Source organism: Nicotiana tabacum, chromosome 5, assembly GCF_000715075.1.
Source record: "Nicotiana tabacum cultivar K326 chromosome 5, ASM71507v2, whole genome shotgun sequence".
NCBI classification, from domain to species: domain Eukaryota; kingdom Viridiplantae; phylum Streptophyta; class Magnoliopsida; order Solanales; family Solanaceae; genus Nicotiana; species Nicotiana tabacum.
The window spans coordinates 97,901,982-97,974,070 of record NC_134084.1 but is presented as its reverse complement, the minus strand read 5'-3'; the positions used below and the strand labels follow the sequence as shown (position 1 = coordinate 97,974,070).

The following is a 72,089-nucleotide window of genomic DNA, read 5'->3' as shown; positions in this document are numbered from 1 at the left end:
CACAATACACGTAAGTAGCGGTAACAGTAAACTACATGCTACAGTACCCTATGCCCATCAACACCCTAGCCCAACGCAATTCCTATGAACACAAAATGATTGCACTCCATGTGATAACCATCTTGAAAATCCAAACAATCCAAAATCACCTTCTCCTGATTCATTCACTATCACAATTTATAACAAAGCACACAATATAACCTCTATCACAACTCCTGAGCAATTACAATCCCAAGCAAATAACTCCACTGTACCATCTTCCTCCACTTCCATAAACCATGCAACGCACATCGTTCCCGGACAATCACCAAAATACATACCCCAGGGATCACACCAACAACCAGTTCTTCCACCTTTCAAGGCTTACCATGCACGGTCCCCAACTTCCACACATCACAACTCCACTAATCTACACCTTCTCAACCACATACAATGGACCTTCCACTCCAATCGTAGTTGGATATGGGGCTCCAAGGGTATGCCTTGATTTTCACCATGGAGCTCAACAACCAAGAAGTAGTGCTTCTAGTCCAAAACCCCACACACCTAGCAGAGATAGTAATAGAGGGGATGAGGTTAGGGATGGAAGCATATGCTCAAAACCAATTGGTACAACACTCAGACCCCTTTCTTCTTAGAGCATCAAACCTCCACCTCCAACCCACATCAGTGAAAATATCCCATGCATCCACCAGCTCTTCCATTGAATTCAACCATGAATCTGCTCTCTTTCTATCCTCCCCACCATATGGGGCAGATTTATGCTCCTTGGTTTAAACATCTCAGTTCTTTCAACCCTCTTTCCCCCTATGCCAATCCGGGTAGTCCACTCGAAGCACTCACTCCACAAGACAGCCTTCCCTATACTCCACCACCCTCTCTAAATGCACTAGACACATAAAAAAGGCAGGAGTTAATAGAGATTTTAGCAGAGATAGGGGAAACAAGGACGGAGTTCTTGTGGCTAAAAGGAATCTAGCTCTACAACCTCAAGGAATAGTTCGAGAAAATGTTGATTCTCAAATGCCCGCCAGAACTAATTTCATGCAGTCTAAATTTTTGGGTAACAACAAATCGCGAGGTGGGAAAATATGCCATGGTCATAATTCTGACACTTTGTTAGAAACCTCCAGTGATGGCTTAGGATCAGACAACAACTCATGTTGTCACTTCCCTGGTTACAAGCAGCCGATTCCCAGTCAACCCCTCTAATAATATAATGAATTTTCTTGTATGGAACTATAGGGGTTCTCATAATCCAGAGTTTAGGCGTCATTTTAGGTCATTGCTAGATAACCATAGGCCAGTCCTAGCTATTCTTCTAGAGACACACATGCAAGATTATGAAAGGCTTCGTGAAGCCTTCAACTTCACTAGCATGTCACAGGTGTTCACTAATAGACTCATAGGAGGTTTGGTTGTCTTTTGGAATGAGGCTCTAATTATTGTGGAAGAGCTAAGGATGTCTGAGCAAGAGATACACTGCCTTGTCCAGGTATGTCCCACTAAACCTTGGTTACTATCCGCAATTTATGCTAGCAACTCTTATCAAATACGTAATAATATTTGGCATAGTTTATGAACTTGCATGATACTGTTATTACTCATTGGCTAATAGGGGAAATTTTAATGAAATACTTTGTTCAAGAGAAAAATTTGGCAGGCTACCTATTAGTAATAACAGAGCTGACAGATTTGCTAATTGCATTAACTATTGTAATTTAATCGATTTGGGCTTTAAAGGCAGTCGCTTTACATGGACTAATAAACGTAGACATGGTAACACCATTCTAGAATGACTTGATCGTTTTTTAGCTAATTATGATTGGTTAACTTTATATCCATAAGCAAAAGTACAACACCTACCTCGAACGTATTCAGATCACTGTCCTCTATTAATCACATTAGAAGCCAGATGCCCTATACTTAATAAGATTTTTAGATTTGAAACCATATGGGTTTTACACCCTGAATTCCACCATTTAGTGCATCAAATTTGGGATAACAACTCTTCCCTAATGGAAACTACTAACAAGTTCTAGGAAGCTGCCTCCCAATGGAATCAACATACTTTTCGAAATATTTTTTCATCGCAAAAGGAAAATCCTAGCTGGATTGTCAGGAATTCAATCTTCCATTCATTATCCAACTAGTATATTTCTTCAAAATCTTGAAACTCAACCAACAAACGATTTTAGTAACATTCTTCAATTGGAAGACGATTTTTGGAAATTAAAATCTAGATTATCTTGGCTAAACGAGGGTGACGCTAACACAAAATTATCCATATGTCAACACTTCATAGATGAAGGAAAAATAGAATAACCTCTCTAAAAGATTCCGTTGGCAATTGAACTTTTGACCAAGCTGAAATATAACATCAAATTCTAAATTACTACCAAAAATTATTTACTACTGAACAATCACAATCCCTTAATATTCATAAAGACTCTAATTCTTGCTTACTAAGTGTTATCGCTTTTCAAGCACTAAATGAACCTCTTCATGACAATGAAATCAATCGTGCCCTACATAGCTTTAAACCTTATAAAGCTTTCGGGCCTGACGACCTGCATCTCTTCTTTTACCAAAAATACTGGCATGACGTCGATACTAAAGTAAAATAATTTTGTCATGAAAGTTTCAATACAAAGGTCATTTTCTCATAACTTAATCAGACGTATCTCTACCTAATACCAAAAGTTAGGCATGCTCATACAGTTCAGCAATATAGACCAACTAGTTTATGTAACACAATATACAAACTTATTAGTAAGATTTTAGTTAACAGACTTAAGCCCATTATCTCTTCAATAATATGTCCAATGCAAACAAGCTTTCAACAGGGTAAGAGAGCTTTTGACAATGCCATGATAGTACAAGAAACACTAAACCATTTTGCAAAAATCAAAGGCAAGTCTAATTATATGTTATTAAAATTGGATCTTGAAAAAGCATTCAATAGACTAGAATGGTCTTTTATTAGGAAAATACTTCTTTACTTCAACATTCTGTCACCCATGATTAGATTAATCATGTCTTGTGTCAATACTACCTTCACTTCCATTCTCATAAATGACACATGTACCCCATATTTTATACCTTCAAGAAGAATTCGCCACGGAGATCTTTTGTCACCATACTTATTTATCATGTGTATGAAAATATTTTCACGTAGTATTTCTTTATCAGTTGATTATCTCCAATTACAACCTATCCGGCTATCCAAAAAAGGCCCACAACTTTCACATCTTTTCTTTTCGGATGATATCATCCTGTTTTCCAAAGTTACTACTACTAGTTGTCATGCTATTATAGATGCGATAAATCATTTCAGTCACTATTCTGGACAACGAATCAATTTTGCAAAATCAAAATTATTCTTTTCAAAGAACTGCCCACCAGGTGAGAGAAACTTCGTAATGGATTCTTTCCAAATCAAAGAGGGAACTTCTTTTGGAAAGTATTTAGGGTTTCCCATGTTCCAATCACGCCCAAAGAAGAGTGACTTCCAATTCTTGTTGGACAATTTTAAAATTAGATTAGCGGGATGGAAAACAAATTTCCTTACTATGGCAGGACATACTACTCTAATCAAATCAACTCTTAATACTTTACCTAATCATATCATGCAATACATCCACATTTCTCAAACTATCATACAAAAGATAGAATAATATCAACGCAATTTTCTTTGGGGAACTACCACTACAAAGAAAAAGATGCATCTCTTAAAATGGAAGAAAATTGCTACAACTCACTTATTAGAAGGATTAGGTATTCAGAGCCTACGTCAAAAGAATAATACTTTGCTTGTAAGCCTAGCATGGAGAGTCTTCCAATCGCCACAAAATCTTTGGGCAAAGATATTAATCAATAAGTACCTAAATATGTCCTTTATAACAAACCACTCGCCAACTTGGCGTAATATCCTTAAAGCATGGCAATATTGCCAACTTGGGTTACAATGGAAGATAAGCACGGGCACAAACGTAAATTTTTGGAATGACCCATGGATCAAAGCTGGGACGATACTCCGTTCACTAGTAAACGGGCCATTACCATTAAATCATCAAAGCATAAAAATTGCTTCACTTTATAATTATCAAGGATGGAATTGAGCACAGTTTCCTTTTGAATTAACTGAAGACATAAAAAACATTATCCTAACTCCATACATATCCTTGGAAGATAAAAGAGCTGATCGTATTTACTGGGCTCTAATACCGAATGGCAAATTTACAGTTAATTCAATGTATAGGGCCTTAGAAAAAAAATCTACTGACAGGGTAAACACTATTGGTCAATTCCAATGGATATGGAAACTACCTATACATCCTAAAGTCAAACATTTCATTTGGTTACTTAATCACAATAGATTGTCAACACGTCAATTTCTTCAAAAAATTAATATTATCGTTGACGCCACTTGCTTATTTTGCCATGAGGCAGATGAAACTTTGAATCATATCTTTTTAACTCATGCAAATGCTAGACACTACTGGCATAATCTGGGAATGGGGAGGCATATTGATGCTCTACTCATTTGGATACGCCTCACAAATGGCTACTCCCCTTAATCAATTACAAATACTTAAAGTTACCATACAACATTAACTCACATACTTACTTACCTTTAAGCCTTTGGAACATTTGGATCACTCGTAATCGAAACATTCACGATGGAATTCGTACAAGTATAAGCATCAACTTTACAACACAACATGCCACTGAATTTTCTTAGCTAGCAACTTCATATCACAAAGTGCCATAACGAATCATGACCCCTCTTAAATGGATACCACCTAAGCCTGACATTTATAAGTTAAATACAGATGAAGCTCACTCATCAACATTGAATATTGATGGCATTGGGGGATTAATTAGAAATCACCATGGGAATTGGATTGTAGGTTTCTCAGGGAAAATGCCAAGCCAATCATCTATTTCAGCGGAGTTATATGCTTTGATACAGGGACTTAGAATAGGAATTCAACACAATCTCTCACCACTTTATGTGGAAATTGACGCAAATAAGGTAATCACTATGCTAGATTGTGAAATACAATACATGCTAACCTACTATTTGATTGCAGGCACCTTCTGCTGAGGCTCTGTAATCCCAGGGTTCAACATGCGTACAGAGACCAAAATCAAGTTACGGATCAACTGGCCAAAGCAGGAAACTTTTTGGAAGGCAGCTTTACAATGCGAGTTTTTGATGCACCACCACTTTTTGTAAGACCTATTTGGAAGCTGATAAGCAAGGACTAACAATTATGCGAGCTCTACCAGCAACAACATGCGAATCTGATGATCACCCTGCTAGGCAGGAGCGGATTTATTCCTGCCGAAGCGGTGTCATGCGACACCGCTTCGACCGAAAATTTTTCGTCGGAAAATTTTACTAAATATATGTATTAATATTGTACGAAAATGGGTAAGTAGGAAAAAATGACACCACTTGACATAAATTGTGTCTTGGTGTGTTGGTTATGTACTTTATTTTGTTATCTAAAAGGTCAAAGGTTCAAACCTCAAGTAGGACATTTTTCTTTTACAAATATTTGAGAGGGTCTTTGTAGTAAAAATTGTGATGAAGTAGAATTGAACACCTTTTCTAACTTAAGACTCAACAAAATCAATACACTAAGGTTATTTTTTGTCTAAAAGTATGATAATTAAAGTTATACTCCAATTCTTTTATAAATTTCGACATCGCTTATAAAAATTCCTGCGTACGCACCTGATGCTAGGACAATGGGGAGGAGGAGCAACGAACCACACAATGGAAACAAGGAGACACAGCAGCTATTATCAACACCCTTATGTCGTTGTGATGATAGTTGCATTGGGAATACCACAAACAATGTTGCTACTACTAGTAATACCTTAGATTGTAATATGGTACAATTTGGGCACCAATATCTCTGTACGCATGGATTTTAATTAATGATATTTATCTTTTTTACCAAAAAAAATGTCGACTACTTAAACACTTCAGACAAGATTATTCAACAGTTAAGCTAATTGATTTTTTTTCAACCCCCATCAATTTTTTTCACCTGGCATAAAATTTTCCACGTTTTAGTTGCATGAATGAACTAATGTGGTCCCCACTCACGACCATCTTACCGATCCGCATCAGCGTTCCGATTTATAAATATCCGGTTGACCCCATTTTGTTCTCCACTTTACTCCTCCATTCCAACACACAGATTGTAGAGAGAGAATCAACTCCACAAACAACACATAATCCTTCTCTCTCTACCTCATCGATTTTGTTCCATTTTCAGGTTCAATCATAATCGGGTCTCGGGTCACAATTAACCCGAATGGGTGACGCGTACTGTTCGGACTGCAAACGGAACACGGAGGTGGTGTTTGACCACGCCGCCGGGGATACGGTTTGTTCGGAGTGTGGGCTTGTGCTGGAATCCCGGTCCATTGATGAGACTTCGGAGTGGCGTACGTTTGCTGATGATTCAGGTGATCATGACCCGAACCGTGTTGGAGGACCCGTTAACCCGTTGCTTGGTGATGTGGGCCTTTCTACTGTAATTTCTAAAGGGCCTAATGGGAGTAATGGGGATGGTTCTCTTGCTCGGTTGCAGAATCGAGGTGGCGATCCTGATCGTGCCCTCGTTATAGCTTTTAAGGCCATTGCCAATATGGCTGATAGGTAAATTAAGTGAACTTCCTAATCTTTTTTCCCTTCAAAAATTAGAGTAGTTTGATATGAGGAGAATTGCAAGTTGTAGTATTAGTTTTAGAATATTTAGGATTTAGTTGTTAAATAAATGAATTAAGCTAGTCAGATTGGGATGGAGTGAGTACTTTCATTTGGTTTTTGATTTCTTGGGTTTTCAGAGATAAAACCCTAGTGGGGTTTTCTTTGGAAGTTGAGAAATTGTAAGAAGATATTTTTTCTATGACTTTGGTGTCCGGTCCAACTTGCCTGTACACTGACCCCTGACTATTTCACCGGATTATAAGAAGACATTAGTATGATGGTTGATTAGACTTCAGCTATTGATAGCCTCCTTTTGGATGCTTGACATTATCCATTTACTCCAAAAAATTTGTAAACATACACCAAATCGCCAGAATACAATGCAATACAGAAACAGATGATATGAGGCTATCACTGCTTTTTACAAATATACATTTGCTGTGACTAGCGTAAGACATGCTTTATGCATAAAATGCCAAGTCAAATGGACCACTTTAGTGGCACCTTGTTTTTTTCTTATAACTGTAGTATCCGGGCAGCTAGTGTGCACCTCGACTAATTCCACAGGTACCAGCACCGGTAGTGGCACCTCATTTATTATAGAATTATCTAAGGCCAGGTCTAACCAGAACATTATGAAAAACTTACCAGAGGAGCAGCTAACCTTTTCTTCTGCTTTTTAGGTTTTGGAGGGAAGTCCATTGTGAGATGAGATGTGATATTAAAATTTGGTCGGTTTGCTGTTAACAATTCTTTCATTTATCATTGGCCTCCGATGGTTTGAGATCGCATTTGTTTTGCCTTATTTTCTAATTGCATTTGGATGGCTAACTAAGTGACTATAGTGGTTTCAGATACATATTGTTGGTATGCATCAACTGAACTAAATGTTTTTTTCCTTCTTTACAGGTTGAGCCTTGTTTCTACCATAAAGGTGTGTCCTGTTCTGTTAGATTTTTTTGTTTCTCTTTTTTTGCATCACAAATGGAGGCGATTTTAGAATTGCTGTTGCATGTTTGTTTAATCTCCGGTTCTTACAAGTTTGCTAAGAGTATCAGATTTTCACTTTACTAAATGAGCTTCACCTTGAACACAATACTTTATAAGGTGTTAGTAATTCTCATCTGGTAATCCAAGTCTTTCAAAACCTTTCACTGAAAGTTCAGGTGTCGTACTGCTATCTTTTTTCTAGTCTAGACTTCTCTGCTTGTTTGAAGAAGGTGACTTCCGCATGATAATATGATGATCTCTGCCTATGCGTACTATGATCTTGCATGCAATATTTTTTTACCCAAAGGCTAGGTGGCCTATGCAGCCACCACTGCCAGAATCCCCTGGGCATCTTTCGGAGGGAACTTTTCTTCCTTGGTGACGATCATCAGCCCATGATACTTTCTGTCATACTGTTGTATTATCCATGGAGATGGGAAGATTCAGTGACCCTTAATTTTTTTTTCTTTGGACTTGCCCCTTCCCATGCCACAATTGATAGACAATAGATATAACTAAGTAGCTTTACATGTCTCTGTCTCGTTACCATTGGTTCCTTAATTTCGGATTTCATATGCCTGAAGGAATATCATAATTGGTAAAAAAAGATGCAAGGCCTTTCTGCTGGTGGTAATGATGGATCCAGAGCAACATGGTCAATTGTTGTACTCTCCATATTCCCATGTTATGTGACGCTATGTGTTGTTTGTTGTCAAACATTTGAGTTTTAACCACAATGTAAATATATGGGAAGTGAAATTTATGGGTGAAGATTAAGGATCAACTGTAATACTCTTTTTATCCCTTCTATGGGAATCAATCTTTAGGTTTTACCTTTTCGAGTCTCTATGGTATTGGGACAAATTTGCTCCTTCGTTATGTAAGAGCTAGTCTTATCTCTTTTGTCATTTTAACATTCATCTTTTCCATAATCTTCTGTAGGACCGAGCAAGTGAGATATACAAAAGGCTGGAAGACCAGAAGTGTACGAGAGGAAGGAATCTGGACGCCTTGGTGGCTGCTTGTATCTACATTGCTTGCCGGCAAGAAGGCAAACCACGCACTGTAAAAGGTGTTGCCATGATGTCTGATTATGTAGATTAATGGTTTAGTTCTCTTTTTGAACTTCTCTGAACCTTTGGGTATTAACTAGAAATATGCTCAATGGCCAATGGAGCTACAAAGAAGGAAATTGGCCGAGCAAAAGAATTCATTGTGAAACAATTGAAGGTTGAAATGGGAGAATCAATGGAGATGGGGACTATACATGCTGGAGACTATCTGGTGAGTGAGACCAAGTGTTATGGTCTACTATTCTTTGTGAACACATTCAGTACACTATGAATGTTTGTATATTATCTGACATGGACAATGCATGAATGTCAGAGACGTTTCTGTTCTAACATTGGTATGAACCATGAAGAGATTAAGGCTGTCCAAGAAACTGTCAAGAAGTCAGAAGAGTTTGATATAAGGTAGGGGTACTTTTGGCTGCAGTTTATTGTTTAATCAAGTTCACAATATTAATTATTCGTGCCTTAGCCACAAGTAATTCTTAGTCTAGTATTAAGTCGTTTGTGGATATGAATGTAAAAATACAAATGTCTCTGGTTTTTGGCCTTTTGGTGCAACTTATAGGATGTATGGGATGAATACAGTATGTTAGATTTCATGAATTCACTACAGGAAACGATTTCAGTATAGATAGGAGCCCCTCTTTTTGTTTTCGCATTGGGGATTCTCAGACTTGTACCTACGGAGCACTTTCTTAGTGCTTTGCTGTTTATATCAATAATATAATACTTATTAGTAGTTATTTACCAGTTCGAGAAAATAAAAAATAATATAAGTTTCTAAGTGAAAACGCATTGGTTTTTGCGGTGGTGTGAGACTTCCGTCACATTTAGTGCAACCTCTTTTAATTATGAATTTGGCAAATTGCATTCTCTGCTGGAACTTGGAGAACAAGTTCTTGATAAATGAAACCTGCTGTCAGGTCTTTGCATAGTTGGAAGGGAGCTAGGGGCTTTTGTCAGCTGAGTCCGAGACTTGGGTTGAACTTTTTCCCCTCTTTCAAGACCACGTGAACAATGTTTAACGCTTTATTTTTAATGCGAAATATATGCAAGTCTCCATGAGTCCATTTTGGTAAGAACATTGGAGTTCTAAAACAGCCAACTTTAAAAAAAGGAGCAGGATGGGAAATGGGTGTCATCTCTCGGATCACTAGCCATAGACTTCTATATGTCTATCGTGTTAAATTAAATAACGATTTAAATGTTTATTCCTTGTTTTGCAGGAGGAGTCCTATATCAATTGCTGCAGCAATAATATACATGCTGACGCAGCTTACAGATTCAAAGAAACCTCTGCGAGGTTTGTGCATTTACCTTCTTTTTGGGAATCTTGGCAATATGTTTTGAATCTATTTGGTGCTTATATGGGAAAACCATGCTATATTTTTAACGCTTCTGATGATCTTATTTTTTATGTTTTCCACGTCGGCTAATGCTTGATCGGGATCTGCTGAATATGTTTTGTAAATCTTGGGTGTCTGTACTAGCTCTGTATTTGTGGTTTGACTGAGGTTGTACATGCAGATATCTCAATTGCAACCACAGTTGCAGAAGGGACTATCAAGAATGCATACAAGGATCTCTATCCCCATGCTGCGAAAATAATACCTGAATGGTATCTCAAGGATAAGGACCTTAAGAGCCTGTGCAGTCCCAAGGCATAAAACATTTTGTTTTATTGCATTATAGGAGCTGCTTATAGGGACTAAATCTTCAGGGAGTGCCAAGACTAGAGAACATCAGATATTGGAGTTATAAGGGGACTGTAGTGTAATATGTGATCCCTGGGTAATCAGATTTCTCATTTCCATTTGTCTTCCCTTCCCAGGAAACAGATAGGCTAATTTAATTGATATATGATGGGGCCATTGTTTCTCCAAATTTTGATGGCTATCTATTGTCATTGGCAATATTCTCGTCCCCTACTGATAAATTCCTCAGGGTGAGGGTCAGTGACATACAGTTTGAAACTCGGTGGATAATAGCACCTTATTTTTTCAGATTTTTGTCTATGGCAGAGTCTGAGTCCGTGACTAATCCACGTGTTGCAGTTTTACCACCAGACCAGAGCCCTAGGGCTTCTCTTCCTCATTAAATCCACTTATATTCGCCTTTAGCAATAATTCATAGTCGAAATAGTGCCAATTTGAGCAATTTATCTGAGAAAAAATGTGAAGCTAAATGGTAGTTAAGGGCATTGGCATTGACCCATGGGAGCACAAGGTCGTTTTCTTCAACCATTAAAATGTTTTGGATACTTCAATCATGTTAATTTCTGTATTGCTTGGAAGTATTTGCCATAATCTTGATTTCCTTGTTGCTGCAATATAAGAGGATCGTCTTGCCTAGTCCTTAATTTCAAGTTTTGTTTCTTGCATTTTCTAAATACTTCTTACAAATGCACAGATTTGAAATCTAATTTTTTTTGGAAATGTTGTACATAATACCGCATTATCCTAAAAATGTGCAAAATTAAGGTCCCTACATCGGGAGAGATCCCATCTAGTGAAAGTTGGTCCAGTATTGTTCAATATATAGACCTGTTTATGCCATGTGTCCACCCAACAATTTAATGGCTTAGATTCATTTTATTGTAAACAGTTAGAAAAGCTAAGGCAATTTTTAATTAAAGATGATAAGAAAATACAAAACTAACGGCGGCCGTGTATATCAACTTGCCTGCCATTTTATCTCTTTTCTTAAACACTACAATGCAACATTAGGGCCACTTTTGTTGGGTTTATTCGACTCGATAACTTTAATTTATTCGGTTTAGATAGAGAACTATAACTTCATTTTTTATTTTTAGGAAGTAAAGAATCTTGGACCAAAAACTAAATCAAAGTGCCTTCTTAAATTTAATTTTCTGAAAGATGAGTTGAAGCCAAGCAAGAAAAGTCTGTATGTCCGAACTCATAAGTGAAAAGGTTTAAAAACTAAAAGTATCAATATAAGAGGAGCTCTTGGATCTCATTATTTGAGAGCTTTTGTGTCAACATGAAACAAATGATATTTGTCAATGTAATGTGTTATTTGTCAAACTCCTGCTCAAAAGATTAGAAAAATCCATTCAAAATATAAGAAATCAATTATGATACTGTAAAAATAAAATTCTGAAAACTTTTGAAATGCACATAGCTCTAAGCTTTACTATGACTCCATTGTGGGTCCTAATGCTGCATTGTAGTGTTTAAGAAATGAGAAAATGGCAGATAAGTTGATATACACGGCTGCTATTAGTATTTTTATTTATTTGTTATTTTCTTATCATTTTTTAATTGAAAATTGCCTTATCTTTTTTAATTGTTTACAACAAAATGAATCTAAACCATTAAATTGTTGGGTGGACCGTGGACACATGGAGTAAATCGGTCTATGTATTGAACAATAATGGATCAATTTTCAGTACTGGAGGGGATGTCATCCCCCTACATTTCCCTCATCGATCCATTTTCAGCTTGAGAGTTATAATGAAATTCAGTTGGAATAGTAGAACCGCAGCAATGGGATCATTAGTAACTTTACTTAACAAAGTAATGAAATGACAAACTGTCCCTCTAAGGCATGTTTAGAAGGAGATGAAGCTCCAAATCGAAATGATTGCTACATTGTTATCTTACGGCTTGTTTGGATGATTGTTACACATCGTTTCATAATGTATTGTATTATATTATATTGTACTATATCGTTTAATGAATACAATGTCCGGATAGATTGTATTGTTTACCGTTGTTTCATCATATCACGCATCAGCAATATGAAGAATAAACTTGCAATATTATAAAGAAAAATTATGATACAGAGTAAATTTATTATATAAAAAGGTAGGGTAAATGATAAAATAAAATTATTTAATAATAATGAAAGGTGAGATGAGAGAAAAAGACAAGATAACGACGTAATCACACCAAATCGGTCGTTAGATAAAGTGACACATTTCATCGTTACATAACAATGAATTTAACGATACGATACAATAAAATTTAAGTAACAATCAAAACAAATATCGTATTTAAAGTAACAATACGATACAATATAATCAATAAGTAACAACCATCCAAATAAACTGTTAATAATAATAAAAAAAAAACTAGGGTCATTATCCTTTTCAATTTATCTATATTTTAATAGAATAGAGCAATTATATGAGATGAGAATCATAATATAATATTGCCACGTGCACATATGGATAAAGCCTGGAGTTTTCTTCCACAAACTGGTACTAGTAGATTATAGATTATTTTAATTAATAATAAATGGGAGTAGAAGATAGGAACAACATTACTTTGACAATTTTTTTATAGGCTGCAGACCATTATCCAGACACAAGTTTCTCTGTTTAAATCTTTCTTTCTTTCATTTTAACTTTTCATTTACAGCTTACTAAACTTGTCAACACTTCCAAGTGTACAACCGTTTTCTTCCATCATATATGGATCATTGTCTGCGGGACCTGTTTTTTACGTCACCTTATTTGTATTTACATATCAACGGATCGAGTTTTAACTTTTTGAAAAAGAATAATTACAAGTCTAGTCTGGCTCCTATGCAAAATTGACAAAAAAGAAAAAAACTCTATGCATTCTAATTTATATGAGACTTTTTGTTTTTCGAAATTTGAATTATATGAAATTTCACTAATAGTCTAAAATATTTTTTTATATCATAAGCAGGGGTGTACACATAATTTTTTTATAAGTGGTGTCGATATTTTTATCAAAAAGTAGGGAATAAATAATATTATCTATCATATTTATGTACAAGGAGTAGCCTTAGACCATTGGTTTTGTTGACTTTAAATTAAAAGAAGTTTGGAGCTCAATTCTACCTAGCTATAATTCTTAACACCAGAGTCTCTTTCAAATATTTGCCAAAAATATATTGTAGTTGAGGCGATAATTTATATCAAGTGGTGTCATTTGCTTTATGTTATTTGCTCCACTGCTTCGTCCCACGTGCATCTGCCATTGATCATAAGGATATGAGAAAAAGATGTCGTTTATATAGTTTTTGAATATTTACATTTTAATTTGAAAATATTAAGTTGATCTACAGAGCGAGTACGTATTTGTTATAAATGAAGGGTTAATTATTTGAAATATAAAGCACGTTTTATATTATAATAAGTTCAATTATATTGATAGTGCACACCAACAATGTTTATCAATTGGATCTTACTTATTTTTTACACACTGATAGTAGATGCAATTATAACCCTACAAATTACAAGATACATGAAATATTCTTGATTTTGATCAAATTCACCTTGTTATGTGAGAAATGAATGAATCCAATTCCATGCGTTTAACTCCACCCACAGCCACTGACTTCCTAAGTGCTGCACTCAAATCTTTTGCTCTGTTCCTCATCTCATCTCCTTCTTTTGATGCCATCAATTTTTCCACAGCTTTCTGCACCATATTTGATGTTACAATCTCCTGTCTACGAGCCCATTCCTTAACAACAAGACCAACTTTAAGAATCTTTGTAATAAGTACAGTATTCCTAGGTTGATCAGAATGCATTGGCCATGCAACTATTGGCACTCCCATTGATATACTTTCCATGCAAGAATTCCATCCGCAATGACACATAAATCCACCGATCGAAGAATGTGACAAAATTTCCAATTGGGGTGCCCAATCTCTAATCACAATTGCCTTTTCTTTAACTCTATCTTCAAACCCTTTTGGTAATTCAATTTGTCTCAAATCTTTAGTGAACACATTTCCTTTATCAGCATCTCTTAATACCCAAATGAACTTTTGCTTGCTTTGTTCCAATCCAATTGCCATTTCCTTGATTTGTTCATCAGAAAATGAAGTTGTGGTACCAAATGATACATATAACACTGAGTTTGGTTCTTGTTTGTCTAGCCAAAGCAAACATTTGTGGCTTCTAATATTGGACCCTTTTTTGGTCCCACTTAATGTTACAGGATTAAATGGTCCAAGAGCCCATTGTTTCTTGTTACCATTTATCTGTTCTTTAGACAACAAATCAAGAAATGGACTTTCTATAACTCTGCATGTGTTATAAATTTTGCCAGAGTTAAATTTCATGTATTCATATTCTGTTTTCAAGAATCTCTCAAAGTCAGAACTAAAACAACCTTCAAGTGAAGGAAGATCTTTTAATATTTCAGCATCAATTGGGAAAGGTCTGCCCATAGTTTCCCATATAAACAAGAAAAGAGTAAAAGCTGACACACTGTGGAAAGTGTAAGCTTCTGCATTTTCTAAGGACACAAAATCTTGAACCACTGATCCCATTAAAGAGTCATTTATTATAATGACTCTTTTATTTTTGGCTGAAAGTGTATGCAAAAGTTTTTTGACTGGTTTTCTTAGGTGAGTGGATGCTTCAAATGAAGGCTGAAGATGGGATGGGAATGTAATAGAAGAATTGGGATTTGGAGAGGGAGATATGAAAGTAGGGGTAGAAAATGCATGGAAATGAATGTTGGAAACTGAGTCCAAGCCATGAACTCTAAGTTTAGCTTGAAGATTATGTGTTTTTGTGCTAACATAATGGATTTGTATATTGTAAGATGCTATAAGGCAAGAGAGTTGAAGAAGTTGGTTAAGATGGCCTTGTGCTGGAAAAGGGACTACAACTACTACAATTTTTTGACTCATTTGGCTATTGTTGTTGTGGAAATGGAAATTGGATGCCATTGTTTTGAATTATGTGCTTTGCATTTGTCATAACTCTTTCCCCTATTTATTTAGAGAGGGTGGCGACATTTGGATAATGGTGACTTGATTTGTTTACTATTATTTATGAAATTATCAAGTTATAGCATGTGAATAGTTGGTAAGGCCGCAGAAATATAGGGTAAGACTGCGTATAATTGATCCTAAGGTCCGGCCCTTTTCCGAATCCTGCGTATAGCGAGAACTTAGTGAACCAGACTGACACAATGTACTATCTAAGCAAGTACACTGACACATTCAATGAAGATATAATTTTGTGAATTGCCTATCTTGTATGGGGATGAGTCACATGGCACTAATAGTAGGCAGAAAGTTTACAGTGTAGGACAGGGTTGGTTAGTTATCAAATAATAAATGTACTTGCTTGAATAAGAGAGTTTGCAGTAATATATGAGTGGTGACAGTAGTTGAGGAAAATATATATGAAGCTGACAGATGTAAAGGAGACATAAAAGAGAGACAACTATGTTTTAATTGATAATCTAAGTACTTTTCACCTATCACTGTTTTCTTGATTAAGAATAGGGGTGTACATAGGTCTGGTTGGTTCGGATCTTACAACTATCAAATCAAACTAATTATGTCGGGTTATTAAATCTAAAGACCAAACCAAACCAATAAAATTTGGGTTTTTCAATCTCAGTTTTTTTCGGGGTTTTTCGGATTTTCGGATTATTCGAGTTTTTTCGAGTTTTTTCCGGTAAAATCTTCCTAGAACAAAACATATAACTCGTGCTCAAAATATTTCGTTAACCCTGGTAAGATACAACTATATAAATTATTTTCCAAGAAAATAATACAAAATATGAGATGTGTCATGGCATTGTCCTAAAATATTCAACAATAAAATTATGCAATATAAATATTGCAAATCAAATAATAATAATAAATATAATCTAAAAGTACTAAGTCATGCTAAAATAAGTAGACTAATAAGGAAGTATTAATTACATGACTAAACGCTAAAGAAAAAAAATAAAAATAGGTTATACATTTTTATCTTAAATTATTGCAAAACAAAAAATAGATATTCAATACATTCCCGTTCATAGTATTGAATTGAATGTCTTTTGTTAGCATTAATATTGATTTGATTTTGGTTTGAGTTTTTGTTAGCATTATCTAATTTACTAATATTAATGGCTATAAAACTTATTGGAACATTCAAAAGTTCTAAGTCCAACCAAGAAATAATACCTTAAAAGATAAAATTATGATTTTTTTAAGAAATATTTATAAATTACATTACAATAAGTACATTTATATATTAAATATATTTAAAATTTCTATATATGTAATGTCGGGTTGGTTTGGTTTCGGTTTGACTTTCTTTAGTTAAACCAAACCAAACCAAACCAAACCAATTATGGTCGTTTTTTTTTCTTTCCAAAATCGAGCCAAATCAAACAAAACCATAGTCGAATATTTTTTTCTAGGTTTGACTCGGATTATCGGGTTGGTGCGGTTTGTCGGTTTCCTTTGTACACCCCTAATTAAAAATATGCAATTCCTCAAGGGAAGAGAATTCATATTTAAACTATGGTTTGGGTGGTAAAATTTGGATAAGCTCGGATTAGGAAAGTGAATGTAGGCAGTGGATAAAGCTAGTTTGTCACTATCAATAAAAAATTTAAGACAAATACAAGGTTCGAACCAAAGCTACTGAATTCGGTCAAACCTGTTCTCGATACTCTAGCTCCGCCCTTGATTTCAATGTGTTCATTTACACGAAATGAACCAAATAAAAAGTAATATTCCTTCCGTTTCAGTTTAAATGACATATGTTCTTTATTAGCTCGTTCCAAAAAGAATGAATGAAAATAATTTAATTTTAAACTTTTATTTTACCTACTTTACGCTTAATGAGAAGTTTTTATAGCCATATAAATGTTATAGCCCCATAAAACTTTTGTCCTTTAAATTGTTAGGATCACATATTTCAAAAATCATTTTTTTTTCTTCTTAAAATTTATCCAAAGTCAAACTATATCATCTAAATTAAACCAATCTAAATTAAACCAAAATGAATACCACTTAGAAGCTAGAATAATAGGTGAATAAGTAAGTACATTTTCTTTAGTTGGGGGGACAGGGGAGGGAAAGGGAACAGATCTTTGCCTTTGTACTTACCAAGATACGTTGTCGAGGGAATCTACTTTTCAAGTACTATTAGTTTTATTTATCACATGTCCAAAATGAAACCATCAAATTACAGTTTAATAATAATAATAATAATAATAATAATAATAATAATAATAATAATAATAATAATAATAATAATAATAATAATATTAATAATAATAATAATAATAATAATAATAATAATAATAATAATAATAATAATAATTAGTCCAATTGACGACTGGAATTATAATACAGGTAACATATGTAGCTAATTTGTAGCAGTGAACTTGTAATCTGTAAACGTGAAGAGAATAGAAGAAGTGAGAAAGATTATAGACTGGGGCTACGCCATGTCTGCTGAGAACCGAAGCTTCGAGAGTCTTTCTCTCTTCTGTATTATCTGAAAATGAATCATGTTGTTTATTACATAAGTGGGCTTCACTATTTATAGTGACCCGGTAAGAATGGAAAATATAAGAATAAATTTTTATAAATTACTATCTTTTAGTAGTAATTAGTCATCTATAAATACGATTTGCTATATTACGGATTATAGATATTTTTTCTGTGGTTATAAGATGCATTTGATGTATTCATGAATACAGTAGCAAAAATAGGCGTGAATCAGGGAAGTCCATCTAATTAGTTGTTGTATTCGAGTGTATTCGACTGTATTCATGGAGTGAAATATGGGATTACAGCTGGACAGATTATTGTATTTGACTGTATTCACGGCGTGAAATAGGGGATTACACTGTTTTTAAAACGGAAAGTGAATCAATTAACATAATAGACTACTAATATAACTCAACAAACTCAATTATAACACACAAATTTTATATTTTTCAGTTATAAAAAAGATTCTTAACCGAAAAATACCCCAAAAACATAGCAATCTTCAGAGAAATTATATAATACATCTGAATACATAAATTATATTAATTAAAAAAATATATAAATAAATTCATGGCATATAACGAGACAGTGAATACAATGAAATACATAGAATACAGCGGGATACATTGAAATACAATGAAAAAAAAGACATTAAATACAATGAAATACATGAAATACAACGAGATACATTGAATTACAATGAAAAAAAAAGATAGTGAATACAATGAAATACATAAAAATACAGTGAGATACATTGAAAAGCTCTTAAAAAAGGTAACAGAATCTTCAAATTGCTCAACCCCAAACTTCAGACGACCTATTTTAGTCGACGATTTTCCGATGACCCATCGGATTTCGACCATGATTCCATAAGCAACAATGAGAGAAAGAAGAAGAAAATGAGAAAGATCGCTGAAGAAGAAATTGCTAGCATCCGTAACGCATCTGAAGAAGTTAAAGTCTCAAAATTGAATTTGGCTAGCACCCACTGGTAACAAATCAGAAGAAATTGCTAGCAACCACTGAAGAAGAAATTGCCAAGAAGTTAAAGTCCCAAAAAATACCTGTTGATTATAAAGAAGAACAATCTACTTCCGAAAACAATCAAAATCAGAAAGGAAGAAGAAGAAGAAACATACTGGAGTTGGCCATGGAGATTTCATTGCCTTCATTAGGGTCAAGCCAGAGAGGCAGCGTATTTTATGAGAGAGAGGGCAGCGTATTTTATGGCTTAAGGGTAGGAGGTGACCATAAATAGGTATTTGGCTATAAAAATCAAAAGGTAGTTATAAAATATAATTTTTTAAAATGGTATTTATTTAAAATAAATAAGATATCAACCTTTGCTATAGGAGGTAACTAATCTTAATAATGAGGTGGGTATCTGTACAATTGGGCTAAATATAAATATACTAGTAAAGAAAGAAACTAGGCCCAAAAGCATTAACCAGCATCTAATACACCTATTCTAACAGCCCTCCTCAAGTTGGAGGGTGACAAAACCCCCAACTTGCGAGTGTGTATGTGATGAGCAGGACCAGGTAGAACCTTGGTAAGTATATCAGCAGTTTGAGAGGCACTAGGAGTGTGGACAAGAGAGATCAACCCATCTCCAAGTTTGGCACGTACAAAATGACAATTCGATTCTATGTGCTTCGTCTGCTCATAGAAAACAAGATTTTTAGCAATATGAAGGGCAACATGGCTATCATAAAACACATGCACAGGTGAGGAAAGAAACACACCAAAATCAGATAACAACCTGGACAACCAAGTTACTTCAACAACTGCCTTGCTCATAGACTTGTACTCAGCTTCTGCCGAAGAAAGAGAGACCACAGGTTGCTTCTTGAACTTCCAACCTGATGGGTATAATTTATTCATATAATTTTATATGTTAAATATTAAAAAATTTAAATAAAACATGAATAAATATACCATGTTCTCCCATATTTTCGAACATACTTCGCAGGAGGAAGAGCGTATGAAAATTAAAGAAAAGAAGCAAAAAAGAGTGAGAATTGAGTAGTCAACCTGGAATGAAGAAGCAAAAATAGCACCATAGTTGCGACAATGACAATTGGAATTCATGAAGCAAATTACATAGTTGCAACTAGCAAAGTATAGTTGAAACTATGGTTCTTCCTCTACAGAATGAAACTCATTTGGCAAAGTTATAGTTGCACCTATAATTTTCATAGTTGCAATTACAATTTCCATAGTTGCAGTTACAATTTCCATAGTTGCAACTATGGAGAACCTTAGGCAAGAAAACTCTATAAATAGAGTGTAAATTTTGAAGAGAAGGCATCGAGTCTTGAGCAGATAAGAACTATTCTTGGTCTCTATTTTGTCTTTAATATTACTAAGTCCTAGTAGTTATCCTTTTGTGAAAAATAATATCTTTGTACCAATTCTTCGTATTTCTAAACTAGGTTAGTTTTCTTACTTCATAATGGAGTAATCTTTTTTGTCGGAATAGTTGATGAAGCTTGATATATATATTATAATACTATCTCAGTTTTAATACATTCTTGGTTTGGAACTTTCTATTTATATTTTATATTGTGCTATAATAATAGTTTTTAACTTATCATTGTTATTACTTTTATATTTTTATCTTTGAGTTATTCTCATATTAATTTTGTAATTCTCACGGAGCAAAATTAATATATAGTAACTATTGAATAAAATAGTGAAGTGAGAGTGATTATTAGTAAGCTATTATTAAAAGTCGGTAATCTTGCTTGCCTCAATTTTAATTCTCACGGAGGAATTGTAGTCGCAGGAATATTGATTTAGTAAAAATATTCTCACGAAATATTTACTATCTTTTAGCACAATTCAAACCAGAAGATATTTCGATTTAACCGTCACCAGTTCTAACTCACTTAGTTACATAACCTCACGGAGTGTTATTAGTTGATTAATTCTTGGTGAGATAAGATATAATTATATTAGCAATAAGCAATTATCTTTTAGAGAAATACATGTAGAAAGTGAGATTTTATTATAATATATTATCAAGTGAATTCAACGATTCCCAACTCTTTTAAATTATAAATCTTTCGAAAGTTGTTTGATTTTCTTAAGTATTCAACAAGTTTTAATTCCACAAACTTTTCATCAATCTGATTCTCTCAAATAGTAACTAAAATATTAAAAGTCTGTAGCATAGATGTTCCAATCTCTGTAGGACGATATCATAAACTATACTAAAATTTGACGAATCACGAGCAGGAAAATCCTATACACATTGGCCTCGTCAAATTTTTGGCGCCGTTGCCGGGGATTGGCATACATCTACTTCAGCTTAAATATTTTGTTACTAATTTGAGAATTTATTACTGTTATTTTTGTTTCAGTTAATACTTTCACTAATCAAGTGCTATAACTACTACTGTGATATTAATCCTAATGTAATGTTTATGTTTATAATAGTATTGTAAAAGTTTTTTTTTCTTTTTTGTATTATTTCTTCCTACTAGTTCCATCATTAACTGTTTTTAGCAAATTATTCGTATTGCTATTAGTACTCTCTCCTTTATCATAATAATAGTGTTATAACTACTATTTATTATTTTTTTAACGTGTATATTTATAACTATTATACTATTGTTAGTTCTTTCACATTGAATTTTTTTTTACTACTGAAAAATATTCTTATGACCATTCCAACTACATGTACTATCACTAATTACCTTTTCCATATATAGTAGTATTATAGTATTGTTTCTTGTCATAGTTCACTGTTGCATCGTTTTGTTTTTCTTTATAACTATCTTGTTATAAGTTTGAGTAAAATATTATTATTCTCTATAGATAATAAAATTATTGTATAATTATTTTTGCTTAGCACCTACTGTTTTTATCATTTTTTTAAAATTTTTTATACACTTATATTTTTTTCTTGTACTTTCTTTACTTAAGAATTTTAAGTAGTTTATGACTCGCTCTTCTACAAAAGAGTTGGTCAGTTTCGATCCTGAAATTGAAAGATTTATTCGATTGCGCAGGATAGAACAAACATCGTCTTCTCAAGGAGCATCTTGTAAAGAAATGGAAAACCAGGAAGCAGAGGACATTAACCCACTTGGGATCCCACCACCAGTCCATGTAGAGGAGCAATTTGATGAAGTGGCGCCAAGGCCAGCAAACAGAATCCTTAGGAATTATACTAAACCTGATCGCTTCAATTGTGAATCTAGTGTTAGGAAGCCCCCAGTGGCAGCCAACAACTTTGAAATCAGGACCGGCCTGATTCAGACAATTCAACAATCTTGTATCTTCATTGGTGATACAAGTGAAGACCCACATGTCATTTAATTGATTTTCAAGAACTTGTAGAAACTGCTAAGTACAATGGAGTACCTCCTGAAGCTATCAAGTTAAGGCTATTTCCTTTTTCTTTAAAAGGAGATGCCAAGACTTGGTTGCGAAGTTTGCCTCAAGGGTCCATTACGACATGGGACCAGATGACTCATAAGTTTTTAAACAAATATTTTTTCCCTGCTAAAATAACAAAGTTAAGACAAGACATATCTAATTTCTTGCAAACTGACACTGAGTCAGTTTATCAAGCTTGGGAAAGATTAAAAGCAATGTTAAGAAAATGCCCACACCATGGCATTCCTGAACATATGCAATTGTACATTTTCTATCACGGGCTAAAACCCTCTGCTAGAAATGTAATAGATACAGCTGCAGGAGGTTCTGTAATGGGAAAAACCACAGAGGAAGCATTGCAGCTGTTGAACGAAATTTCTGAGAACGCTATCCAATGGCCATCTGAGCGTGTAATCATTAAAAAGGCTGCTACGGTAAATCAGGTTGATGCTTTAAATACACTAACACAACAAATTGTTTCTTTGGCACAAAAGTTTGAATCTTTTCAGGTGAATACACAACAATCAAACCAATCTGAGGCTTGTGACATGTGCGAAGGAAACTACCAGAACCATGAATGTCAAGCAACCAATCAAACGGATGAACAGGTTAATTTCATCGGTTACAAGTCATATCCTTTTGGGAGTTCAATGGTACAGAAGCATCCAGGATTTCAGTGGAGTAACCCAAATGGTGCAGAAAACTCTCAAAGCTTCCAGAAACAACATGTACAGGGTCCGCCGGGATACCAAAGTTAAAATCGTGGGCAGCTGAGTTACAGACCTTATCAGCAAGCAGGACCATATCAACAAACAGGATCATACCAGCAGAGGACCCAACAAGCTCATCCAAGTCTTGATGACCTTTTGTACAAGTATATTAAGGTCACTGATGAAAAGATGGAAACCCAAAATTCATCCCTCAAAAATCTGGAAATTCAGTTAAGCCAATTGGCAGCTCTTGTGTCAGAAAAGATTCAGGGTCCCTTACCAAACAATACAGAGAAAAATTCAAAGGAGCACCTTAAGGCCATCACTTTATGGTCAGGTAAGGAACTTGATGAACCTTATGCAGACAGACAAGAAAAGAACCAGACAGAACAACAGGTAGACAAGGGTAAGAATTTTGAAAAACCATCTGAACCATCAAAGGAAAAAGAAATAAAGAATAAGGAAGAAAAAATTTCTGAAAAAATGACTGCCCCACCTGTGACAATTTTTTTCCACAAAAAATGAAACGAGAAAATCTTGATGGTCAATTTTCAAAGTTTTTGGAAATCTTAAAACAGATTCATATTAATATTCCTTTTACTGATGCTTTGTTGCAAATGCCTTCATATGCTAAATTTTTAAAAGAAATTTTGTCAAGTAAAAGGAAATTGGAAGAAGTTTCTGTGGTAATGCTTACTAAAAAATGCAGTGCTATACTTCAAAATAAACTACCACAAAAACTTGGTAATCCTGGCAGTTTTACCATTCCATGCACTTTGGGAGGTGTATATTTTGAAAAAGCACTTTGCGATTCTGAAGCTTTAACAAATTTGATGCCATTTTCTATCTTTAGAAAATTGGATCTTGGTGAAATGAAGGACATAGGTGTTTCTCTTCAGTTTGCAGATCAAAGTACTAAGAAACCTAAGGGAATAATTGAAAATGTACTTGTAAGAGTTGATAAGTTTGTTTTCCCTGTAGATTTTATAGTACTTGAAATGAAAGAATGTCTTGATGAACCAATAATTTTGGGTAGACCATTTCTTGCTACAGGAAGAGAAATCATAGATGTTCATCAAAGGCAACTAATCTTGAGAGTTGATGAAGAAAGAGTCATTTTAGATATGCAAAAGATACTAAGAATTTTAGGAGATGAGGCATCATCTTCATGCTTTTCTATTGACATGATTAGTGATCTTGCAGATGAATTCAAAGATGATCAATTAATTTCAGACTCAATGGAAAGATGTTTGACCAAATCAAGCACCGCACAAGATGATGATCCCGCAATTAGGAGAGAAGCTGAAATACTGGAAAAAGATTCTGAGGATAAGGAGATGCAATCAGAAGAAGTTCAACCAAAAATTGAACTCAAAGTTTTTCCTTCTCATTTAAAATATGTTTATCTTGAGCAAGAATTATTTTCAGTAATTATTTCATCTTCTTTGACTACAGAACAAGAAGAAAGACTAATTCAAGTCTTAAAAGCACACAAAGGAGCCTTAGGATTGACTGTAGAGGATATCAAAGGGATTAGTCCAACAATTTGTACGCATAGAATCCTCATGGAAGATAGCTACAAGCCAATAATCCAACCCCAAAGGAGATTGAATATTGCAATGCAGGAAGTGGTGTAAAAGGAGATTGTCAAGATTCTAGCGGCAGGTATATTTACCCAATTTCAGATAGCCCTTGGGTAAACGCAGTTCAGGTAGTACCAAAGAAAGGAGGTATGACAGTTATAAAGAATCAAAATAATGAACTCATACCTACGAGGACTGTTATAGAATGAAGAGTCTGTATTGATTACCGACGCCTCAATAATGCTACCAGAAAAGATCATTTTTCTTTACTATTTATTGATCAAATGTTAGAAAGAAATACATGATATGGTTTTTACTGTTTTCTTGATGGCTATTCAGGGTATAACCAAATACCAATTGCACCCGAGGATTAGGATAAGACAACTTTTACATGTCCTCATTGAACATATGCATACAGGAGAATGCCATTTGGTCCGTGCAACCCCCTGCTACATTTCAGCGTTGCATGTCAGCAATTTTTTCTGACATGACTGAGAAATTTCTTGAAATTTTTATGAATGATTTCACACTCTTTGGCAAAATATTTGAAGATTGTCTTTACCACTTGACTTTAGTTCTTAAGAGATGTGAAGAGACAAACTTGATTCTGAATTGGGAAAATGTCATTTTATGGTTACAGAGGAAATTGTTTTACTCACTGCTAATGGGATAGAAGTTGATAAGGTTAAAATTAATCTCATAGCAGGATTACCCCCTCCCACAACTATTAAAGGCATTAGAAGCTTTCTAGGTCATGCAGGTTTTTACAGACGGTTCATAAAGTATTTTTCAAAGATTTCAAAACCTCTGACTAACCTCTTGATGAAAGATGTTAAGTTTGATTTTTCAGGTGATTGTATGATAGTTTTTGACACCCTTAAGGAGAAATTATCAACTGCCCCTGTAGTTGTGTCCCCTGATTGGAGTCAACCTTTTGAGGTTATGTGCGATGCTAGTGATACGACAGTTGGAGCTGTTTTAGGCCAAAGAAAAGATAAGATTTTTCGTCCAATTTACTATGCCAGTAAAACACCAAATGAGGCTCAACTGATAAAAAGAGTTACTGGCGGTAGTATTTGCATTTGATAAATTTCGTTCTTATTTGATAGGAACAAAGGTGACTGTTTTTACTGACCATGCAACTTTAAAATACCTCTTAGCCAAAAAAGATGCTCAACCTAGATTGTTAAGATGGATTTTACTTCTACAAGAATTTGACTTGAGATAAAAGACAAAAAAGGAAAAGAGAATCAGGTAGCTGACCATTTGTCTAGACTAGAAGACCCTCCCCTTGAGTTCAGCGAGATAAAAGAAGAATTTCCTGATGAACACATTTTTTCAGCTGACTCTGTTGTGACTCAACCACCCTAGTTCGCAGATATTGCTAACTACTTGGTTGGAAGATGGACACCCCAAGATCTCTCTTACCAGCAAAGAAAAAAGCTTATTTCTGATGCTAAGTATTATTTGTGGAATGAACCTTACTTGTTTAAAATTTGCAGATAATATCATTAGGAGGTGTGTACCTGAAGAGGAGATGACCAAAATTTTGTATCACTGTCATGATGGAGCAATTGGAGGTCATTATGCTGCAAACCGTACGACATTTAAAGTATTGGAGGCCGGATTTTTCTGGCCAACACTCTTCAAAGATGCCCGAGCATATGTTGCACAATGTGACAGGTGTCAGAAGATAGGTAATATCACTTAGAGAGATGAGATATCATTACAGTCAATACAAGTATGTGAAATATTTGATGTTTGGGGAATAGATTTCATGGGTCCTTTTCCTTCTTCTCATTCATTTGAATATATCCTTGTGGCTGTGGATTATGTATCAAGATGGGTTGAAACTATCTCCACAAGGAAGAATGATGCTCATACAATGTGTAGTTTTCTTAGAAAAAATATTTTTACTAGATTTGACACACTTGAGTCATCATTAGTGATCACAGAATTCATTTCATGAATAGGCAATTTTCTGCTTTGCTATCGAAATATGGGGTGACTCATAAAACTGGAACACCATATCATACTCAAACACAGGGTCAAGTTGAAGTTTCAAACCGTGAGCTAAAAAGAATTCTTGAAAAGACGGTTGAAATTTCAAGAAAAGACTGGTCTTTAATATTAGATGATGCAGTATGGGCATACCGAACGGCGTTCAAAATGCCAATTGGAACATCCCCATACAAATTAGTCTTTGGAAAGGCTTGCCATTTGCCAGTTGAATTAGAACACAAAGCTTTTTGGGCACTGAAAGTATTAAACTTTGAATTAACCTCTGCTGGTAAAAAGAGATTTTTTCAGGTTAATGAATTGGAAGAACTGAGGTTGGAATCTTATGAAAATGCCAGAATATTCAAAGAAAAAACAAAAATATGGCATGACAATTTGATCCGACAAAAAAGTTTTATAATTGGAGATCAAGTACTTCTTTATAATAGCAGGCTGAGGCTATTTCCAGGGAAATTAAAATCCAGGTGGACAGGTCCTTATAATGTTACAGATGTTACTCCATATGGGGCAATTGAAATTCAACAGATCAATGGAGGAGAAAAATTTAAGGTAAATGGTCACAGGTTAAAGTTGTATTTTGGAGGACATTTTGAGCAACAACCATCGGTAACCTTAATAGCCTAATACATTCCGCTGTTAATAAGTCGAGCTGACGATGTTAAACTCAGAACTACAATTTCCTTACCCGTAGCCATTGAAGGTGAAGCAATGGAGCCTCATAACCCCAATATAATTTGTATAAATAAATGCTTAACCAATTGATCTGGTTAATATCCAGATTATTGTACAACCAGGACATCTCATGAAGGCCTCTACAAAAACAGAGCCATCTATATAGGAGTAATTCCATGGTAGTTGGTATGCCTAAGTTACTGGTTGGTTAACCATCTAATTGTGTAAATTAATTATTGGCTCAGGTAAATTTTCTGGTTTATATCAAAACCCGGACCCTATGACTGTTAAGGTGTTAAATTAATCTAGTCTATTACACATTGAATATGTGTGGTCATAGTTTCTTTCAAGCTTTCTTCTGTGACTGTAAATTTGAAAGCTAAAAAGATTTTTAATTTTTTTTAAAAGTACTTTATGTATTTCTCTCTCTCTCTCTCTCTATATATATATATATATTGTATAATGTTATAATAATTTTTTCTTCTTCTTAAATGATTGTGTCGTTGTAGGTTTTTAATTAGTAAAATAAATTTTTTCTATTGTGCACAAATATTAAGTCTTTTTTCATTATCATATCAATTCCATGTCCATGACTTTAATTTATGTGAAGGCAAAAACTAGCGTCTTCAACTCGCGAGATCAAAGGAATTGAGAAAAGTTATCATCACAAGAAGGTATACTCAATAATTTTTCTAGAACTTGCTCTAATGTTCTTCGAGGCGAAATAATGGATGACACTAATTATTGAAAGATAAAATTAGGCTTTATTTGATACACCTTTTAGCCTCTTTTAGTTTATTCTCTCCAAGAAAAAAAAATGAAGCTTTTACCTCTTAGAACCTATCTTTGAGCCATTATCTTTTTTTTTTTAAAAAACACCATGGTCTATAACCCCCAAAAGAAAGGAAAAAAAAAGAGATGTATATTACTGCTACAATTATTACTTCTTCCAGCCATGATAAGTAATGTTTGTTAGAAAAAGAGAAGAAAGACTGTGCAAGGCATGAAACAGAAAAGAAAAAAGAAAAGGAAAAAGAGAGAGATATAAATATAAGTGTGTGTATATTCTTATATCTCTTTATAAAAATAAAGCAAAAAAGAAAAAAAATGCAAAAATATTGGGGGAAAAAAGATGGAATAATTAGTATCAAGGAACATTTGCTCCAAGCTAGAAGAAGAAAAGTAACAACAAAAATATCTTTATCCTACCAGCCTGAAGCCTGACATTATAAGCCAAGAAAAAGTCCTAAATAGGTTTCAAAAATCAGTGTTGAATCTATATTAGTGGAAATTAACATGAAGAGCAAGCCTATGGACGGACAATTGTGATATTCAAGACTTGTGGTCATAAAGTTATCAATTCCGAAAGATTCAAGAGGAAAAGAATGCAAATTTTGTTTTTTCAAAAGTAAAATCAAAAGCAAGGTAAAAGATTTGGTGAAGCTTAAAAGATTAATCATTTGGCATGATGAAGGAAGTTATTTTGAATAAATTTTCTATCCTACAAAGACCAACGTTTTGAAGAAAATGTTACCAAAAGAAAAAAAATTATCAGTAGAAATGTTTTTCCTCGAGGACGAGCAAAGATTCAAGTGTGGGGGAATTTATGGGTATAATTTATTCACATATTTTTATATGTTAAATATTAAAGATTTTAAATAAAACATGAATAATTATACCATGTTCTCCCATATTTTCTAATATACTTTGCAGGAGGAAGATCGTATGAAAATTAAAGAAAAGAAGCAAAAAAGATTGAGAATTGAGTAGTCAACCGGGAATGAAGAAGCAAAAATAGCACCATAGTTGCGACAATGGCAATTGGAATTCATGAAGCAAATTACATAGTTGCAACTAGCAAAGTATAGTTGAAACTATGGTTCTTCCTCTGCAGAATGAAACTCATTTGGCAAAGTTATAGTTGCACCTACAATTTTCATAGTTGCAATTACAATTTCCATAGTTGCAACTATGGAGAACCTTAGGCAAGAAAACTCTATAAATAAAGTGTGAAGTTTGAAGAGAAGACATCGAGTCTTGAGCAGAGTAGAACTATTCTTGGTCTCTATTTTGTCTTTAATATTCCTAAGTCCTAGTAGTTATCCTTTTGTGAAAAATAATATCTTTGTACTAATTCTTCGTATTTCTAAACTAGGCTCTTTTTCTTACTTCATAATGGAGTAATTTTTTTTATTGGGATAGTTGATGAAGCTTGATATATATATTATAATACTATCTCAGTTTTAATACATTCTTGATTTGGAACTTTCTATTTATATTTTATATTGTGCTATAATAATAGTTTTTAACTAATCATTGTTATCACTTTTATATATTTTATCTTTAAGTTATTCTCATATTAATTTTGTAATTCTCATGGAGCAAAATTAATATATAGTAACTATTGAATAAAATAGTGAAGTGAGAATGATTATTAGTAAGCTATTATTAAAAGTTGGTAATCTTGCTTGCCTCAATTTTAATTCTCACGGAGGAATTGTAGTCGCAGGAGTATTGATTTAGTAAAAATATTCTCACGAAGTTTTTACTACCTTTTAGCACAATTCAAACCAGAAGATATTTCGATTTAACCGTCACCAGTTTTAACTCACTTAATTACATAACCTCACGGAGTGTTATTAGTTGATTAATTCTTGGTGAGATAAGATATAATTGTATTAGCAATAAGTAATTATCCTTTAGAGAAATACATGTACAAAGTGAGATTTTATCATAATATATTATCAAGTGAATTCAATGATTCCCAACTCTTTTAAATTATAAATCTTTTGAAAGTTGTTTGATTTTGTTAAGTATTTAACAAGTTTTAATTCCACAAACTTTTCATCAATCCGATTCTCTCAAATAGTAGCTAAAATATTAAAAGTCTGTAGCATAGATGTTCCAATCTCTGTGGGACGATATCATAAACTATACTAGAATTTGACAAAGCACGAGCAGGAAAATCCTATACACATTGGCCTCATCACAACCCACCAAACTACCACCAAGAAAGATGCAGAAGCCAGTGACTGACCTCCTACTGTCAGGGCAAGAGGCCCAATCACCATCACAAAACACCTGCAAAGACATATCAGGATCATTGTTGTAAAAGACCCCTGAATCAGCATAACCCTTGAGATATCTGAGAAGGTGAAGAACACCCTCCATGTGGGGTAGGCAAGGTTGCTGCATGAACTGACTCAAATATTGGACTGCAAAACTGAGGTCAGGTCTGGTATGGGTCAAAAAATTTAGCTTGCCTATGAGACTTCTGCACTTTTCAAGTTTAGGTAAAAGATCACCTTCCTTGGCTGTCAACTTCACATTTAATTCAAGAGGGCAGGTGACAGAAGAACACTCAAGAGAGTGAAACTCATCTAAAAGGTCATGAATAAATTTCCTTTGAAGCAACAAGACCCCAGAAGAAGGATAGAGAACTTCAATACTAAGAAAGTAGTTAAGGAGACCCAAATCCTTTATTTTAAATTGATCATGGAGAAAACTCTTCAAGGTAGAAATTCTGTCAAGTCAATACCAGTTAGGATGATGTCATCTACATAAACAACCAATATAACCAAAGAAGCCCCAAAACCCTTAGTGAAAACAGAATAATCATTGAGAGAATGCATGTAGCCTCTAGAAGAAAGAGCTTGAGACAGCTTAGCATACCATTATCTGGAAGCTTGCCTTAACCCATAAAGGGACTTCTGCAGCTTGCATACCAAAGGTGCAACAGAAGATGTAGAGGAAAAAACAGAGAGTCCAGGGGGGATGTTTCATGAAAACCTCTTCATCAAGATCACCATGCAAGAAAGAATTATTGATATCAAGCTGGAACAAAGACTAGAGTTTCTTGACTGCTACAATAATTAAAGTCTTAATAGTGGACATTTTGACAACAGGGGAAAATATTTCATGAAAGTCAACCCCTTCCACTTGAGTATCACCCTCGACCACCAACCTAGCTTTGTACCTTTCTATACTACCATCAGCCCTATATATCGCTTTATAAACCCATTTAAACCCAATAGGCTTCTTGCCATATGTCAACTCAATAATTTTCCAAGTGCCATTGGCTTCCAAAGCCTCAAATTCCTTTTTCATAGCATCTTGCCACTCAGGAATTATGGCTGCTTGAGAATAAGAATGATGTTCTGGGATATGCAACTGACCATCAGAGTGGATTGAGATGGAACTGGAGGACAGAGACTAACAAACATAGCTATTAAGATAACTAGGAGGGTTATGTGGTCTAGAGGATCTTCTCAAAATAGGCAAAGAAGGAGAAGAAACAAGAGCTGAATGATCAATAGAGGAAGAGACATGAGGTAAAGTACTAGGAGGTGAACTGGGAGTTATAGAGGAACCAGGAGCAGAATGTAAAACAGGAGATGGAGGATCAGTAGTTGAAGAAGAGGCATATGAAGAAGAAAGGGGTACAGAACAATCAGTATCAAAATAGGTAGATATATGAGAAGGAAGAATGTGAGGAGACTGATTGGAAGCCTTAAAGAAAGGAAAAATGTGTTCCAGGAAAATGACATCCCTGGAGATGAAACAGGTTTTGGAAGTGAGACTATAAAGTTTATAACCTTTCTTAGCAAAGGGATAGCCCACAAACACACATGGAATGGGTCTGGGAGAAAATTTGTCCTTGGGCAACTTAGTTATAGTGGAGTAACACAAACAACCAAATATTTAAGATAAGAATAAAAGGGAACAGAACTATATAACAATTCATAGGGACTTTTGTGATTAAGGAGAGGAGAGGGAAACCTATTGATCAAGTAGGTGGCAGTAAGAAGGCATTCTCCCCAGAATCTAATGGGAAGATGAGATTTAAATAATAGAGCTCTTGTAGTTTCAAGCAAATGTCTATACTTCCTTTCCACCACTCCATTTTGTTGAGGAGTGTGTGGGAAAGAAGTCTGATGTTGAATTCCTTTTTCAGAAAAGAAAAGAGAACCTGAAGTACTAGAGCCCAATTCTAAAGCATTATCACTTCTGACAGATTGAACCTTAGTGTGGAATTGAGTTTCAACCATTGCAATGAAAGCCTTGAGTAAATCAAAAGCATTACTCTTGGCTCCCATAAGATGGGTCCAAGTGGCCCTTGAGAAATCATCAACAATGGCCGAGAAGTACTTGGAACCATTATGAGTGAGTGTGTGATAAGGTCCCCAAGTATCTATGTGAATTAATTGGATAGGGTGAGTGGACTGTATACTACTATCAGGGAAAGACAGTCTTGTTTGCTTGGCTAATAGGCATATAATTGTTTAAGAGGAAATTTACAATTTATAGCAGATATAGTTTTCAGTTTAGAGAAAGGAATATGCCCAAGTTTGTAATGCCAAAGAACTTTAGCTTTATTCATATTATCAATAGCAGATATTGTATTTACAGCGGAGCATTCATCAGTTACACTAGTATGAATAGAAGAATTAGAAACAGAAGCATTTGAAACAACACGATGTGCAAGATAAGAAAAATCTGGATTAGAATGACAAACTGAAACAACTTGTAGAGTCCATTGTCCAGCTTACCAAGTACCACTGGCTTCCTCACTGAAAGGCCCTGTAAAGTACAAGCAGCCTTGTTAAACTATACCATGTCATCACAATGAGAGAGTAATTTATGGATAGAAATGAGATTATACTGAAAACTAGGAACATAAAGAACATTGTGCAATGTCAAATTAGGCAATAAAGCCAATGATCCAATATTGATAACCTTGACTTTATACCCATTTGGAAGAGAAATAAGGTATGGAACAGGTAAGGTTTGGACATTAAAGAGTAAATTTTTAGAGGATGTCATATGGTCAGAGGCCCCATAATCTATGATCCACTATACCATCCACTTTGGTCAACATACATGCACCATAAGATACACCAGGAGGAACTAACTCACCAGCAAAATTGGCTGACCCATTAAGTTTGAAGTAGATGGAGAAGGAGACAAATGTGATTGTTGAAGCAACAACATCAATTGAGAATATTGATCCTTGGTAAGCCCAGAAATAGCATACATATCTTCAGATTGTGGAAGAGAACCATGCTGAGTAGAGATCTCACCAGTGGCAGATTCAGGATGGCTGGTAAGCTCAACATGTGCAGCAGTCTTTCTAAGATTAGGAGATCTGGTGAACTTGAAATTTTGGGGATAACCATGGAGCTTGTAGCATTTGTCTATGGTATGACCAGGTTTCTTACAGTATTTGCAGGTGACATTTGGTTTAGATGGTTCAAAATTCACCTTAGAAGAATAGCCCTCCTAGAGACCCCAACTTTAAAAGATGTAGAGGTAGAAGGAAACTAAGTTCCAGCTGACACATTCATTTGCTTCTCATCAGAGAACAGAATGCTATATACAACCCCAACTGAAGGAAGAGGCTTCATCATCAGAATATTACTCCTGATTTGTACATATGTATCATTTAAACCCATTAAAAACTAATAAGCCCTCTGTTCCTCATCCTCTGCAGACTTAGCCCCACAAGAACACATCCTAGTTCGACCAGCAGATATGGAAGCTATTTCATCCCATAATTATTTGATTTTATTAAAATATGAGGCTATATCGAGAGACCTCTAAGAAATGTGTGCTAACTCTTTATTAAGCTCAAAAACTCTAACACCATCAGCCTTTCCATATCTCTCTTCTAACTCGTTCCAAATTTCCCTAGCAAACTCTGAATACTCCACACTGCGAGATATTTCCTTAGACAAAGAGTTTACCAACCAGAAAATGACAAGGTCATTACACCTCTGCCATTGTCTGGCAAGAGGTGAAGTAGGTGAAGGCTTCTGAGAGTTTTCATTTATAAAATCTAACTTGTTTCTAATTGAGAGTGCAATAGGGATATTACACCTCCAGCTACCATATCCTGTTCCATCAAATGGAGTGGATACTAACGAGGACCCCAAAACATCTGATGGATGCATATAGAGAGGATGGCATGGATGAGTATAGTCATCCTTATGGAACGCAGTGTGAGAAATTGTAGGAGTTGAAGATGTATCAGGAGTTCCGTTAGTCATGCTATCACATTCACAATCAAATACACGGAGAATCTAGATCATGCGAGCAAATATTCTAAGATGTAATGAAGAATGAAGTCTATGTTACCAATCTCTTTCGCGACCGGAAAGAGCTACGGCGTTCAACAAGCAAATAAGACTTCAATGCCAACCGCCGCCATAGAAGTTCGATACGAGCAAACCCTAATTTCAGTCGAAATCCTTGAAATAGTCTGAAAATAAAATTCACTTCTCTGACACACTGGAGTGAATGATTGAACGCAATATTTGAGAAAAATCGAACACAAAACCAACACCTGATGACAAACATAAAAAAAAAATTAGAATCAGATGAAGTTCATAGAAAAACAATGAGAGAACTCGAGTGTAGGATTGATTGAGTTCTCAGCACGAGATTTAGACGGATCTCGGCTCTGATACCATGTAAACATGAAGAGAATAGAAGAAGTGAGAAAGATCATAGACTGGGGCTACGCCATATCTGCTGAGAACCGAAGCTTCGAAAGTCTTTCTCTAAAAATGAATCGTGTTGTTTATTACATAAGTGGGCTTCACTATTTATAGTAACCCGGTAAGAATGGAAAATACAATGGGATGGGTATCTGTACAATTGGGCTAAATATAAATATACTAGTAAAGAAAGAAACTAGGTCCAAAAGCATTAACTAGCATCTAATACACCTATTCTGACATAATCTAATCTAATTTAACTACGAATATTAATCAAGTTGATTTTCGGGTATTTTTCACTTTTAGCCCGTGACTGTGATGACCCAAAAGGTCATCACTTGTTTTAAAACGAAACTCCATATTCCCAGGACTTGAAAACCTCATTTAGAGTCACCACGATTTGCATGTCCAGTCCGGGCACGTAGCCGGAAAGTTTAAATATGATGATCTGTGAAAACAAAATGATGAGTTTTGATTATAGAATGAGCTAATTTGACTTCGGTCAACGTTTTAGAAAATATGGGACTTGGGCGTATGCCCGGAATCAAATTCCGAGGTTCCAAGCCCGAGAAATAAATTTTCAAAGAAAATTGTTTTCGGAAATTGTTTAAAGAAATTTGAAATGAAATTTAATTAGAACATGATGGTATCGGGCTTGTATTTTGGTTCCGGCACCTGGTACAAGTCTTATATATGATTTAAGACATTTCTGTGGAATTTGGTGAAAAGCGGATGCCATATGACGTGATTCAGACTTAAATTGCAAAATTTATGTTTAAAGAAGTTTTGAGAAAATTTCAGTGATCTCGGGATTTAATTTGATGTTCATGATGTTATTTTGATGATTTGATTACACGAATAAGTCCGTGGGATGTTTTGAGTTAGTATGCACACTTGGTTTGGAATTCCGAGGGCTCGGGTGAGTTTCGGGATGTTTTAGACTTAAAACCAGAAGTTGTAGGTCTCTGCAGCCAGGCTTCGTGGTCCGCGGTGGAAGCTTCGCGGCCGCGTGCGGGCTTCGCGACCGTGGTGAGCAGGGCCAAGCCTTCGCGGCCGCGCTCGATTTCTTGCGGTCCGCGGTGGGCTCCTGTGCGGCCACAGTCCATTTCGTGCGGTCCGCACTGGGCACTGGACCGCAGTACCTCAGACCTGTGCGGTCGCAGTCCATTTTGTGCGGTCTGCACAGGGGGTCTGAGAGGGGTATAAATAGACGGGATTTTCAGCCATTTTTCACTTTTCAGAACCCCAAAAACATAAGAGGCGATTTTTCAAACAACCTTTCTTCTCCAAATCAAATTGTAAGTCGTTTTTAACTAGTTTTCTTCAATTATTAACATTTTTTAACATGATTTTCATGGGAGAAATTGGGTGATTTGGGTAGAACCTATGTTTTTCAAAAATTGGGGATTTGGACCTCGATTTGAGGTCCGATTTCAAAGCAAATTACATATTTGAGCTCGTGAGGGAATGGGTAATTGGGTTTTGGTTCGAACCTCGGGTTTTGACCACGTGGGCCCGGAGCGATTTTGATCACATAGGCCCGGGGGCGATTTTGACTTTTTGGGTAAAACTTTTGAAAACTCATTTTTCATGTATTCAAATTAATTCATTTAGCGTTTATTGATGTAATTAAGTAACTTGTGGCTAGATACGAGCAAATTGGTAGAGGAATCGAGGGGTAAAGCTATAATTGAAGCTTGAGTTGTGTTCGAGACATCGAGGTAAGTGTTTGGTCTAACCTTAGCTTGTGGGATTAGGAGTTGTGTCCTATTTGCTATTTGCTTCATGTCGAGTACGACGTATAGGCATGGTGACGAGTATCTATACGTTGGTGTCAAACATGATCGTGAGTCTTATCTTGTGATTTTCATGATCTCGTTGTATTATTCATGCCTTGGTGAAGATTTCTATTTACTGTGTAAAGTTGTGGAAAGAATTGTGACCTATGAACATTGAAGAGCGTTGGCTCCAGTTGTATAATGAATTGTGAAAGTATAAGTGAGAATCGAAACCCTAGAGCATTGGCTCGAGTTGTGCAGTGAATTGTGAAGTAAGAGTGAGAAAGAGAAGAGATCGTTATGTTGCCCCCTTGCCGGGCTATTGTTGAGTTGAGGTTCCCTTGCATTGTGCTCTTAATTGATATTACGGACGATTAGGTTGATGATTCTTCGTGTTAGGTGTTGTAACAAGTTTGGTTATAGCTGGGTAGTTAGGTGTTGTAACAAGTTTAGTTATAGCTGAGGTAGTTAGATGTTGAAACTAGTTGAGTTATAGTTGAGATAGTTAGATGTTGGAACAAGTTTGGTTATGGCTGTTTCTCCCTTGCCGGGACGTATATACTTGTACTGTTGAGTTCTCTTGCCGGGATAATGTAGCCTAGTGTTGATCCCTTGCCGAGACGGTTAATTATGATTATTGTTGACTGTATATTTGGAACGGGTTGCACGCCGCAACAGATATTATATTGGATCGGGTTGCACGCCTCAATAATGTTACGTGGAACGGGTTGCATGCCGCAACAATGTTAAAGGATAAGGGATCGGGTTGCGCGCCGCAACAGTATTGTCGTTATATTGATTGTAGACATCGAGTGTTCTTTCATACTTTATTAGGTTTCTAATTGAATTGATATGTTTCCCCGAAGCATGTTTTTCCCTCCCTTTTAAACTGTTATTACCTGTTTATATTTCTGTTGTATATTATATAACTGCACAAGTTTATCTGGAGTCTGGTCCTAGCCTCGTCACTACCTCGCCGAGGTTAGGCCAGACACTTACCAGCACATGGGGTCGGTTGTGCTAATACTACACTCTGCACTCTGTGCAGATACCAGAGTAGCCTTTGTTCAGCAGCAGTAGCTCGGGAGCCAGCCTTCAGTCCACCGAGACACCGAGGTAGCCTTGCAGGCGTCCGCAGGCCCTGCGTCTCCTCTATCTTATTTTATATTCTATTGTCTCATGTACTCGAGACAAACAGTGTTATATTTCTTTCAAATGGTTGTATTTAGTACTCTTAGTAGTCCGTGGATGTTGTGACACCAGGTTCTGGTTAGAGGCACATGATGGTCTTTGAGACATTTTCGTTTTCTATTTATTTAAGACTTCCGCTAAATTTCATATTCCGCTGTTATTTAACTGTTTATTCCCTTGTTAATACAATTGGTAAGAAGTTCTAAAATAAAGGAGTTAATGATTTCTAAGTTCATGGCTTGCCTAGCTTCTACGAGTGGGTGCCATCACGACTCCCGAGGGTGGGAAATCCGGGTCGTGACAATGACAGAAACAGAAACTATTTACATTTGGTAGTCGAAAAAGTGTATAAAATATGTATAGTTTTTGTATATAACATACAATATATATATATATATATATATATATATATATATATATATATATATATATATATATATATATATATATATATACTATTTTCTTACTTGAAAATCGTTATGTTTCAATTGGTTATTTTCTAATAGCGTAATAGACTACTAATTTGAAACGAAAGGATTATGACGATAAACGAATAGTTACTTTATCGACGGAATTTACTTTTCAACTACTAATTTAATGTTGCATCACATGTCTAAAGTAACACCCTCCAGTTTGCTTTAATTCCATACATTCTTATTAGCTGTGAACATATGGCGGCTCAACAATTTTGTTAAGTAGAAATTATTGTGCTAAAAAGACTAGAAAAAAATAAAACAAAGTTTCCTATTATGGCATTATATACAATATGAACTGGATTGTTTTCATGTTTCTATAATTGAAAAAGTTACTATATTTGGCATAGTTTCTAAGTTCAACTTTGAGCTCATACATTTTCTACTTGTAGATTAAACTTCAATTAACGCTAACAGTACTGCTACACGACTTCGATTATTTTTGGTGACATCCTCATAATTTTTTGACATGTATGTCTCCCTAAGGGTTAAATTTGCTAAAATTTGGGAGGGAGTAATTCTATAGTCTATAGATATGATGTATACATTTATTTATCGAGAAGATGTAATTTTAAAACGGAAAAGGGCAAAATACATCCCTCTAACTACAAGAAACAGAATAAATTTGACCTTATTCTAAATTTGGTCTCAAGCATAACTTTATCATTAGTGGATTGATTCAAACTTGTCCTTCAACTATGAAAAATAGAACAAATTTGTCCTCCTATTGAATGTGCAGGGTCGGATGCACATAGAACGGAATAGTATCACGCGACACCGCTTTATCAAAAAAATCTTACGAGACATATTAGTAATACTGCACTGAATGGTAAAGAAATGACATCACTTAGACATATATTGTTGCTTGGCATGTTGGTTAAGTTCCTATGTTTGCTCTAAGAGGTTAAAGGTTGGAACCTCAACTAAAACAATTTTTTGGCAAATATTGAGAAATGCTCTATTTTTAAAGTTTGTAGATCGGTAGAATTGAATTCATGGCCTCTTCTAACTTAAGATTCAACAAAATCAATGGACTAAAACTATTTCTTTGTTAGGTAATGTGATAACTAATATTATTTATTCTCCACTTTTCTATTAATACTAACACCGCTTACAAAAGATTCTGCATATGTCCTGTGGATGCGGTCACAGATATGTCCTTATCATAATAAGTAGACTAGCCCCTTAAAACTAACAGAATTTATTTTTTTAATCAACACTTTTATTTTAGGATAAAACTTTGATTTTTATTTTTAAAACAAGGAGGCGAAGAACAAAAAGAAAAAAAAATATCTAGATTCACCCCCCTCCCCCAAGAAATACACATCAAAAGCAGAAATTCACAAAATATTCAGTTTTGCTCAAAGGATAACTAGTAAGTCTTCTATCTTCAGTTTCTGTCTTTTTGAAGATTAATACTCTCTTGTCTAAATAATTGTAATTATATACATATATTTAGCTCAAAAAATAAAATTGATATTTTATGAATTTTATTCTTTCCAGCATGGCAGCAATCACAATTTCTTCAGCAAAATCAGAACTTGTTAATAAGTGTCATAATAACTCCCTGCGATTTCTCCATTTACTTTAAATTATTTTTCACGAATTTAACAATTTCAATTTGTATTTGGGTCCTTGATTAATATTTCTTCTCCCATAAAAATGATTAATTTTCTAGAATTGGTGTTCTATTTAATAACTGTTAAAATTTCAGGTGAGTATAAAATTTTAAATAGGGAAAAGACATGATTATGACGAGCAATTAGATATTTTTTTTTACTCTTTTACCATTATGGGTATGCGTAGTTTTTCTGGTTTAAAATTTTTTCAAGAAAATTTTAGGGTTAAGATTATTATCTTGCAAAGTTGTAAGTGGCACTCGATCATAGTAATAAAATATATTTTTAAATGGGTAAAAAGAAAAAATTGGAAGTCTATTAGTTTTGAGCGGTAAATATGAGTCAGTCCACTTATGATAAGGGTATATTTGGTACCAAAGTTAAACGGAGGACAAATTTATTCTATTTCTTATAGCTGGGAGAAAAATCTGAACCAATCCGCTAATGATAAAGTCATGTTTGGGACCAAATTTAAAATAAGAGCAAATTTACTCTGTTTCCCATAGTTAAGGGTCATTTTTAGCCACTTTCTTACTCCTAGTTCTTAATTACCCGTTGGAACTCGTAATAAATTAGTTCAAATTGTATATGATCTCTTAACACTTCCAGTTGTTTCTTTGAGTATATTATCTAATAAAATTGTACTGCACTATTTTAGGCATATTTAATTCAATCCAATTTTTGAACATGATCCATTCTACTTTCCAAAGTTAGGGTACGAACTACGAATATTAGACAAGTATTGTACATCTAATATAATATTTATTGTCTGTCAACAAACTTTATTGGATGACTCATAAAAGAAGAATTCCTGGCCAGCCACACGTAAGAATATATTTTTAATTTATATAAGAGTAAAAAAAAATCACATGTTGAAAAAGAAAAAGGATACATGCATCAGAACCTTGCCAGATTTTTCCATTATATGCCATGCATTAATGTTTATTCAGATGATCTTCTGTACTTTCTTTCTACTTGGTATGAAATAAGAATTCCCTTCCATACGCAACCCCTTATTTTTACTATTTATAGTATGTAGTTTTGCATTTTAAGAAACCAGTTTCACCAATGATTTGATGGATTACTCAATTATATTAGTACTAATTTGTAAATCTACTATTCGTACTGGACCTAATTATAGGAAATGCCTCAAAAATGGTAAAACATGAACAACTCAAGTTTGTAATAGGATTTGGACAAATAAACCAAATGTATGAGAAAGTCGAGTGCTTTTGGATGTGAAGTAGCACACTAGACTAAATTGAGGATAAAGAGGCTGTTGTCTATTACGTTGTTCGTGGAGACGAGAGGTATCAGATTAACCAGAGGTTTTGAGTTCGAGTGTTAGGAATAATTTTTTGAATAATTTTTTTAATAAGCTTTACGTTTCGTGGTGTGAATCCAAGATTATTCAAGGTCCCAATACTGAATACAGAGGCGGATGCAATGTATCGGCACCAGATTCAGTTGAATCCGGTACTTTTGATGCAGAATAATGTAAAAATTCACTAATATTGCAATAAATAGCAATATGAACCTATAACTTTAACAAGAAATATGTTCAGTGCTAAAAACTTTAAAGGTTGAACCCATAAAACTTAAATCTTAGATTCACCTCTGACTGAATACCAAGCGGAAAACCAAGAAAAAAAGTACTCCCTCCGTTTCAAATTAGATGAGGTACTTTTCTTTTTAGTCTGTTCCAAAATAAATGACACATTTCTAAATTTAGAAATAATTCAACTTTAAACAATTCGTTTTACCCGTTTTATCCTAAACGAAAAACTTTTATAACCACACAAATGTCATGACCTCATAAAGCTTTTATCCCTTAAACTTTTAAGAATAGAAGTTTCAAAAGTCTTTTTTTTTTCTTAAAGTCCGTGCCGAGTTAAACTATCTCGTCTAAATTGAAACGGAGAAAGTAATTTTTTCTTCAAGCCATAACGATATGACTATATATAAATTTTTCTTTATATGCCAAGTGTCTAATGGCAAAATATATATTAAATTTTAAAACTTTAAAGTCGAGTGGTGAAAGTGGTGGGATGTCTTTGAGTTTGAGACGCAAGGAACTCTACTGCTAAGATCCATTATCCATATATATTCCACATGTGAACCAAATCTTCGAATCCAAATGATGTGACCATCTGGTATTCCCTAGTCTGCATGTGAAGTTAAACGACTTTTGCCACTCTGATGTGATTGGGCATGTAATACCCTACTTGATAAAATTATTTAATCGTACATTTTCTCTTTTGAAGTTTTTTTTAGTTTTCATACCATATTGATATTTGGTGTCTCAGTTAATTAGTATTCGGCCCATGTAAAATCCATTAAAGAAGGAAGCATTCTTTACTTGGATTTTTTTTTTTTAATTTTATTTCCTTAATTCTAACACAGAGACTTTAGGAAGTTACGAGCTATTATAAGTTTAATTGCTTGCCTAGTTCTTCACACTATTACCTAAAAACTATTCAAATGAAAGTTACATATGTAGCACTAAAACTTAAGAGTATTTCTTAGTTATTTTGTATCCGAAACAATTTATCCCCGAGTTATAATTGCTATATGACATATAACATATTAGTATATCTTTCTCATCATTACGAAACAAAACATTCATACGTAATCATTACTTTGTAGTGTAACATCTTTGAATATCATGATGATTGTTTATACATTAACGAGTGACTAAACTTTCTCATCTAGAGTTGATGTAACCTATTTGAGGATAATTTTTTAGTGTATTTAATATAAATTTGCTTTTGACTTTTCTGTACTTGTTCAACTATGTTTTCGTGTTGTTGATTGAAGTGCTCTCAATTGACTATGCTTATTTAGTGTATATTACTTGGAAAATAGTACACATTTAGGTATTTGTTGAACAACATCACTCCTAATAACGTATATGAGAAATCAATATGGAGGGTTTAAGGGTGGGATTATGAATAACAAAATCTTGATGCGATCATATAGTAAGCGGTAAATTAGTGCCAGCTAGCGTAATTCGGAAGAATACGTCTAGTAAATTGTGGTAGTTGCTCGAAAGAGAATTACGACACCCAAAATACTCACGATCGGTAGAGAATACTTAAGCGAATTTGTAGGAAATATAGTGGGGAGGATTTCGACAATAGGGGAAATCATAACCCTAGACTTTTTCAATCTTGCCTACAATATTGCTCCGTTAGTTATAAACTATAGCATTTTAATTACTTTGTCCTTAGTTAGTAAATACTCAAACTATTATTTAATATTTTTGAAGTTTGATTACTTGAATTCTTGCGAAACTAGTGATTGTGATTAGTAGGTTAATTTCCTGGGGGATTCGACTTCGGCTTGTAAACCAGATTATATTTGCAACGACCACTAGACCTCTTAGGAGGCATAATTGGACGTGATCAAATTTTAGAGTCGTTGCCGGAGAACTAACGGTGTTATTAATTACGGCTAGAAGAATTGTTAGAATTCTTAGTTTAGTCAGCTTTCTCGATTTGAAATTCATTATATTAAAACTCTAACGTTTGTAGTCTTGTGTGTTATAGGTGCATGCCTAGAAACTCCTTAAGAACTAGAGAATTGTACGAAGCATTACCGGACCTTGAGAAAGCTTTCAAGGCACTAAATCGAGCAAACAAGAAAGACAAGCGACAACAGAACTCAACAGAGTGAATCAAACTAGACATGGGTGACGTCATAGACAATCAAAACAATAGAGATATTGGGAACGACCTGAACAATCAGGGTATGGCACCTCTTGTGCCAGAAGCAACCTTGTATGATTGGGCACAACCCACCGCCGAAAATCTGGCAACCGCAATTGCAATCCCACAAATACAAATGAAATCACTTCAAATCACAAACAACATGTTACATTTATTGCAGAACAAAGGACTGTTCTCGGGGTCTTACATTGAAAATCCACAACAATATCTGAATTTTTTTTATCGATTTGTGTCATGCAAAGGCAACCGAATGTGACGTCGAAAGCAATAAGACTGTTGTTATTTCCATTCACATTGACAGGAGAGACTCAGACTTGCCTCAATTCGCTCCCCATAAACTCCATCACTATTTGGGAGAAATTAGTCAAGCAATTTTTGGACAAATTCTACCCAACCAATAAGACTGCTGCACAAATTGATGAGATCTTAAGCTTCAGGCAGAAACCAGCGGAAACACTGTAAGAAATATGGGAGAGGTTCAAGGGGATGCTGGTCAAGTGACCACACCACGACATTCCTGATCAGATGTTGGGGCAAAGGTTCTACTTGGGATTGGCCGACAACTTGAAGGCCAATGTTGATGCTTCAGCAGGTGGAACATTTTTTGGCAAATCATTCAGAGAATGTAAGGTCTTACTTGATAAAATTGCTCAAACCTCAGGGTGGATGAAAAGAGACTCTACAATCACTCATGTAGTTCACTTAGTGGCTCTAGACCCAAACAACTTCATAGCTGCGAATATGACCACTCTAATGACACAAATGAGTATCCTCACCAAAAGATTGATGAGTCTGGCTAAAAGTAGGTGCACATAGTTGACACGACAAATAGAGGATTATGCATATCATCCATTAATCGACCATATTTGTGTTCGTGGAGTGGAGAAAGTGACAATCAGAACTATCAAAAGAATATGAACTATGTGGGTAACTATGGAGGTTAGAGACAAAGTGGTCAGAATTGGGGACAACAGAATCACCAGTATCAACTAGCACAGTAGCAGTACAATAACAACAACAATCCTAGAGCTATGCGACCATAGAGTCAAGCCATGCCTTACCAAAGGCAACAAAGTTACAACCAGCAAAACTAGCAGCTAGCTTATCAACAACCCCAACAACAACAGATAATGAGACAAGATGATAGGTTGTCTGAAATTAAAGGAATGCTGTAACAACTCATCGGGTCTAGCGAAAAAATTCAAGAGAAGGTCGAAGCATATGACTCAACGATAAAAGGCATCAAGATTCAACTAGGGCATATATCTTTGGCTCTGAATAATCGTCCCCAAGGGACGCTACCTACAGACACACATGTCAATCCTAAAGAGCAGGGTCCGAAGCAGCTGACGGCGGTAAGTCTGAGAAATGATAGAGATCGTGATTTAAAGCAAAATTTTTTTTGCGAAAGCCGACCAATTGAGATACTTTTGCCTGTACCAATTGAGGTTGATGAGTCAACTAAGCTAACAGAGGTAAGAGTGCAACTGACCCAGGAGGAACTAAACAAAGAAAAAGACTGAGAAAGTGCAAGAGAAGACATTAGAAAAAGTGCCTAAGCAGGATCTAACTCAAGTCACAAGAAAGAAGCGAACTCCAGCACCCTTCCCCCAAAGGTTGGCCAAATATCAGAAGGATGAGAAATATAAGAAATTCATGGAGATGTTGAAGAAGATTTAGGCGAACATCCCACTGATTAATGCCTTGAGGGAGATGCTCGGTTATGAAAAAATGATGAAGGACTTGATGTCTCGTAAGTTCTACTTTCAAGACTTGGAAATTGTGACACTGATTCAGACATGTAGTGGTGTCATGACAACACCTATAGCTGAGAAGTTATCTGACCCAGAGAGTTTCACAATTCCATGCACCATAGGCAGCTATGCTTTTGCTAAAGTATTGTGTGATTTGGGGGTGAGATAAACTTTACGCCTTTGTCTATCTATAAAATGTTAGGCATTGGAGGAGCAAGGCCCGTATCCATGTTACTACAGCTAGCCGACCGAATGGTAAAAAGGCCATTATGTATACTTGATGATGTACTTGTGCAAGTTGGAAAGTTTGTGTTTCTGGCATATTTTATCATTCTGAACTGCCAGGTTGATGAAGAGATTCTCATAATTTTGGAAAGTCCATTCTTGGCAACATGGAAAGATTTGATTGATTGTAAAATTGGTAAGCTAAAGATGAGACTAAACGATGAAGAAATAACATTCAATGTGCAGAAGTACATGCGGCGACCCAATGAGTTTGCTAATTGCTCTCTGATTGAAGGAGTGAACGTGATTTTGGAGGAGGAAGATGAGGTAGTGAATGCAAAAGACCCTGTAGCAGCCTGCCTCATAAACTTAGAAGAGGTAGATAGTGAGGACATGACATAGTGGGTTTTGGCTCTTGAAGGCCAAGGGTACTGGAAAAGAGAGCTTGAATTCAAGACTTTACACTTAGAAGAAAGAAAAACCCCTCCAGCTAAGCCATCAATTGAAGAGCCACCACAGTTGGAGCTAAAACTGTTACCGTCTCACCTCAGGTATGCTTTCTAGGGACCTAACTCGACCTTACCTGTTATTATCTCATCTGATTTGTTAGATGTGGAGGTAGAACAACTTTTGCAGGTCTTGAAGGAGTGCAACACTGAAGTTGGTTGTACCATTCCAGATATAAAGGGTATCAACCCAACCTTTTATATGCATAAGATTCTGCTGAAAGATGGGCAGAAACCTTCCAAAGAACATCAAAGAAAAATGAACCCCAACATGAAAGAACTGGTGAAGAATGAAGTGATCAAGTGGTTAGATGCAGGAATCATTTTTCCCATCTTTGACAACAACTAGGTTAGCCTAGTTCGGTGTGTGCCAAAGAAGCGTGGAATCATTATAGTTCAAAATAAGAACAACGAGTTGATGTCAACAAGAACAGTCACGGGATGAAAAATTTGTATGGAGTAATGAAGATTGAACAAGGCCACCCGAAAAGACCATTTTTCGCTGCCATTCATTGATCAGATGTTAGATAGATTGGAAGAGAGGTCCCACTTTTGCTTCCTGGATGGATACTCGGGGTATAATCATATCTCTATTGCTTCAGAGGATAGAGAGAAAATGTCGTTCACCTGTCTGTATGGCATCTATGCCTTTCAGAAAATACTGTTTGGCCTATGCAATGCATCTGCCACATTCCAAAGGTGCATGATGGCCATCTTCACAAATATGGTAGAAGATATGATGTAGGCTTTTATGGATGATTTCTCAGTGGTGGGGAACTCATTTGATGACTGCCTTATGAATTTGAAAAGAGTATTGAAGAGGTGTATAGAGACTAATCTGGCACTGGACTGAGAAAAATGGCATTTCATGATACAAGAAAGTATAGTCTTGGGACACCTAGTATCAAGTAAGGGCATTGAGGTGGACCGTGCTAAGGTTGATGTAATTGAGAAGTTGCCTCCACCCACTTCTGTCAAGGCCATAAGAAGTTTCCTTGGTCACGTCGGCTTCTATAGGCAGTTTATAAAAGATTTTTTTCAAAATTGCTAACCCTTTGTGTAAATTACTTGAAAAAGATCACCCCTTTGTATTTTCTGATGATCAAGGTAGCATTTGAGGAGTTGAAGAAGAGGCTGGTGCACCAATCATAGTGGCACCTGACTGGGAGTACCCTTTTGAGTTGATGTGTGATGCAAGCGACTATATTGTAGGAGTAGTTCTTGGGCAACAAAAAGATAAAGTCATGCATCGAATCTACTATGCAAGTAGAACCTTGACTGGTGCCCAACTAAATTACTTAGTGATTGAGAAAGTGGTGTTCACATTTGACAAATTCAGGTCATACCTGATAGGCTCGAAGGTAATTATTTATGCTGACCATACTGCTCTCCGGTACCTAATTTAGAAGAAGGAGTTAAAACCGCGCTTGATTCGATGGGTTCTACTGCTGCAAGAATTTGACTTGAAAATCTATGACCGAAAGGGAACAAGAAACCAAGTTGCTGATCACTTGTCCAGGCTTGAAGGAGCTGAAAAGAAGGTTGAGGTGGAAGAGATGGTGGAGACATTCCCTGATGAACAACTGTTAGCCACGAGCTTTGAGGTAGCGCCATGATATGAAGATATTGCAAACTACCTGGCAAGCGATATTGTTCCCTATGACTTGTCCTCTATGTAGAAGAAAACGTTTTATCGTGATTATCGCATGTATTTCTAGGATGAACCATATTTGTTCAGGATTTGTATTGATAACATGATCCGAATATGTATCCCAGAGATAGACCAAGTTTCTGTTTTATAGGCATGTCATGTTTCGCCTTATGGAGGCCATTTTGGAGGAGTAAGGAGAGCTGATAAAGTGTTGGAGTCGGGCTTTTATTGGCTGACGTTGTTTAAAGATGCACATTTTTGGGTGAAGGTATGTGATGAATGCCAACGGATAAGGAATATTTTTCTTCGACATGAGATGCCCATAAACCCAATTCAAGAGATGGAAGTATTCAATGTGTGGGGAGTCGATTTTATGGGATTATTTGTCAGCTCATATGGCAACAACAACATAATGGTATCTGTGGACTTTGTCTCGAAATGGGTAGAAGCCGTGACACTCCCAATGAATGATGCAAAGGGAGTCATTGATTTTCTAAGAAAAAGTATCTTCACCCGATTTGGCACCCCAAAGGTGATCATCAGTGATAGAGGCATCCACTTTTGCAACCGAGCCTTTGTAAAGTTGTTAGAGAAATATGGCGTTCGCCATAAGGTTCCCACTCCGTATCACCCACAAACAAGTGGACAAGTGGAGGTGTCAAACAGAGAAATCAAGAGTGTTTTGACCAAGACTGTGAATGCTACTCGGACGGATTGTGCGAGAAAATTGGATGATGCACTATGAGCTTACCATACTGCATTCAAAGGTCCGATTGGTATGTCAACATACAAATTAGTTTTTTGAAGGGCGTGTCACTTATCGGTGGAGTTAGAGCATACAACATTTTGGGTATTAAGGCAATTAAATCTTGACATAGAGGTCGCTAGTACGAGTAGAGTCATAGAGCTGTATGAACTTGATGAGTTCCGCAATCATGCTTAAACGACAACCACATAAAAATTTGAAATTTAGTCTACACGCGGCTTAAACCAAAAGGTGCATTGAGAAGTACCGAAGGAGATCCAAATCTTGACTTTTCCCTTCTCCATGAAGTGTTGCACTTTAGTTGCTTCCGAGTTGTAAAATAGAGAGGCGGATTCAAGATGTAAAGTTGATGGATATAATCTTTATCTTTTTATCACTGAATCCATTACAACTTTTATAATTATGAGTTCAAAATATAGTATTTACTGAAATTTTGTAATCTTTAAAATATATCTAATGCAGAATACCATATATGGCCCCCTAAACTTGACCATTTTTTTCATCCGAACACCTAAATTAAGAGCAGTACCTATTGAGCACTTTAAGTGAAGACAAATTGTGTCAAGTAGATACATATTTCGCAGCCCCAAGCAAACCTAAGTGTGTATATGTCACTTGCTGCCAACGCGGCAAGTAGGACGAATAAGAAAAGAACACATTGCTAAAGAAAAAAAGCCAAAATTGAAGGACCCTTGGAGATGAAGACTAGTCACTTTCTCCGACCACTATTTGTATTAAAATTGCTGGGTGCAATTGAACATTGGCCCGTCTTTGCCCTCTTTACCCCCTTTTGTTGTATAAATCTTCCAAAGATTATGAATGGATCGGTAATCGTAGCCCGCCCATTACTGTGTAAAGAGTTTCTCCTGATCTCACGTGTATATCCAAATTGACCTTGGCTTCAATCCTATTATGGCGGTAGCAAATTTACCCTGGCTATTATACTATCCAATCAAATTGTCCTTGACATTGGTAAAGTTTTAAAAATTAGCTCCAACTCTAATAGAGGTCTATGACCCAAATTTTAAAAATGACACATAACACCCTTCACTAAATTAAAGCTCATTGAAACCCTCATTTTTCTCTCCAAATTACCCACCAAAAAACTAGGTGAGTCTTTAACACAAAATTATGTTATTTAGACAACACAAGAGTTGAGATTTTTATTGTGAATTAAAGTAGATGTAAAATTTTTGGAAGAATTGGCTATTTCCGGAGACGTTGCTGACAGTTGAGGATGTCGTGTTGCTGGTGATCCTGTGATATGCCTGCTGCAATATAAATTCCCTCATGGGTTATATCATGTTCATCTTTTTCCAAAAAAAAAACACACACACACACACACAAGCTAAAAGAAACCCAATCCAACCCCAAAAAATAGTTTTGGACACATAAGCACTTAATTAGAGAAAAAGATGATTAAATAAAACTCAATAGCAACTGACCAAATTAAGGAGATGATTGACTGAGACTCAGATAAAATCACGAGAGAACTCTTGTTTTTTTAAATTTCAAGAATCTAAATTTACAAAAATGGTGGAGAAATGGGATTTCCAATGGACTTTAAGTTAGTGAGGGGTGCTAGGTGTAATTTTGAAAATTTGGATCATATACCTCCAAGCAAAAGTTAGCTAATGAGTTAGGATTTATCAAAATACTATTACACGTTTCATCAGACAAATATGGACACTCTATAACAACCCGCACGGTGCTTAATAACATAAATGAGACCCAATATTGGATAAATAAATAATTGTATACATTTGATTCTTGATAACATGCAAAGAAAATAAATATGTGCCTGAACTCGGCTCAAAAAGCTACTTCAAGAAGTGAGGATTCTCTTATACCGCATAAAGAGACTGCATATCATTCCTTCAACCAACGTCGAGGGCTCTAACAAACACAACGAGTAGGATCTGCTCTCCTTTAGTTCATGTATTAATGTTATGCATAAATTATCAATACACCAACTTAGTTCTTTTTTGTGTTCCTTCTATGCAAAGCTAATTGACTGCTCTTTTGACTTCTCTACATAGTTTATGAAAGTCTTCGTAAATGACATATTCTAAACTCTAAAGTACATAGACTAGAAGTTGAAGAAAATAATATACCATTGTTATCTTTCTGAAGTAAAAAACAAATTATTAACAAATCTTTTCTTGAACATAATTTCAGGAGTAAAGGGTAAGCAATTCCAAACCCTATTGAACCAAACTTGTTAAGAACTGACATCTCCAAAGTGCGCTCTGCAAGACAATAAATGAGCTGTAAACATTCAGAAGAGTAGAGCCATAAACTAGGACTCTTGTTTCTACAACTATCCACAATCGTATACTTTCTCAGCAGAAAACAAATGTTTTGTACAGTTCTTAGACATGTTTGAAGAACATGTAAATGCCCCGTGAAACTAACCCCAAGAGCTGACATGCTGCAACGTATTATACTGAGGTCCTACAACATGTTGCAGTGGATAAAGCAGTGGCTTGTATTAAACAATTATGATGAATACTAGTTTGTACATCTTAGAGACTATTAAGTATCATTCTACCTAATTGCCATAATTCGAATATCACCTACGGGTTCATTGACTCAATTGAAGTTCATATAAGAAGTTTTATTTCAAAAAAAAACTAAGACAGTAACATTAAGAGTATGATTGGAAAGTCACCAGGTAATTGGAATTGGTATAATTACTAAGATAGTATATACAACCTAGTAATTATACAATATAGTAATTACGACGACATGTTTGTTTGTCATAACATAATTACAATGTAATTACAAACATACTGTTTGGTTACCCGTAATTACAAAGTTAGGTTAAATTTTAATAAATGAAGTAACTATCAAAATTTAAAAGTTAATATAATAAATATATGCCTATAAATATTTTTATAAGTATAAATGATATAAGATTTGGTATTTAAGATGCATATTTTTTCTTGAATATACATTAATTAGTAATCATATATTTATAATTAATATTGTAAAAATAATTGATATATATTTTCCAAATTAATAATATTTATTTTGATTAATTATAAAACTAAAATCATACGTTTTGTAATAACACCATAGAATGCATGTTTGATAAAATAAATTAATATTTATAAATATAATATCATAACATTATTCAAATATTTGACAAAACTAATCTATCAATTCTAACTAAAAAAATTAACAATATGCAATGTGAAATAATAAGTAAATACTACTAAAACAGTAAATTGAAACCATAAATATAACACTATTTCAAAATCCCAAAAAAAAAGTTTAACATATGTCAAATTCAAACATAATAAAAATTATAAGTTCCAATACAACTTAAGATTAGGAAATATAATAAGGTTATAGCCTCATTCAACAACGAAATTCTACTTTAATGACATCACCCATTATATGCCAAATTTGTTAATGACTCGTTATTTCTAATATTAGGAGGTGTAGTTTCAAAAACTAGAACAGTAACGCAGTTACGCTAAATGAGGAAAATAAAACAAATAGAATATAAAATATACGATCAATTACGTGGATTCACAAGAAGTAAAGGTACAGAAATAAAAGATAAATAATGTACAAAAAAATATTTTAAAATTAAAAAAGAAATTTAAAAGTTAAAATAAAATAAAAAGTTAAAATGAAAAGAAATTAAAATAATGGAAATAAAACGTTATAAAGAAAATAAATTAAAATAAAAACAAAAAGGAAGGAAATTAAAAAATAACCTTGTAATTACACATATTACCACCAAGTCTCACCTCCCCTTGAGAATTAGAGAGTGTAATTACACCTCTCCAATTACACTCAATTCCATGTTGATCAAGTAATTACTTGACCAGACAAACATGCCAAATTGTGTAATTACACTCAATTACATCCAAATTCAATTTCAAACAGGCTCTAAATGAGTTTGCTCCATAAAGTATATATAGTAGTTCCTTCACCTTTTCATACTGTTATGAGTCTTAAAAATTACCAACCCATGCACAATTATAATTCTATCTTCCACAAAGCAATCCATACATATAATCGTTCTTCTAAGTCCTCCCCGACTTTGCATGCGACACGGAGGGTTCGTGCAGTCCTCACCTGGACACAGCGGCGAAGCTATGAATTTTTTCCATGGTGTTCAAGCTTGAAAGAAGTGAAAAAATTCCCGATAAAAAATGTTCAATATGTATTATATACCTCTAAAACATAATATTTTACTTCTTGCTGAGTAATATGTTTCTATCACATTGGAAGTAGGTTGCGAGGAACCATATTTTAGTCGACTGTTGTAAGCAGACCCTACAAGTTTCAACATCATTCACCCAATTGCCTTTTCGTAAATCCTAGCTTGTTCTATAGCTGTAACGACCTGACCGGTCGTTTTGAGCTCTAACGCGTCATTCCGCAGTTTGAGGCCATGAGCAGCTTCACTTCAGGTATTATGACTTGTACGCATGGTCGGAATTGAATTTCGAGAAGTTCGGAGTTGATTTGGAAAGAAAATTCTCAATTTGGAAGCTTTAAGGTAAAATAATGGACTAAGATTGGATTTTTGAGTAAACGACCTCGGAATCGGGATTCGAAGGTTCCAACAGGTTCGTATGATGATTTCGGACTTGGGCGTACGTCCGAATCGGGTTTTGGAAGACCCAGGAATGTTTCGTCACCTATTGTGGAAGTTGACATTTTTGAAAGAATTTCATAAGTTTGGGTTGAAGTACATTTCAGTGTTATCAGTGTGCGTTTGGGATTCCGAGTATGGGAATAACTCCGTATGGTGATTCTGGTATTGGGAGCGCGATCAGAAGTGAATTCGGAGGTCCGTGGGTCATTTTGAAGTCATTTGGCTAAAGATAGAAATTTAAAGGTTTTTGAGGAATTTGACCGGAAGTGGACTTTTTGATATCGGGGTCGGATTCCAATTCCGGAAGTTGGAGTAGGTCCGTAATGTCGAATATGACTTGTGCGCAAAATTTGAGATCAATCGGACGTAATTTGATAGGTTTAAGCATCGAATATAGAAGTTTGAAATTCTAAAGTTCATTAAGCTTGGATTGGAGTGCGATTCATTGTTTTAGCGTTGTTTGATGTGATTTGAGGCCTCGACTAAGTCCGTGATATGTTTTGAGACTTGTTGGTATATTCGGACGGGTCCCGAGGGGCTCGGGTGAGTTTCAGGGTGGTTTCGGACCATTTCTATACCATTTTAAGCTGCTGGTTTTTGGCTACAGCAGTGTGCTACGTGATCGTGGGGAATTGGCCGCGATCGCGATGAGTAAAATGGAAGAAAATGGCCAGTGATTCGCGATCGCGGAAGGTCTTTCGCGATTGCGTAGAGGAAAGTTTCTGCTGCACTAACCCTACTTTGGAAGCTTGTATCTCGCAATCTATAAGGAATTTGGAGATGATTCAAAAACAAAAGTTGTAGCCCTTTATGTCTAGTTTTCAGAAAATCAAACCATTTGGTATTTGGAGTTGTGTACAAAAAGGTATGAGTGTTACACTACAGCCTATCCGGGAAGAGTTTGGAAATCGCGAAGAAGAAATTTGTGTTGCACAGGGCTGATTTTGGAAGCTTATATCTTGTAATATATAAGGAACTGGTAGATGAGCAAAGCATGAAAGTTGTAGTCCTTGGAGTCTAGTTTTCAAAAAGTTAAACCATTTGCAATTTAAAATTTTGTACAAAAAGTTATGGCCATTATACTAGAGACTGTCTGGAAAAGCTCGGCATTTGTTCTTCGCGATCGCGAAAAGCAAATTTTGGGCTGAGAAATGTTGTGCTTCGTGATTGCGAAGCATTTTCCGCGATCGCGAAGAGTAAATACCTTGGCAGAAGCTATATTTCGAGGTTTCAGCCATTTTTATCATATTTGGAGCTTGGATTGAAGCGATTTTTGAGGCGATTTTCACCCTATAGATTGGGGTAAGTGTTCTATATCCGAAAGTAATTATATTTCATGATTCTATGGTTATATTCATCATTTATTTTGGATTTAAATGGAAGAAATCAAGATTTTTGTAAAACTTTTCAAGATCCTAGATTCAAGATTTGGACGTCAAGTTGTTATCGGAATTTGATAAAATTGGTATGGTTGAACTCGTATCGGAATGAGTTGTCGGATTTTGTGAGTTTTTTCGGATTCCGGGCACATGGGCCCAAGGGCGATTTTGTCAACTTTTCGAACGAAGTTAAGAATTTATCTAAATTGAATTATTGTGAGTATTAGAGCCTATGTTTATGGATTTTCTCATTTATTGGCTAGTTTTGGAGCGTTGTGCACCGATTTGAGTCGTCGGAAGGGATTGGAAGCCGGTTTTGGAACTTCAGAGCGAGGTGGATCTCCTTTCTAACCTTGTAAGAGGGAATTGTCCCCATAGGTGAATTAATTGGATATGTGCTCCTATTTGTGGGGGCTACGTACACAAAAGGTGACGAGAGTCCGTGTATAGCTACTATTATGCATAAGTCCGGATAATTTAGGACCCAAAAGCATGCTCTACTTGTAATATTTGGAATCTTGTTGTCGATTTAAACATGCTTAAATCATATCGAAATGGTAAATGAATTTCTAAAGGAATTAAACATTTGAGCTCTCACTATTACAAATTCTTCTAAATAATCCTTAACTCTCCCCTTCTCAATCAATTTATTAAATGCCAAATACATAGATAGACATTTAAAGTCTCAATGTAGAAAATTTCTTGGTGACCTTAAAATTTAACCGTTGCAATAAAGGCACCAGAGCACTATTATGCTGAAATGAAAACTAAAGAAAGACCACGTAAGATATACTTTAAGTGCTCATATTCATAAATGTTTCAGGTGTTTCATGAGTGAAATTTACAGAAACATTAATATCAGAATTAGAAATTACACTAGGGCATAATATGCCTATCCCCGTCAACTAAATTTGGGCAGAAGATAAAAGAGGGACGAGGAAAGGAAGAGTTTACGGACCTTAAGAAAGTGTATCGGCGCAACGTCTGGCAAAAAAAGAATTTGAACCGGAGAATCGCCGCCGGCGAGAGGGCAAAACAAAATTTGGATAATTTTTCAATTTGCGTGTGTCATCCTTGCAAAGGCCATGCTAATCTTCACTGTATCGTTCCAGTTTTATCCGATGTCCCCGAAGAGAGAAACTCCACTGTTGAGCTTCGGGGTATAAAATCTGAAGAGCTTCAGTTCGTGGTCGGTGTGGGACTATTAGTTCAAGAACTGGAAAAGGGACTGACTTGCTCGTTTACTTGAGCCCTTTTCTAAAAGCCCATAACAAAATGGGCTGCTTGTGGACTATACTACTATAATAGAAGGGATTTTTACATTCCTATGGGGTATTATCACTTTTAGTCCGTGTCAAAGATTATTTACGTCTCATAATCGAAAAATTAGATAATTTTTTTTATATAGCATACAATATAAATATATTGCTATTATTTTTACATCGGCTATAAAGTATCATTTTTCCATTCCTATACTACATATCAAACTTATTTACCCTCCCTAATCAAGTTTTAACTTAATTATATAGGTATATATAATTTATCAATTATATACAAATTTATATTAATGAGTATCCCTTTATATTAGGAATTGAATAGGGAATCAGTTATTTCCCATCTCTCCCCTCCCCCTCTTTCTCCATCTCTCTCTCTCTCTTTCTCTCATTCTCTGTTCGTTCTTCAATTTTCTTCTTTCGTTTTTCTCTATTTTTTATCTATGAATTTTAATTGTTTTCATATAGAGTTTTAACTTATCAATTTCCTTTGATGTTGCACAATTGGTGTTCGAATTGAAATTGTCAATCAATAAATTTGAAGGTGTTTGATTCTCTACCATTGACGGCCATAAAAAAACTTCAAAGCTTTGAATTCGAATTTGGGTTTTCAAAAACTATTATTTGTTTGGATTGGGTATTGTTGCAAACGTTTGAGAATATTCTTTAGAGTCTATATCTCAATTTTTAGGGTGTCTGGTGAAGATTAGATTTGATTTTGGCTGAATTAAGAACACATGACATACAATATAGTTACGAAATTGTATTAAGTTGTATGTAAATTGTATTTAAGTTGTAATATGTTGTAATTAATTTTTTAAAATTTAAATATTTCATGAAAGTTGAAAAATAGTTATATAAGGTATGAATCGTTGTATGAAATTTATATTTAAGCTATAAATACTATCTTTTTACGTAAAGTTATTGATATGTATCAAAATTGTTTTAACAGAGGAAGTTTTGCTTGGAATTTCAGTGAAGAAGAAGAACACATCACTTAAAAAATATATACAAATCATATACAAAATACATACAAAAGATATATTGTATAAAAAATTATATGTAAGTTGTATGATATTATAGTTGTATTTAACTGGTTAGAAATGATGTATAAAAATTGTAGATAAATTGTAAATATGTTGAAAACTATCAAATTTATTGTATGAAATTTATTTTTACTATGCATTTTGTTGATAAATTCAAATTTGTATTAAATTTGTACGAATTTTGTTTTTAATCTGTATGTTGATGTACCATACATTGTCCTTTTCTCAAATTGATTTATTAAGGAAAGAAAAGTAGAGAATAAATTTCAAATAGACTCATGTGCACTATTTCATATTTGTTTGAACTGAAAAACTTGAATATTGATAGGAACCGAATGATTTGGTGGAGAAATTTTGAGTGTCACATTAAAAGCGCCATCGTCGCATTTAAGAGAAACTGAGTTTTATGTGAAATTTGAATTTTGTATGAGAAATTAACTGGATAACATAGATTCTTGTTGGAAATACTAATACAAAACTGAATCTTAAGTTTGGAGGCGATATATTACAAGATATAAGTGATCAGTTTCTGATCCTTTTCTTATTCCCAAACTGAGTTACACTCCTACTAATTTAAATTTAATAGAGTATAAAAGCACTCTAATTACTCAGATTAACATTAAGAAATCACTAAAAGAAAATTGACCCAACATTTAATCCCTTTTCTCATTAAATTGGGATTCATCAGAAAATTAAAAGAAAGGCCGAAACGGTTTCCCACTGCGAGCACCGATGTGCAACACCGGGAAGGGATGCTAAACACTTGGAAGGAGTCTTATTAAAAGAGGAGTGGAAAGAAAATATGAACAAAATGTAACAAAATCCCCTGATTTACGGCACTAATAATGGATTGTATATAATTTGTACGTAATCCTTATTTAGGATGAGTAATATATAAAATTAGGACAATTTTGGTAAATAAGTTTTAAATATTGTATAGGAAGAGAAAAAGTCCATAGGGGAATAATCCTTTCTCAAGTCAAACGCTACTTGAAATATTATGTTTTTTTAGAGAAAAAATGACTTTTTTGAGGTGTGAAAAATAGATTTATTGATACTAACTCTATTAATTATAAAAGGGTAACTTTGACCAGATAGTATGGAGAAAGAGTAAATTTGATAGGATAATATAATGGAGGTTAGATATAGATAATATCCGAAAATATGAGGTTAAATTTGACCCTTTTTCGGAGAATAAATCTTGAGGAGCTGAACAAAGTTCTGCACTGCTTCTTCCTTTTTCCCTTTGGTTTATTACTGCTAAAATTATCCTTTTATTACATTGAGATAATTCAGTATGACTATAGTTTGAGAGTCTGTAAAAGTATGCGCTTGATTGCAGAGGCGGATTCAGGATTTGAGGTTTATGGGTTTCTATTGTAATTTTAAATTAATATGCAATAATAACTGGGTTTACAGTCAAATATTTATCAATATTTAGTGAATTTCTTAATATACATACATAGTCTACGTAAGAGTTATTGGATTCCCGGGAACCCGTAATCTATGCACTAGGTCCGCCTCTGCTTGATTGTTACTTACAACTTAAAGAACTACTCCTATATTTTTGCAGCAACATGCATGTCAACATTGCAATAAATGAAGACCTTTCTTTGTAGCTACACATTTGTGCTAATATCATTGAGCTTTTAGTTAGCTGCTGATGCCTCATATATGTGGAAAACATCAACATATTCATTCTTATTGAGTATGATTGGTTCTTGTACTTATTGAAACTCATCTATATAACACTATATACATTCTAGGTCTTCCAAATTCCAATGGCTGAACTCTCCTAGTTTGCACGTTTATGTTATAGAAAGATAGGATTTTGAAGGTGACCGGTGCCATAACTTCTTTAATGTATACCTTATAATGATTAATACGGAATTTGTGAAGAACGTTTATTCAGTATTTTTGTAGTTTATTCGGGTGAACTATAAATATTTTTTATTTGCAAATATACAAAATTACATCTCAAATATAAAAAACCAAATGTAATTAGTATTTTAAATAAGGAAAGATGTAATTTCCTAGTGAAAATGTTAATTTTACTTGTGTTGTTATAATAAAGGTGTTATTCGAATAACACCGAATAACACTTTTATTATAACAACACAAGTAAAATCAACATTTTCACTAGGAAATTACATCTTTTTATGTATGCTAAAAACTAATTTACATAAGCAAGATAACATCTTCAATAAGAGAATTACATCGACTACAATAAGAAATTTAAAAAAATCTTCAATAGGTAAATTATGCCCCATAAGTATAAAATTAAATAAACTATAAGTTCCCAAAAATCAAAATCATAAATCTCACATTTTTAAGCAATGTTTACGAAATTTTCATTATAATTTATTAGTAAAGAGATTTACATTATATTTAAGAACCATATAAGAACACAACTTTTATGATATAATTAAAAAAAATGGAAAACAAAATCAATCTCAATCCAATCCAAGATTCCCATTAAGACCCAAGTTTTTCGGATTTGAAAGAAGAAAACTCATAAATTTAAGATTAAGGGTGTGTTTGGTATGAAGGAAAATATTTTTCGGAAAATGTTTTCCAATTTTCCCATGGTTGGTTGGCTTAAATGTTTTGGAAAATATTTTCCTTATGAACTCATTTTCCTCCAATTGGAGGAAAATATTTTCCTTATCAAGAGAAGGGAAAATATTTCCCAAAACTCCTTCTCAACTTTCCCCACCCTCACCAATCCACCCCACCCCCTCTCCAAAAAAAGGATTTTTTTTTCTTTTAAATTTCAGTTTTTCCGTTACCACCCACCCTATTTTTTAACCTTAATATATTTTTTTTGCAATTTCAAATTTCTATTTTTTCATTTTTTTTTGCACCACCCACCCTCCACCAAACCCCCCCCCCCCCCCCCCGAAAAAATATTTTTTAAATATATTTTAATTTTATTAGTTATCGGCTTAAAGACTTAAAATTTTATAAGTTCCAAAATTATGAGTTCGGAGGTTTCTGTATTTGGAAGTTTACGAGTTTAGAAATTATAAAGTTTACGGGTTCAAAATTCCACGGTTTTGAAAGTTTAGCGGTTCGAAAGTGTCACGACCCAAAAATCCCTCCAAAGGAGTCGTGATGGCACCTAGTCTCTAAACTAGGTAAGCCTAACATTAACTGAGACAATATTTATATTTGCTAACTTTAATTTAAATAACTCTTAACAATTTACAATTCCCAAAATCGGTGGTACAAGTCACAAGCCTTTCTAAGAGTAATTATACAAAATAAATACATCACTACTCCGAAACAAAGGGAACAAATGGAAATAAGTACAAATGAAGGTGACTCCGAGGCCTGCGAACGCTGTAGTAGCTTTATCTTGAGTTTCCACCGCAACGACCCGCACAATTACTACCGATCAAATACCTGGATTTATACACAAAAATGTACAGAAGTGTAGTATGAGCACACCACAGCGGTGCCCAGTAAGTATCAAGACTAACCTCGGTGGGGTAGTGACGAGGAACAGTCCAGACACCTATTGGCCAAACAAATTGAACAGGATTTGATAATAAACTATCAACCTAGAAATGACATAGTAGTATCAATAGTAGGGAAAGAACAAACTACAATCTGTAGAAATAATAAAGAGAAACACGGTGGAAACGAAAGATAACTAAATAAATTAACACCAACATAGCTGGAACACAGACAAGTAAAAATGTACTCAAACAAGGAAGGCGATGTCAACTCAATAAATCATATCGTTTCCGATGCACAATTTCCAGCCATTTCAAACTCGATGTCTCATATCATAATCTCAATTACCAAACTTTTAGCACAACCTGACACCTTGTGCCCATATATTTCTATCTCACTTTACACAACAACGTTATCATGTTACTCAGTTCATAGGGTCCATAACTAATGGAGTTAAGATGTTCAAGGAGTCTGATTTACATAACATAAAGTAGAGTACAACTTCTAAACCAATTAAGAACTCAGCAAGAAAGATGAAGTTATTTTTAGAAATCATTTGAATAGAGAAAGTACCATTTTCAATTAAAGTACAATATCGAATGGATTATTACCTTTAACAAGGAATTTAATAAATTAACTTAGTATAAATTTCATTTTTTAGTAAAATACAACCTCAGAAGGTTTAAGGAAATTTAATTGAGTAACTAAATGAATTGAAGATGAAACAATTATTGAAATTTTAAAGTATTGAAAAATATGTATATAAATACGACGAAGTATTGAAAACATGATGTGGTTCCTTCACAAAGGATCACAGCGGTAAAGGAATCTGAACAGTTAAAATATTTGAATTGGTAACAACAAATAAGCATATCAAACAGAAAGTGCACGACATCACTCTTCGTGCTTTTACTCTCGTTCTCACCATAAGAATCAATATTCACTTTTATTCTTTCTTGTTGCAGGCGTGCAATCCGATCCCATTTCAAATACTACCGTGGCGGCGTGCCACCCGATCCGATTTCATATATCACCGTGGCGGCGTGCCACCCGATCCTATTTCATATATCTTGTTGCAGGCGTGCAACCCGCTCCCATTTCATATATCTTGTTGCAGGCGTGCAACCCGCTCCCATTTCATATATCTTGTTGCAGGAGTGCAACTCGCTCCCATTTCATATATCTTGTTGCAGGCGTGCAACCTGCTCCCATTTCAAATATCACCGTCACTAGTGGCATGGTGATTACTGGATTTTGAGGCTTTTGAGGTTCATGTTTTGTCACGCCAAAGTTTATGAAATTTATGGGTCCGGAAGGTTGTTGGTTTGAAAGTTTATGGCTTCATGTTTATTATATCTAAATTATTTATGTATACTCTTGATAAGTCATTTTCCTTAATTTGTGTACCAAACATCGGAAAATGAATAAGATTACTACTTGTTTTCCAAGAAAACATTTTCTTGGAAAATATTTTCCACAGAAAATATTTTCCGTTATACCAAACACACCCTAAGAGGAATGCTTATTTTATATAATTTTAAAGTTTTAGAGTCTCTTTTTTAAGTGTTCTTGCTGGAGACCATATATAAAATAATAAAATAGAGAAACAAAATATAGAAAATAATAAATGACAAATAGAAAATTGGGAGGCAACCGAAAAGGGAAATGACTGGGACAAAAGGAAATAAAAAGCACAAAGAAAAGGAAAAATCGGACAAGGTTCAAGATAAATTCTAACTTGAATTTTACGTACGAGAAAAACTTTCAAAAAGGTCTACCAGTCATCACCTTTATCTAATTTACAACTGCGGGTGGCAAGATCAGATATTTAATTTAGTTTAAGAAAATTTTAATATATGTATATAAGAATTTTATCATCTTAGCAGGTGCCATGCCACCCTTTCCTAAAGGGGTGGATCCGCCCGTGCTTGAAGGTGCGTTCATATACCAATTTAGTTGAGATAGTATATCCCTATGGATCATGCGCATCCATCTAACCAAAGGCGGCCAGAGGGTAAAGCCATTTAAGCGGTGGTTTTAGGCCCCAAAATTTTGGGGGCCCCAATTTTTATTTTTCAATTCTTATTTGATGTCCGATATTTAATTTGGAGTATTGATTAATTCAAATTTGTACCGTGTAAAGTCTTTAAAGTGGGAATTGTTCCTTATAAGAGATTTTTTTTTCATTTCAAATACTGAAACCGAATACTTCCGATTAAAGAAGGAGATATGCTATCCATCCCACCACAACTGTTCTCGCGGCGCCCCAAATCTTTTTAAGAAAATATTAAATATTTCAAAGTAGAAAAGTAAAATATTTTATATAAAAAAAGGATTACATTAATCATTAGAAAATATGTAATACACTTTTAAACTTTATTTTTTCCCTAATTTTTTCATCATTGCAACAAATATATTGAAACATCAAAAAATTCTTTTAATACGAAGTTATCAACTTCTTGAATCATGTCCTATTACTTAAGATCATACTGCACTTGAGACATTAAATGGTTTATGCGAAAATTTTTAAGTAATTTTATTCTCAAAAATCTAGAAAAATATACTTCAACTAAATTTTTAAAAGGGCCTTACATTAAAATTTGGCTTTAGGCCACCAAACTTATTGAGCCGCCTCTGCATCTAATATATAATTAAGACCACTAAAACAACAAATATTAATTTAAACTTTTAGCTATACGAGGGCCCAAAATTGAAGACGGTGAATGCAAAAGGGAGGATTTGCATCTATACCCGCTTTTTGGGTTACGTTTTAATTTTTGTCTGCTTTGCAAAAAAATTGCAAGCGTACCCACTTTTTCGCGTAATTTCAGCATACGGGGTTGAAGTAGCAAAGACAATCACACAAAACTTCAGCATTCTAGTAGCCGAGCCTGAAGTAGCAAAGGCAATACGCTGAAGGTTTTTTGTCATGGATAAGATGCTGAAGTTATTTAGTTCATTTATAAAAACTTCAGCACTAAAATAACTGAAGTATTTTTGTCCCGGATTCATTAGTTTTGTCATAAAGCTTTTTCAAAAATTTCAGCAGAAGATGCTGAAGTTATTTAGTTCATTTGTAAAAACTTCAGCACTAAATAAGCTGAAGTTTTTTTTTGTCCCGGATAAGTTTTTTCAAAAACTTCAGCAGAAAATGCTGAAGTTATTTAGTTCATTTGTAAAAACTTCAGCACTATAAAAGCTGAAGTTTTTTTGTCCTAGATTCATTAGTTTTGTCATAAAGCTTTTTCAAAAACTTCAGCAGAAGATGCTGAAGTTATTTAGTTCATTTGTAAAAACTTCAGCACTAAAATAGCTAAAGTTTTTTGTCCTGGATTCAGTTTTGTCATAAAGCTTTTTAAAAAATTTCAGCAGAAGATGCTGAAGTTATTTAGTTCATTTGTAAAAACTTCAGCACTATATAAGCTGAAGTTTTTGAAAAAGCTTTCTAACATACTAGATAAATAATCACCTTATTCTTTCATAGTGTATTACTACTATAAAATAATCAGATTGCCAACAGTATCTAAAATCATAAATTTTAGAAACAATAAACGTGAAAAGAACAGAATTACGTGAAAATATTCACAAATTATTTTCTACTAACTTACACAATTATTTATAATTTATTTTTAAATAATCTGATAAACATACTTATGACAATCATCCCATGAACTGAAGCAACAGAAGAAAGAAGAAGAAGAAGAAGAAGAAGAAGAAGAAGAAGAAGAAGAAGAAAACGAAGGAGGAGAATGAGGAGGAGAAAGGGGTCTGGAGTTGTTTAAAAAGTAGGTACAAGTTAAAACTTTTTAAAAAATGGGTATAACTTAAATGGGAGCGACCAAATAGGCCTCCCCGTGCAATTTTTACATGCAAAAGCTGGGAGATGAGGTACATTTCCCGGCCCGTAATGGAGGTAGATCATTATTAAAATACTCATTTTCAATCATTAGAAAAAGAAATCGGAAAAAAAAACTTGTAGGCATATTAAACCTTAATATCCGTAGAAAAGGATTACTTATTTACTTTTCCAAATTCCCCACGTGGTTAAGAAGATCGAAAGAATAGTTATTGAGATTTGACATACATAAACATTCTCACTCACACTATTCAATTATTCAGTAAAAAGAGGGGAGTTGTGAGCAATTTATGTTGGTTTTGGGGCTTCTGATCTGGAGTTGCCCCCTCGTGTTTTATAGCCAGCGAATTCTGAATGAAAACTCTTGTGCCGAAGTGATTGACATGGTTCCACTATAGTTGATAGATCAAGAATTCAGATAGTAGTCATGTTAATTTTGGTTGGAATCCAAATAATTCAAGCCTCTAAAAATCACATGCCCTAAAATGCGAAAAGCTTCAGAGGAGGTGGGAATGTTGGGTCCTCACTAATTGTGTATTTGATGCAACAACACCAATAATATAAAGTTCGTCTTTTTAATTGAGAATATCTTAAGGTCAAGTGTCCCCCTTTTATATAAATTAACTAGTGTAATAAGCACAATATTAATGCTGAAATAACTCCTTGATAAGGGGTAAATTCCATTAAAATCCTTGAACTAGTATACATTAGTTAGCAGAAATATACAACATTTCATTTGGTGGGCAATCCAAGTCTAACAATTTTAAGATTTTTTTTAAGCAGTGAAGATCGAGCTTAGCAAAATTCTCTCTCTCCCAAATCTAGGTAACTTCATCCCCCAAAACCTTCCGATATAACCAATGAACACAATGGGGAAGAAGATCAAAATCGACTACCATCCTCCAAAGATAAACTCCTAGCTTACGAGATGATGACAAATTCTGGATCAATCTACCTCGAAAACAATGCCAACCCAGTTTAATCCCCAATCTCATGTTCAATCCAACCTATGGAGGAAGAAGAGATTGAGGAAGAATATATAATAGAATTAAACACCAAAAGGCATCAAACACATCCAATTAACCTATGAAGATCGAAATCGTATGTATTCTCCTTAGAAACACTCCTTAATTATCAAATTAATTGGGAAGCGTATACAACACCAATACCTAAAGGAGAAAATCATCAAATTATGGAAACCCACAAAAGCATTCCCCCTGATCGATCTAGGTCATGACTACTTTGTGATAAAGTTCACCAAAGAAGAAAATAAAATCTAAGCCCTCAAAATAACCTTGGTTCATTAATGGTCACTTCCTATCAGTTAAACAATGAGAACCAAACTTTGTTGCAGGAAAAGAAAAACAAATTCACACTGCCGTATGAGTATGTCTACCACAACTACTTATGGAATTCTATGATGGAGTAATCCTAAAGAAGATTGGGAATTGTATTGCAAAACTACTAAAAGTGGATGCATGCCCTAGTGCAACACTAAGGGTTTGCTATGCTTGTGTAGAGCTTCCACCGGAGAATCCTGTCCAACCTAGTATTTTGATTAGATCTCATCTCTAAAAATTATCATACGAAGAAAATTTTTTTTATGCAAAAATATGGCCGACTAGGGCACACTAACCCCTCCTACCCATACATCCTAAAGAGCCCAATAGTCATGGAAAACCAAAACTTATACGAGGACCAACATCTAATAAGTGATACTTGGCACAATATCTCCTTCCCAAAAAGAAGAAACTTCAACAAATCCAAAAAAATAGAGAAGCTTCACCCAGTACAAAAAGAGCAAATCTGGGATGCCTCATAAAATTCCAAAACAGGTATAGAAGTAAAAGTTTTGATGCAAAATCAGGTAAGTACCTTAACACGCAAATTTTTTGTTATAAACCAATTTAATTGCTGTCTCTTCGTCTTCAGAGCCTTCATTAATTAACTACAATACCACCTCCTCTTCCAAGACTTTGAAAATCCAAAAGCCTTGTCTCACTTATCCACAACTATAATGCATGCTCCCATAAAAAAGTAGATTTATAACATTTATACCTCTAGTAAATTCTCCTCTTTAATGGAGGAAGATAATAATTCCCACAACCCCAAGACCCTAACGAATGAACTCAAAGACAAACATCCTAGCAAAACCACCTCTTCGATACCCCCTAGGCGGTCTCTATCTCCAAATGCCACACAAGCCAATCCGACTTTGCTACGTGGCATAGAAAAATCATGCAACACACTAAACCCTAACCTACTGACACCTAATATAAATACTACTACAAAACTAATTGGTCACCGAAATCTTCAAACAACCCACAAATTTGACACACACTTGGCCGAACCTACTAGCCAAGTGTCATTAACCTTTGTAGAACCAATTACCATTGATCCTCATCCCCAAGGCACCACAAACTACATGCAAACACAATCTTCAATAAAAAATTTGCAATCATTACCTTTAAGCACTCACTCAAACAATGCTACCACTTCCTCTATATCATCTAGCTCCACTCCTCACAACTCCTCAAACGTTCCTGTAACATCTCGGCCAGTCGTTTCATGAGTTATAGCCCCGTTTCTCTTATTTCTACTTCTTTGTATGTTCCTCAGCTATATTTCATCGTATCGTGTTGGTTGGTTTGGGTCCGCAGTGGTTTTGGTGTGGAATGAGACACTTAGTCTCCTATTTAGAAGTTTAAGTTGGAAAAGTTAACCGGATATTGACTTATGTATAAACGATTTTGGATGTGAATTCTGATGATTCGGTTAGCTCCATTAGCTGATTTTGGTCTTAGTAGCGCATCCAAAATGTAATTTGGAGTTCCGTGATGGATTTAGGCTTGAATTGGCGAAATTGAAAATTTGGCATTTCTCAATCAGCAGTGGAAATTTTGATATGTCACAACCCAAAATCTAACCACGTCATGATAGAGCCTATCGTGTTACTAGGCCATCCAATTATTACCCATTCACTCCGTTTCCAATTTAAAACTTAAGAAGAATCATATTTTAAACAGAAATCCAACAAGATAAAAATAGAACTCAAATCTAGCGAAAAGAAATACATAATCCCAACCTCGTGTGTCACTAAGTCATGAGCAACGTAGTACAACTATTTGAAATATATAAGACTAAATAGTCTGAGAATGTCTGAATAAAAGTACTATAAGGAAGATAAGGAAGGAGAAGGCGAAATTGCGGTCGCCAAGCAACTACCTCGCAATCTCCACAGAAAGTCCTCAACCGGCAAGAAACCGTGCCCCGAGATACCTGGATCTGCACATAGGGGTGCAAGGGGTAACGTGAGCACACCAACTCAGTAAGTTGATCGCAGCGGACTCGACCTGTGGAAGAGTGGGCGCTAATACTTTTACCCAATAGCGGTATCGGGGTCAATTTTCCACAGGGAACTTCAATTTGGAGTTGCGTGTTTGTATAGTCTAGGACTATGTTTTAGCTCCTAATTGATCTTCTAACATTTTTTGTTTTCTTTTGATTAATAGATACAATTTATCAACTACAATTGTAAAGCTAAGTTATGCTAAAATTATGATTCTAAGTTGTATGCAATATAGAGAAAGGCACTAGGGCCGTGGCATGTACCTAGGTGGTCAACTAACGGGTAGAGATTTCTAATGCAAGAATGATGACTATGAGACTTATCCTATAACCATTGCACTTTTGCACTCACTCTCACACCTCTCGGTAGAGAGAGTGATTTTGCCCAATTGACTCTCTCGAGACCAATTGAGTAGGCCATTTGCCCAAGCAACTTATGGTTCAAGTTGGGTAATTACTCTATCGAGGTTTAACCCGTTAATTGGGACTACCATTCTCATGGGTCCATCCCAATTCCTTGTTAGAATTAATCTTGGGTCATAGACTCTCTTTCTCAAGAAGAGTCAAGACTCACTAAGCTAGACTTAGTGTTTGCAACCACCAAATCTTAATGAAAACATAAGATTAATTCAAATAACAAATACCCAACATCATTCATGCACTAAACAATCACACCCATTAATTACCCACACTAGGGTTGAGCCACAACCCTAGCTAATGGGTTCAGCTAGCCATAATAGGAACATAAATTGAAGAAATAATAGATGAAATTGACATAACAATTAACTACAATGTTAATCTACTCAAATCCACGTTAATACTAGAAGAGATTGCCCAAATAGGCTAAAATCATGAAATCCCAAGTTCAGCTGCTCTATGCTCTCAAAACAGATCTAAAAAACTGCTTCTAAAAAGTAAAATGTTCTATTTATACTACACAGAAAAAATCAGACAAAAATACCCCTGAGGGTCTGGCGCGGACCGCGCACAAATGACGCGCGGCCGCGGAGGGTTTTGGGTCTTCATATCTTGCTTCTGGCACTGGGGACGCGGACCGCACAAAAGTGATGCGCGGCCACGTGAACTTCATCCACGCGGACCGCACTGATTAGGTATGCGGCCGCGTGGGCTTTTGCCTTGAATGATTGAGTCTCTGACACTCTTAGGCGCGGACCGCACGGAAAGGGGCGCGGACCGCACGGAAAGGGGCGCGGACAGCGTGAAAAGGAGAGCAGACCGCGCAGCTTGACTTAAAAATGGCATGGCCTCTGAACTTTCCTGTGCGGCCGCGTGGCAAAACAGTGCGGACCGCACAGGTCATTTTGTTCCCCCCTTTTGTTGTCTTTTGACACTTGGCAGATTTCACTCCTTTTTGAGCCGATCTTTAGTATTTGTCATCTTGTCGCTCAACCTGCAATCAAGCGCAACTTGTAAGCATTTTGGGAATAATTATGGCAGTTAATGCACAAAGCTTAGGTAAGAATGGGTATAAAACATGTAGAAATCACAGTTATCAACTCCCCCAAACTTAAACCTTTGCTTGTCCTCAAGCAAATAAAATGAGACCTACCCCTCAATGGAAAACACCCAAGTAATTCCTGTTTATCCTAAAGTAACCTCAACAAGCATCAATTGGGACTAACAATTGCCCTCAATGCGAATGCATCATTAACACATTTAAACTTTGAAAACTGGTGGATCAAGTGCGACACAAGAGCATCAAGAGTTGACACATTTCATCAAGGAACCTTTCTCAATTTCTTTAGTCATTGTGGAACCCAAACTCACACATCCTCGACTTTCCTGAGTGAACCTCACCTTTTAGAGTATTTGCACACAAATCGAGGTGAATGGACTTCTCTCTCATCTCTCACAAAGAAAAGGACCTAAGTCCGGCTCTAAGTACCATATGCTTGCCCCTTATGTAAGTATCCACTAATGTAGGCTTCCCTCAACTCAAGATCATATAGGGCTTTTTAGGAGTGATTGTGAAGGCTTTGGATAAAGGTAGGACGTGTTTTTGTTCAAATGGGTTCAATCTTCCCTCAAACACTTCTTTTGATTTATTTTGGCACACTTTCTTGACTCAATTGAGTAATTCACTTCCTTCAAGGAGTTAGAGAGACACATTGTCACTCTTTCTTTTGCAATTCAAACCCTTTCTCCCTTTTTATCACTTTTCCACACCTTTTTCACTTTTTTGTTGTCCTTGGATTCACTTTTTGGTTCTTATTCATTTTTGTCTTTCTTTTTGTCTTTTTCTCTCTTTTTCTTTTTCATTGCCTTTCTTTTCCTTTTGCTTTTGCGCCTTTTTACCATATTGATGCCTTTCTTGTCTCTCCCCCCCCCAAACTTAGACATTTGCCATTTACTCAAGGGAAGATTTGGGTGCCAAGAGAGGGTTTCGTTAAGAACGGGTATAGGCTTGTAGCTTGGTTCATGAACGAAAAAGGTTTAAGGCTCAAAAGGGTTGAACTAGGGATTATTTCATTGGTAGGTCATGGAAATTGTTCAAATTTTGCATTTTAGATCAATGAGAGCCTATAATCACCTCTCAAGGCAAGTTCCACCTATGATTTTGCTTCAACAAACATTCAGGGCAAGTTCTAGACCATCGGCTCGGTACTTGGGCTCACGATTCGAATTCTCACTACACACACTCAAGGATTGCCTAAGACGAAGTCGAGGGTCCACAATGACCTTAGATATGATTTAAGCGCACAATGGCCCAAAATGACCACATGATGATTGTTTGGTCAACACAAGAGTCTCAAGGCCACAACTTTCACCATCCTACACACAACATAATGTCTTTGACCATAGGATCAAGGCAAATGTGCTAGGCCCAAGTGAAGCTTTTCCTGAGGTACCCTTAACTACAAAAACTTGAAAATCAAAAAGAAAAATCAAAAACGGACTCAAACCCTTAAGAAGGTTGTCACGCCATCTATCATTGGGAAGAGCCACCCGGTTCGCACAACCTCTACCCTTGGAAAGAACCGTGGCATTAAGAAAACAAAGGGCTTATTGCAAACACAAAACAAGACAAAAAGGCTCCGAGCCTAACTTTGCAACTAAGACGAAGAATTTTAACGAGAAATAGAAAAACAAAATGAAAACCGAATGAATATGTACAAAAGGGGAGTAGAATATACAACCAGGGGGGAATGAATATATACATCGAATCTAAAGAGCATCTGGAATGAACAGTTATATACAAACCATCTACCAATTACTAATGTCAACAAGCTAAATGTAAAGATAATATGTACAGTAATCCAGCAGTTAATCAAAATAGTAGGGCCACACCCCCACGAATAAAAGCTAGCATTGTCCCCAATGCTAACTACCAAATAAAACATCAAAAATCAGCAAAGGATATAGAGCGGCCCCTCAAGCCTCATCAAACTGGTCCCCAGCCTGATGCTGTTGTGCTGCTGGGACAGGTGTCTGCTCCTGATCCGGCTCATCAACTGGTGGAACTGAAGAGGGCTCAACATCTGCATTACTAGACGGGCCCACCTGAGTTGGAGCCACCTCGATCACTATTCCCTCTGTGCTAGGGAGCTTTCTCTTCTTCCTTGGCCTATCCTCCTCTGCCTGTGGCTGCATTGCTGCTGGCTCTCCAGCTGGATCTCCAAATAGTAAGTCGAGTGGCATCTGATCCGCTAGCAGCTTGTCCACATCCACTCTCAACTGTGCAACTGACTCCTTGGAAGCTTTCTGCTTCCTTAGCTTCTTGTACTCCCGAGCCAACTTTTCCAATGCCTTTCCATGTGCCCCAACCACCTTAGTCAAGGCATCCTACGTCGCCATCATCTTTTCCTGGTTGGCCAGGATCTTCTTTAATGCACCCTCAATGAAGGAGGGAATATCAACAGTAGCTGGTGCTCCCTGTGCCTGCACAACAGTGGTCAAAGTAGACAACTTGGATGTCGCAACTGACATCCAGTTGTTCAAACTGGCAAGGGAGTGAGTGAGCTGGTTGGCAGTGAACCGGTGAGTCTTTGATGAAGGAATCACCGGATCAGCTGCGACAGATGGACCAGCTGTGGAGGAAGGGCCTGGGGGCAGTGCCTCATCAGTAGTGGGTTCAGGGGGTTGCTCAGTAGCAACTGGCTCTTCAGACTAGCCAGGTGCGGAGGGGGTGGAAGCTTGAGTCTTTTTGCCTCTCTTTGGGTTGTCCAGACCCAACTGATCATACTATGAGTAGGGGGCTACTGGAGGTACCATAACATCATATCTTTTCTTCTTCACTTTCAACTCTCTGAAGTAAAGGGAGAGTGTGTTCGGAAAAGGGTAGTTTGTTTTTGTCTCATTACCGATAGTAGAAATCACTCTCAACATTATATTACCTACATTCAGAGGGAAACCCTCCATGAGAGATACTACCAAGACCGCCCGAGGAAGGGGAACAGAGTGATCGTGTGTAGACGGGTCAAGTCGACTACACACGAAGGTCAACCACACTTTTGCTTCAAAGTTGAGGGTGTTCCGAAAAATCTTTTCCTGTGCCT

The 72,089-nt window shown here is 35.3% G+C and overlaps 4 protein-coding genes, 1 long non-coding RNA gene and 3 other non-coding genes across 8 annotated transcripts; 3 read left to right on the top strand and 5 right to left on the bottom strand.

The window, feature by feature from the left end:
- The first annotated feature begins 6,187 nt into the window (after window positions 1–6,187).
- Window positions 6,188–10,799, top strand: LOC107825738 (transcription initiation factor IIB-2-like). The gene is made up of 7 exons (XM_016652643.2): window positions 6,188–6,682; window positions 7,643–7,667; window positions 8,666–8,795; window positions 8,877–9,007; window positions 9,110–9,198; window positions 10,023–10,099; window positions 10,324–10,799. Exons 1-7 carry the CDS (start codon window positions 6,336–6,338, stop codon window positions 10,461–10,463), a joined length of 939 nt encoding a protein of 312 aa, XP_016508129.1. The 5' UTR covers window positions 6,188–6,335; the 3' UTR covers window positions 10,464–10,799.
- Window positions 10,800–13,514: 2,715 nt separating this feature from the next.
- On the bottom strand, window positions 13,515–15,559 carry LOC107825739 (zeatin O-glucosyltransferase-like). Its single transcript, XM_016652644.2, has 2 exons — window positions 14,065–15,559; window positions 13,515–13,760 (listed from the first exon to the last, which is right to left on the bottom strand). The coding sequence occupies exons 1-2, from the start codon at window positions 15,474–15,476 to the stop codon at window positions 13,724–13,726; spliced, it is 1,449 nt and encodes a 482-aa protein (XP_016508130.2). The 5' UTR covers window positions 15,477–15,559; the 3' UTR covers window positions 13,515–13,723.
- Window positions 15,560–22,510: 6,951 nt separating this feature from the next.
- LOC142180873 (uncharacterized) lies at window positions 22,511–24,768 on the top strand. Its single transcript, XM_075252976.1, has 4 exons — window positions 22,511–23,156; window positions 23,238–23,527; window positions 23,710–24,043; window positions 24,137–24,768. Exons 1-4 carry the CDS (start codon window positions 22,511–22,513, stop codon window positions 24,766–24,768), a joined length of 1,902 nt encoding a protein of 633 aa, XP_075109077.1.
- LOC142181331 (small nucleolar RNA R71) lies at window positions 22,559–22,665 on the bottom strand. Its single transcript, XR_012709998.1, has one exon. It is a non-coding gene; the product is annotated as a small nucleolar RNA R71 (small nucleolar RNA).
- Window positions 24,769–25,105: 337 nt separating the features above from the next.
- LOC142180872 (uncharacterized) lies at window positions 25,106–27,357 on the top strand. The gene is made up of 5 exons (XM_075252975.1): window positions 25,106–25,250; window positions 25,355–25,474; window positions 25,565–25,783; window positions 26,217–26,397; window positions 26,688–27,357. Exons 1-5 carry the CDS (start codon window positions 25,106–25,108, stop codon window positions 27,355–27,357), a joined length of 1,335 nt encoding a protein of 444 aa, XP_075109076.1.
- A 16,745-nt stretch (window positions 27,358–44,102) lies between these two features.
- On the bottom strand, window positions 44,103–44,205 carry LOC142181366 (small nucleolar RNA R71). The gene has a single exon (XR_012710034.1). It is a non-coding gene; the product is annotated as a small nucleolar RNA R71 (small nucleolar RNA).
- A 6,072-nt stretch (window positions 44,206–50,277) lies between these two features.
- On the bottom strand, window positions 50,278–55,847 carry LOC107825736 (uncharacterized). Its single transcript, XR_001657145.2, has 2 exons — window positions 55,548–55,847; window positions 50,278–50,841 (listed from the first exon to the last, which is right to left on the bottom strand). It is a non-coding gene; the product is annotated as an uncharacterized LOC107825736 (long non-coding RNA).
- Window positions 55,626–55,730, bottom strand: LOC142181417 (U6 spliceosomal RNA). Its single transcript, XR_012710070.1, has one exon. It is a non-coding gene; the product is annotated as a U6 spliceosomal RNA (small nuclear RNA).
- Window positions 55,848–72,089: the final 16,242 nt, after the last annotated feature.

Bases quoted from the DNA above. Each gene is read 5' to 3' on its own strand.
- LOC107825738 (XM_016652643.2), top strand. From the start codon at position 6,336: ATGGGTGACGCGTACTGTTCGGACTGCAAACGGAACACGGAGGTGGTG. The intron at 8,796-8,876 runs GTGTTGCCATGA...GGTATTAACTAG, and splicing joins CAAACCACGCACTGTAAAAG to AAATATGCTCAATGGCCAAT. The intron at 9,199-10,022 runs GTAGGGGTACTT...CTTGTTTTGCAG, and splicing joins TCAGAAGAGTTTGATATAAG to GAGGAGTCCTATATCAATTG.
- LOC107825739 (XM_016652644.2), bottom strand. From the start codon at position 15,476: ATGGCATCCAATTTCCATTTCCACAACAACAATAGCCAAATGAGTCAA. The intron at 13,761-14,064 runs GTGAATTTGATC...GATCAATGGCAG, and splicing joins TTCATTTCTCACATAACAAG to ATGCACGTGGGACGAAGCAG.
- LOC142180873 (XM_075252976.1), top strand. From the start codon at position 22,511: ATGACTCATAAGTTTTTAAACAAATATTTTTTCCCTGCTAAAATAACA. The intron at 23,157-23,237 runs GTCCGCCGGGAT...ATCAACAAACAG, and splicing joins CCAGAAACAACATGTACAGG to GATCATACCAGCAGAGGACC. The intron at 24,044-24,136 runs GTACTAAGAAAC...TTGAAATGAAAG, and splicing joins TCTTCAGTTTGCAGATCAAA to AATGTCTTGATGAACCAATA.
- LOC142180872 (XM_075252975.1), top strand. From the start codon at position 25,106: ATGTCCTCATTGAACATATGCATACAGGAGAATGCCATTTGGTCCGTG. The intron at 25,251-25,354 runs GCAAAATATTTG...TTATGGTTACAG, and splicing joins GAATGATTTCACACTCTTTG to AGGAAATTGTTTTACTCACT. The intron at 25,784-26,216 runs GTAGTATTTGCA...TAAAATTTGCAG, and splicing joins GATAAAAAGAGTTACTGGCG to ATAATATCATTAGGAGGTGT.